At 36.8% G+C, this 72,089-nt stretch overlaps 1 long non-coding RNA gene across 1 annotated transcript; it reads left to right on the top strand.

Annotated features, from left to right (window-relative positions):
* Window positions 1–32,691: 32,691 nt before the first annotated feature.
* Window positions 32,692–58,711, top strand: LOC137850130 (uncharacterized). Its single transcript, XR_011092287.1, has 3 exons — window positions 32,692–32,800; window positions 41,986–42,069; window positions 57,796–58,711. It is a non-coding gene; the product is annotated as an uncharacterized lncRNA (long non-coding RNA).
* The last annotated feature ends 13,378 nt before the right edge of the window (window positions 58,712–72,089 follow it).

Raw genomic sequence — 72,089 nt, 5'->3', positions numbered from 1 at the left:
ATACTCAGTTTTCCTGACCTTGTCTTGTTTTCTTTAATTTAGCAATGCATATAAATCCAAAGTTGCACCAGTACCGATGTCAAGTGTTTTCATTGATTAGACTGCAGTATCCCAAGTTAACAGAGTTGTGGGGTACAAACCTTAACTTTATCCAAGTCTTTTGCTCCTTGGTTGAACGCTGAAGCCATTAAAGTACTACGAAAAACATTGGTATAAACATGCCTGAGTGGCATAAGTACTACTTGAGCATGCCTAACAAAATTAAGGAAGTGTAACTACCAGAATGCTTGGTTCCTAAATGCTAGCTAGCCTGATGGTTGGAAATAAAGTTTATGGTAACTAGTTTGATGAAAACATAGCTAATAAGGCAATTTATAATTGAAACAGCTTTCTCTGAAATCTTAGGCACCTCAGAAAACATAATGAACGTGATCAAACACTACTGAATTAGTGTTCTAAATTTAGAATTTTATGCCTAATTTGTACCTAGAAAGTTTGGTTTGCCTGATTTATTCATCGTTGAACTGAGTACCTAAAATAGGGGTGAGTAGACAACAAACCACATATTTAAATTAACTGCTAAATTAAAATGCTTTCTTAATATAAAACATTGTTTACAAAACCACTTAAAAACAGCTCTTACTGGGGGGAAAAAAAAGGAAAACACTATGTCAATAGTGTATTTTATGCATTGCCGTAATAACAGTAAAAGAATATACAGAAGAATGTTGAATGTCAGATAGATGACTGTCTAAAACCTTAGTATGCAGAAAAACTATAATGGTTAATTATACTGGTACATAACTTTAGAACTAAGTCTCGTGTCTTTGAAATTTACTGACACACATTCTGTACTCTTAATTCAATTGGGTTATTACTAAATGCATGATTTGGCCAAGCATCTGAACTGTAATTTAATGAAATTATTCAAGATGTATACCAAGTGTCACATTTGATATGAATGTTAGAAAAATAGACATGTGGGTACAAGGGTGTCTTCTAGGATTTCTTTTAATAGAAACTCTGTATTTTCTATTAGGAGAAAATTGGCAATGAAAAATACTATATGGTTTAGCCTAAACTGATACTGTGCACACAATCATAGAAAAAAATTAAGGGACACAATCTATGTAAAAATGAAGGTATACCCTCAAAAATATATGAATACTAGCACCGATTAATACTATAATATTATTAAATGTAACCCTTTTCCAGAAAAATACCTTTCCTGTCATTTCATCTTTTTCCGAGGAAGGAAGAACTTTGTAATTCTCTCATTTTACACTGTTATATATTATTCTTCTAGCAAAGATAAAAACTCCCACTCATACACATACATGCATTTATATATATTTTCAGATTATCCTGATGATGAGAATCAAAATAATATTACTTGCATCCATTCCAAATTTTGAAAAAAAAATAAAAACATTTTTTGTCAGAAATTTAATAAAACTGAATTGGAAGAAACAGAAACAAAAAAAATATGTTGACAGTATGTTCAAGAGCAGAAAAAATATAATTTCTGTGGTATCCAGTTTTCTGCACATGGATATTCACAAACCTTTTAAATATTTAACTCTAAATGTCGGAAGCTTAAACATTTCTCCGAAAAGAAGTCACTTTTAATTTAATGTGATTTCTTTAAAGCATGTTTTTAACTGAGACTGAAATTTAGATTTTCCCTCACGCTTTAATAGAGAATTTAAAAACAACATTTCTTTTGAGTTTCACTCAGCCTACAATAAGTCATTTTTCCATATAAAAATCTTGATAGTGGAAGAGGTAATGGGCTCTTAATCATCAAGTAACTATTGCAAACTTTATAGCTGTATGAGAAGATGAAAGAAGTCAGAGGTTACCTTAATACCATCACTCTCAGCTAGATTTACCTCACTGAAAACAGATGTCTAATGTTAAATGAGATAGATTGCACTCAGTCCTGTAAAACTCATTTAGATCCATAGCTTAGGCTAACCTGAGGTTGTGTCCTCTGCTTCTCAGTGAACAGGCTGATCAGGTATGCTTCTGGACAATTTTCTGTCTTCCAGTAGAGGTGGCTTAAAACTCACCAACCAAAAGCAATGAAAAATATCTCTGTTCATATATACATAACCAGAGCATTAAAAACTGGCTTAGATTCTTGCCCTTTAAAACACTTATGCATATGCTCAGTGCTGAGCAGTGAGTGCACAATATGACTCAAATGGATTCCTACTAATTTACAAAATCTTAAATATAGAATGAGAGTTTGTGCAATTAGGAAAGCGTGATGGATAAATTTTTTAGATACATTAAACAAAACCACAAATTAGCTAGTCTCTGAAAAAAATCGCTTAATAGCAATTAAAGTAACAATTTTTCTATCTCAGAAAGTCACAAAAGTGGCTAATATTTTCATTAAATTCATAGACATTAAACAATTTTCTACCATCAAAACATTATGAAATATCATTTGTTCCTTTTTATAAAAGAAAACACTTTTCAATTTATTGAACATAAATGGAGCACAGATGGAACACTTTCTGAAAACTGGGTGATGGGGCAGAGTATGTCCTTAGCAAGTTTGAACTGTGGGGTGTGGCTGGTATACCAGTGAGCCATGATGACATACAGAAGGACCTGAACAAGCAAGAGAAATGGGCTGACAAGAAGCTCATGAAGGTCAACAACAAGAAGTGCAAAGTTCTGTACTTGGGGTGGCAAAACTCCGTGCACCAGTATATGCTGGAGCCACATAGATGGAAAGCAGTTCTGCAGAAAAGGACTTGCAAAGGGCAAGGGGCAATGGGCACAAACTGAAATACAGAATGTTCCCTCTGAATATCACAAAACACTTTGTTTACTGTGCAGGTGACTGAGCAAGTGAATGGGTTGCCCAGAATCTCTCCCCTTGGAGATCTTCAAAATCTATCTGGACGTAGGCCTGAGCAACCATCTCTAGGCAACCCTGCTTGTGAAAGGGAGGTTGAACCAGATGACCTCCAGAGTTCCTTTCTCTTCCAACCTCAACAATTCTGTGATTACATGAATCAGAATAGTTAGTGGAACCGAGGACTACTGACAACTCAGCAAAAGATGATTTTCATTTTTATTTCGAGGTCAAAAAAGCTACATTTTCAGGCTACATTTTGAAAGTCATGTGGTACTATCTGCACTTCAGATAAGAATTTCATGTTCAGTCTTGAAAGGTAGAAAATTTCCAATTAATTATTTAGAAAATACTGAACATATGCAAAGTTAATAGAAGTCTGTAAGTAAAGTGAGTTATTGTAATCAGAATAATTTTAACATTTTAATACCAGTACTTTATCATAAGAAGTATACTTTTACTTTGAAGGACTATTGTTTTTGGCTAGGATAAAATTATTATTATTTTTTTTTTCACTGTAGCTTTTATGGTCCTATGTTTTGGATCTGTGATGAGAATAATGTTGATAACACACTGATATTTTAGTTGTTGCTTAGCAATCCTTATACAGAGTCTGGTTACATGGCTTATCACAGTGCTCCACCAGTGAGTACGAAGGGTATGCTCAAGAAGTTAGAAGGTGAAAAAGAGAACAGCTGACCTGAGCTGACAAAGGTATATCCCATAAAATGAGACATCAAGTTCAGCAATAAAAGCTGGGGAGAGAAGGAGGAAGAGGGAACATTCAGAGTAAGGCCATTTGTTTTCTGAAACAACCATTATGTGTGATGGAACCTTGTTTTCTTGGAAATGGCTGAACATCTGCCAGCAAAAGGGAAGTACTGAATGAACTCTTATTTTGTTTTCTTGTGAATGAAGGTCTTGTTTTACCTATTAAACTGTCGTTATCTTAACTCATGAGTTTTCTCACTTCACCTTGCAGATTTTCTTCCCCATCCTACTGTGGGGGAGTGAGCAAGGGGCTGTGTCATGCTTTGCTTCCTACCAGGGTTAAACGAAGGCATAGATATTCTAGTTATGGATTAAGACATATTAATTCACAGAAATTAAAAAGCTTTCCAGTTTCTCAGAGATACAGGAATCTAAGGGAACAAATAACATTAGAGCAGAGGCTGGTAAGTTCCGCGAAGCAGAAAGATGAACAGTAAAACAGAGAAAAAAATAAATCCTGATTGTACTGAATTTCTGTATAAGAATATCACAGCATAACCAGAAATAACATTTCTCAAGTCTTGTTTCCACTGCAAGTTAGTCTTAATTTATTATCATGATTGTGACCTATGGAATTAATAGTTATAATAATAATAATAATAATAATAATAATAATAATAATAATAATAATAATAATTAAAAGCTTTCTTGCTCAGATATGCTTCTTTAAACTGAAGATTTCTGTTTTATTGCAAATATTTATTATTTTTATTTTACTAGAAATAACTCTACAGGTTTGATTTTTTGTTGTTTTAAGTTATAAAAAAAAAAAAAGTGAATTTGAAATATTAACCTATCTTTTATAGGTTTTTAAAAGCGGATTTTCTTTTGAAAAGAAAATACAATTTTCAGTGTATTTCATTTTCAGCTTCATTTCAGTAATTAAGGTGTTTATTCTGTATGTACAGACACTGGAATAGACCTCAGAAACACATTTTTCTTTATTGTCAAGTTTCTGTTTCTAATAAAAGTTTGTTTGGTGTTAACCTTTTTTGCAAGCAAGAATCATATTCTTAGAATGTACTATTAATCCTTACTATTCAGATGTGAAACAAGTCTCAAATAATTCTACTTGCAGCAGATTTTTATTTTTTTTTAAAAAAAAGCTGATGCCTGATCAGTGTGAAGCAGTATAGCTGCTTTCATGAGGTTGTTCCTTACCCTCATAAGGTGATACTATACAAACTTAGTTCCTCTATTATTATAGGATCATAGAACGGCTTGGGTTGGAAAGGACCTTAAAGATTATCAGGTTGCTCAGGGCCTCATCCAACTTGGTCTTGAACACTTCCAGGGATGGGGCATCCACAACTTCTCTGGGCAACCTGTTCCAGTGCCTCACCATCCTCTGAGTGAAGGATGAACTCCAAACCTCTAATTTAAATCTCCCCTCTTTTAGTTTAAAATCATTCTCCCTTTTCCTGTCATCATCTGACTGAGCAAAAAGGTTGCTCTCCATTTTTTCTATAAGCCCCCTTTAAGTATTGTAAAGCTACAATGAACTCTCCCCGGAGCCATCTCTTCTTCAGACTAAACAGCCCCAGCTCTCTCAGCCTTTCTTCATAGGAGAAAGTGTTTCTCTTCATGGAGAGGTGCTTCAGCCCTCTAATCATCTTCATGACCCTCCCCTAACAGGTCCACATTTTTCTTGTGCTGGGGACCTGAAACCTAGATGCAGTACTCCAGGTGGGGACTCACTAGGGCAGAGTAGAAGAGCACAATCACCTCCCTCCACCTGCTGCTCACTCCTCTGCCGATGCAGCCCAGGATACCGTTGGCCTTCTTGGCTGCAAGCGCACACTGTTAATGATGAGCTTTTCATCCACCAGAACCTCTAAGTCCTTTTCTGCAGGGCTACTCTCAAATTCTCCCAGTCTGTCCTCAATTCTGGGATTGCCCCAACACAGGTGCAGCACCTTGCACTTAGACTTGTTGAACCTCATTAAGGTTATGTGGGCCCACTTCTCAAGCTTGTCCAAGTCCCTTTGGATGGCATCCCTTCCTTCTGTTGTATCAACCCCACCACTCAGCTTGTTTTCATCTGCAAACTTGCTGAGGGTGCATTTGATCCCTCTGTCTATGTCATTGATAAAGATATTAAACGGCACTGGTCCCAGGATATATCCCTGTGACAAACCACTTTTCACGACACCCCAACTGGACAAAGAGACATTTTACAATGGAAATCTGTAATCCAGGTTTACTGCTAATGTCTGATTTACTTGATTTATACATTTCCTTAAAAAACAAATTCAGAAGAAAACAACAAAGCAAATATACATCTAATTTTTTTTTTTTTTTTTCATTTATACCTCACTTGTTGTGTTTCCATTGTTCTTTTCATATAGATAAGGGAGATAGTAGCATCTACATGGTAATTTCAGTTTGATTTCATATTGAGTTTTGGAGCAGATCCCTGTGTTGTTCTCAGTACCCTCCTTGAATGAAACTTACCATGGAGACATACTACAGGTATTTGTCTTGTTCCTGAAAAGCTAATGGGCATTCAGTTCAAAATAAAGTTTCTTTGAAATACTGATAGCATAGACATTATATCCTCAGTACCAGATGCTTCACTGTGCAAGCCCAGTCTTATATATCTGCATTACTTGCTAACATAGACATATTCACTGAATCCAATTCAGTTTGGGCACACAGAATAACTGTACATGTGCAAGACAGATGGCAAATGAATATGAACAAATTATGTCATAGTGTATGCATGTCCTACTTATTATGGATATCTACACCATGTTCACTAGAGCTGATCTGTCCATGCATAATGGGTACTTGTATGATTATTGAGCAACTGTCCAAACAGAGCCATTTCTACATCTGGGCCAAGTGGATACCTAATTAAATAGACAGAGTTTTTAGCTTCTAGCAAGAGACTTTCTGGTCAGAGAAATGTAGTTATACAAAGCAAGACTGACAATTGTTCTTGGAAGATTATGATGCACTCTTAAACAGAGATCACAAAACAGACCGTTTCCATTTCTTTGATGTATTAATCTTTCCTATGCATAACAATATAAAGTAGATCTTATCATAGTATTAATGATATTACCTTCCTAGTAGACTCTGGATGCTCTAAATTATAAGAAATAGTTGTAATACTTGAAAACATTAAATGTAAGAGTGATATAATATTAAACTGATTTTTAGCAGCAGTGATATATCAATACACAAAAACATCACATCCACCAGAAAGACTTTTCAGACTGAGTCTTATTTCTGAAAACTTTTAGAGATTGATACAGGACTCATTCTGTGTCCTGTATCAATGTTTTTTGTTTGTTTGTTTGTTTGTTTTTGTTTTGTTTTTGTTTTTCCACATGAAAAAAGAAAACCTGATTTAGTTGCTGTTAATTTAGCTTTCCAGAACTATGAACAGCTTTCATACAAGTAGAAGAGTGCAATTGGACAATGACAGAGCCTAAAGAGTATAGTTCCCATTTACATTGTAAAGTGCCAGTCAGCACTGAGCATTTATCCTCTGCCTTGCTATGCAAGTTTGTTCTTGAATTACAGCCAAGGATGCTTCTATTCTTACTCCTACAAATGCTCCCATTTGATCAAACCTGATACTTTTTTTTTTTTTCTTTTTCTGCTGCTGGGATTACTACTCTGATATTAATGTGAGCAGGAATACAAGATAGTAACTGCTAAAGACAGCCACTGCTGATGATCCATATGCTAATATGTTCGGTTCCTTCTCATACTGATCAGATTTTTCTTGATTGTACTTGATCAATTAACTATTCTGATTACATACAGAGTTTAAAAATAATACTAGCCTTAAGTGAACTAAATTAGATTCTGAAAGGGAATATATCTCCTAAAATATTGGATAAGTTCATAGAAAATGATCTACGGGAATGGCAAATGTCTAGTAGATGCATATTTTCATATAAAGGAAAACAGTGGTGGTTTTGTTCGCATGCAGACAATACTTCCTTAGACAGAATAGGAAGCCTAAAATAGAATTTTGAGAAAATGCTGAAAAGCAAAAAGACATTGCTTTGTTATGTTATCGTAGTCAATTCTAATAATTGACTTACGTAAATCAAATAATTGATTTATATATTAAAAAAAATAAAATCCTTAAATGAGAAAGTAACTTCCTACCTCAAATCCACATGAGATTTATAGGTTTATTTATGTAAAGGAACTAATAAAAGAAGAGTCACAAAACAATTTTAGGCTAATATTTTTGGGGGAAAAATAATGAAGATGATCAACACAAAGTACTCTAGGCATGTACAATATTGATCTATATTGATCCATTCTGAAATCATGCTTTACAAACTTATTTTGCAAATGTTAATACTGTTTATGAAGCAACACACAATCATTCTATCTATGAATGGCTTTTTGGCATAGTTTTTGCCTGAGGGCAAAGGGAGGCATAGTTTTAGGAGTTTTAGCTCTATAGATACAATCTTTGTGTCTGAATTACACAAAACTATTGTTATTTGTTTGTTTGTTTTTCCTTATTACAGATACAGTGAAAGAGTTCATAAAAGCCATACAACAGAACTTTACAGTGATTTTATGACTGATTTTCAGACAGATCATAAAAGACTGATGAAAGTCATATAAATGGCCATAGAAATTGTGATTGACCCAGGAGAGGAAAATAAATGGAAAAGGAAAAAATTCTATTCCCCTGTTTATAAACAGAATAGGTAAGACTTTTACCTAGAGATTACTTAGTGATTGAATAATAAATACAAAAAATATTTCATATTTTTTATGAAAGGTAAAGGTGATTTTTTTGAAACTTCCTTATTTTATTTTATTCAAGAGCAGTGTTTTGAGTTCACTTTACCTAAGATCAGCAAAATATATATATATATATATATTATATTTTATTATAAGGATATTATTATATCTATTATACTATAGGGGTTGTCTGATTTACAGCTATCTGGGATTAGTATGAATCTTTCCAAAAGGAAAATAAAACAAAACAAAACAAAACAAAAACAATAAATCAAACAAACAAACAAACAAAAACACCTCTTTATGACTTTGAAGTTAAGAACCTAGGCTTTGTAACACTTTGGGTTGTCACCTACATAGAAGAGTTGAACACAGAAGATCTGTTGACTCTAACATCTTATCACTGCAAATCAGTAGACCTAGAAGAGGATGCATGAATGACCTCAGATTGTAGAAATGATTTCATTAAAGCAATCACTTGGGAATTCACACAAATATTAGCAATTTTAGTATTTTTTTTTCCTATTTATCATTTTAAAGAGTCTATTTTCTCTAAAAGAAAAACAAGTTACTATGTCTTTATCACCTTCAAATATTTTGGGATGTATAATATATTTTCTAGTTCTTAATTTTTGCAAAAGTGGAAAACTGATAAATTTATCATAACTGTTATGCATCTTCCAATAAACCTTACAGCTACAGACTAACATGAATAAACATCATTTTTCACTAACACTGACTTTCAATACAACTACAAATGTCACAAATACTTTATATATGGCTCTCCAAGCATCACTTTATCTCCTTTATTTATTTATTATCTCACATTGCAATTAAAAGAAACCAAAACAAAAACACAAACATAATTAATTTTGGTCTACTTTAGTACCGTGTTACAAAAAACTATTGTAACTGTTTCTATAAGTAACATTTTATGATGCTGTTCCTCTCATTGTGTAGTTCTTAATTTTACCTACAGGACAACTTAAATAATGTTTAAATAAAAGTCCTAATTGTTATATGAATGTTTGACCCAGTACATATGCTTGATTTAAAAATGGTAGAGGCTAGAGAAATAATGATGGAATGAATGAAATGGACGGACATTTTACAAAGGCTTATTATGGATTTTACAACAGCATTTCTACAGTTGAGACTTTTATCTTGGTATATTTTATTTTTATATCTAAAGAGGATTTGAATGTATCTGACTGATAAACACCAGATGTGAGAGGATCAGCCTTCTGAAAATGCTGAGATTGAAAATAAACAAAAGGCCAGGTACATTACAGGAAGAAAAAAATAAATAAAAATAGAGGAGTTTCAGCAAAACTTATATATTATTCTCAGAAACCTTGCTGAACTGCATCAAATGTAAATGTATTTGATCCAAAATCAGGCATCCCACACGTGGACATTTGTACTTTACTACAATCATGATCTTTTACTTGACATACACATAAAAATTTTGATTATGACGTCTACATGTTTGTCTTAAAACTATGGCTGAAAACTATGAATAAAAGAAAAAGTAGTATTTTTCACCAGCTGTCATCTTAAGTATCAAAGGTTAATTTTGATTTTAAAATAAGACTTTTATCAGCAACTCATGAAAGCTAAGTAATAGCTGCCTCTAGTAAAGTATGAATATTTGGTACAGTATTTTACTGCCTCCATAATTATATAATAAATATCATTTCCGCCTTTGCAAATACCTCTAAAATTAAGCAAGCAATCTGGTCTTCTCAGATTTTCTTATATAAATTACATATACATGTGTATTGGTAAAGAAATGCATTCAGTATATTGACTCTGTTATGTTTGTAACACATTCCTTTTAGCTGCTTAAATTTTCATTTATGATCTAGTAACAAACTGAAATATGAAGATAAACAAACGCATACATTTAACATTCTTTCATTTACTTAATCAAATTATAATATATGATTAACAAATGACTCATACTGGGGAAGTGGGATTCATCTGGCTACCTCTACTTTTATACATAAACCTAGTATAAGACAGTTACTCTCTGCACTTTTTAGTAAGTACTAAAAGTTTGATTAGCAAAACAATCTGTTGAACTTGTTATATGAAATAGATTGGATTAATTTTACCCTTGAAGTAGCTACATGTATTCTTCTTCATTACGCAAAACAGAATCTGCTTATAATTGATCTCTTCCCTAAAATTATTTTTACTTCTAAAGTGAGACCTCTTGTCTTTTATAACCAAAGATGTTATTTATTTATCATGCTGCTTATTTGCCTTTGAACAGTGCCATAGCAGTATGCTGATGACAATTTATCAGAATATAAGAAAAAAGAACTAAACTGAAGAAAGACTAGCATTTGTTTCAACTAACGTTTTTTCACTGCAGTTAATGGAAAAGGGTTCCTAGTCCCTTTTGGCAAGACATCGTCCCATTCTAAGGTAGAATCATAGAATAATAGAGTCATTAAGGTTGGAAAGGACCTTCAAGATCATCTGGTCATTACCTTACTGCCAATGTCACCCACTAAACCATGCCCCTAAGAGCCAGGTCCAACTTTCCTTTGAACACAGCAAGAGACAGAGATGTCACCACTTCCCTGGGCAACCCATTCCAATGCTTGACTACTCTTTCTGAGAAGAAATGTCTCCTAATTTCCAACCTAAACCTCTCCTGGTGCAACTTGAGACTATTCCTGCTAGTCCTGCCACTAGCTACCTGTGAGAAGAGGCTGATCCCCATCTCCCCACAACTTTCTTTCAGGTAGTTGCAGAGAGCAATGAGGTCTGCACTAAGACTCCTCTTCTCCAGACTAAATCCCAGTTCACTCAGCTGCTCCTCCTAGGGCTCGTATTCCAGACCCTTCACCAGCTTTCTTCTCTGGACATGCTCCAGGGCCTCAATGTCCTTCTTGTTCTGAGGGGCCCAAAACTGAATACAGTACTCGACATGCGTCCTCACCAGAGCAGAGTACAAGGGAATGACCACCTCCCTGGTCCTGCTGGCTACCCTATTCCTGATATAAGCCAGGATGCCATTGGCTTTCTTGGCCAACTGGGCACCCTGCCGGCTCGTGTTCAGGCAAGCATTAATCAGCACCTCCAGATCTTTTTCCTCTGCACTGCTTTTGAGTCACTCTCCCCTGAGCCTGAAGCACTGCATGGGGTTGTTGTGGCCAAAGTTCAGGAACCGGCACTTAGCCATGTTGAACCTCATCCCATTGGCTTCTGACCATCAAACCATCCTGTCCATGTCCCTCTGCAGGGCCTTCCTATCCTCTGGCAGATCAACACTTCCCCAAAATTTGGTGTTATCTGAAAACTTACTGAGGGTGCATGTAATTCCCTCATACAAATTATCAATAAAGGCATTAAAAAGGATGGGCCCCAACACCAACCCCTGGAGAACACCACCCATGATGAGTCACCAGCTGGATTTCACTCCGTTCACCACCACTCTCTGCGCCCATCTGTCCAGCCAGTTTTTAACAAATCAAATTGTGTACCTACCCAAGCCATGGGCTGCCAACTTCTCTAGGAGAATACTATGGGAGACCATGTCAAAGGCTTTGCTGAAGTCTAGATAGACTTCATCAGCAGCTTTCCCTCTTCCACCAGACAGGTCACCCAGTCATAGAAGAAGATGAGGTTGGTCAGGCAGGACCTGTCTTTCATGAACCCAGGGTGGCTCGGCCTGATCCCCGGGTTGTCTTGCAAATGCTGCATGATTGCATTCAAGATGACCTGTTTCATCACCTTTCCTGGCACCAAGGTCAGGCTGATAGACCTGTAGTACCCAGGTCCTCTTTACAACCCTTCTTATAGAAGGGCATCACATTAGCAAGTCTCCAGTCATCTGGAACCTCTCTGGATGACCAAGACCACTGATAGATGATAGAAATTGGATCAGCAATCACATCTGCCAACTACCTTAACACCTTTGGATGGATCCCATCTGGTTCCATGGACTTGGGACAGTCCAGGTGGAGCAGCAGGTCTCTGACTGTTTCCACCTGAACTGTGGGGGGTACTTCTGCTCCTCTTCACAGACTTCCAGGTCAGGTGGCTGAAATACACTGTGTAAATGATTCTTCATCTCTTATAGATAGAATCTAAGCAAGTAGCTGACACCAGATATTTGCATTTTAAGGCAGCTAAAATTAGATAAATTGACTTTGTTCCTGAAGGGGTGAATTCACAGTCAGTAGAATTAAACCAGTATCACTGTCTGTATGAACATAAAGAGATTTAGGTTTATTGAGGAAATTGCCTTACAATCCATTGCATTTTGGGGGATTAAAGTAGGTTGTTCTGTCATATATAAATATATATATATGAAACAGAGAATAAATATGTAGTTCCCCACCAACAATTGGACTTTCTTTAGATGTCATTCTCTTCCCATTTGAACAGAGTTTTCTCTTGTTTCATCAAGCAAGATAATTAATGAACTATGCTCTTAGAATAATTCAAAATTAAAGCAGATGCTACAGGAGTGTTTGATGTTTTCTACCTCTGCCATACATAAAACTAAGACTTGTTTGTTAAATTTCAACAGAATAGTCTCAACACAGAATCCCAGAGAATAGGAAATGCTCTTTTATAATAGAGGACAGACTTCATTGATAAACATGAATTGTAAACATAATTTGTAAAATTCTTATATATCACTGATACATTTAATGAAGTGGTTTGTTTAATGAGATAGGATGGTTCGAGACTGTTAGTTTCAGTTGTTATATCAAATAAAATTGATGTAGACATACTTTATCTCATTCTACTAGTTTGTATTTCTTTTTATTGCAGGCATTTTAATATTTGAATGGATAGTAAAATCCTGCAAAACTTCAGAATCTTTGTAGAGGTAAAAGACTGCTGAAATTCTTGTTTGGTAACATACAGAAATATTTTATTTTTATTATTTTTATTTTTATTAATATAGTTGCCAAAACTGTGTAGTTTTCATATGAAATTCAGGCAGATAACATTAAATAATTAAATCCAGGAGAACCGTGTGTCTTTTGAATTAAGTATTTTGTCAATGCCTAACATGTAGCACAAATAATAAAAAATGATTTAAAAATATATATATAATTTTAACAGGGGAAAACATGGAAAGCTCTGGTAGCTAGGTTCTTCATCCCATGAAAACTAAAATATTATTTAAGAAAAACTTACAGGACAGTAAATGCAGAAATCCCTTATCTGACTGGCCTAGATCAAGACTGAATTGATTAAGTTATCAAAGTTTTCAGGCAAAAACATGCCTAGGCATATTCCACTGTGCTACTGAACACAGTTTGTGGAGCCCCTTGAATTACAGAACTGTCTGTGTATCTGATATCTAACTCTATTTAGATGTAAATGCACTTACTTTCTGAATGTGATTTCTTCTGGATTTTCTAAAATCTGGACTGGCATGTGATTAAATCCCCACACATACATGTGTGTGCACACTATTCCTTATGCTGTTTGAAACTGTTACTAAATTAGGATTTATAGTGTTCATCAAAATTTAAGAATTCAAAAATAATTTTAGATATGGCATAGGCATAGTTGTTGAGGCTCCAGGAAACAGATATCTTGGATCTTATGTTCCAGGAAAACTCAGAAATATGGACTAGTCTGTGCATCCATGTGTTGTTCATGATTCACTGACATCAGTAAAAAACTCAGAGAATTCCTAACACCATATAAGCTTCACAATTCATAAAACAGCATGCTACATTGTATCTTAAATTGAAGCATTGCTGTTGTGGTTTAACCCAGGCAGGCAGCCAAGCACCACACAGCTACTCACTTGCTCTCCCCAGGTGGGAAGGGGAACATACTCAGAAAGGTAAAAGTGAGAGAACTCGTGGGTTGAGATAAAGACAGTTTGCTAGGTAAAGCAAAAGCCACGTATACAAGAAAAGTAAAACAAGGAATTCATTCACTACTTCCCATCGGCAGGCAGGTGTTCGGCCACTTCCAGAAAAGTAGGGCTCATCGGCTCATCATGCTTAAAAGTTTCTTGAGAAGACAAACTCCATCACTCTACACTTTCTCCCTTCCTCTTTCTTCACTCCAGCTTTTTAGCTAAGCATGATACCATATGGTATGGAATATTTCTTTGGCCAGTCCGGGTCAGCTGTCCTGGATATGCCCCCTCCCAGCTTCTTGTGCACATCCAGCCTCCTCACTGGCAATGCAGATTTAAAAAAAAAAAAAAAAAAAAAATCCTTGTCACTATGTAAACACTGCTCTGCAACAACTAAAAACATTGATATATTATCACCACTATTTTTGTCAAAAATCAAAAACACAGAAGCATGTGAGCCTCTGTGAAGAAAAGATTTAAATTTTAAACTTTAACAAAATAATATTTCAGTGATATCACTGAATCATGGAAGTGTTATGAATCTTTTATAAAATACAATTAAAACAAACAAACAAACAAACAAAAAACTCCACTCAGTAATTTCAAACTCTTTAAATTATGAAGGTTAGGCATGTGAGGCAATGGATTAATTCTGCCTTTGTTTGTTAGGTGAAGATTCAAACCCAGCCATATTGATAATTATTGGTGAGAGAATGGTTCAGAACTATGGAATGAACTTCCATATCAACTAAGCACTTGCCTGCTCCACTCCACGTGCCATTAGGTCTATCAAATCTAATCATGTTCTGAAGATTCTATACTGCTATTCATGTTCCAAAGATTAATAAATCAAGTATACAGAAGTTCTGTAATAAAACAATGTATTGTTTTTTGAAGTGTATAAACACTTCAAATGTTTTGGAAAAGAGCAATATTTGTATAAGTTGAAGTTACTTTAAAATACACACTTGATCTCTTATTTCTACAGCTGTCACAGTGCATCTGTCTTTCCTTAAGAAAAAATCTTCAAACCCTGATCAGGAAAAGAGACAATGAAATTCATATTTACAGAGAGCAGAGGCTCTCCAGTGAGCTGAAATCTTTCATTCATATGTATCAAGGCATAAACTGATTACCAGTTCAAATGAAGACAGCAATTCTCTTCTTGTACTGTCTTGTCCTGTTGGACTGTTTGTCTGTGAATCTTTCTGGTTTAATCTGTAAAGAACTGGGACTGTAGCTTGAAGAGGAGAAGACTCAGGGGATTTAAAATAAATAAATAAATAAAAATGTATAAATGTCTGATGGGAGGGAAAGAAGACAAGGGAGTCACACTTCTCCCAGGAATGTCCAGTGACAGGACAAAAGGCAAGGAACACAGAATAAATCACAAGATTTTCCATGTGAAGATAAGAAAATCTTACTGTTATGAACTTTCTTACTGTGGGTGTGTGGGATCAAACACAGGAACAGGTTGACCTGGTTGCTCCAATATCCTTGGAGATATTCAGAACTCACATGGGCAACCTTCTGTAGCTGACCCTGTCTGGGGTGGGGGGGGTGGGGGGGTAATTTTAAGAGGTGTCTCCTAACATAAACAATTATGTTATTCTGTTAACCTCATGTTTGAAGTGAACATAAGAGCAACATTATTGGTTGAGAGAAAGGGGAAGATGGTAAAAGGTGTAAAAAAAATCATAATATAAAATCTATTTGAATCATAACAGATATGTCCTCAGGATCTATCAATGCCTTCAGATGGGCACCCGTATTTTAGAACCTTAATCTTGAACTAAATCCTGTGCCTGAGTTTTGAGCACTCTGAATCCTTCCCCAGACATAATTTAACTTTAGATAACATTATTATAAAGGGTTAACAACAGATTATTTCCTTTCTCCAAAGCAAAGACAGTAAGTTGCTTAATTTTTAGTAATTTCATTTAAAAATAAACCAACAAAAAAAATCCATTACCCTTTTTCAAAACTAGTAGGTTTTTGTACTTCTTGTTGTTTGACCTGCCTGAGCCATAGAATGGAATGGATTCCTTATCTCTAGTAGGTATGTTTGACTGCTTATTAGGAAAATACTCCAGACTTACTTGGAGCCTTATGTCTTTCAAATGTACTTCTTTTATTTTCCTGGATATACTTGTTTTCAAGCCATATTTGATTTTTTTTACTGTTGCAGAAGCTGTTAAGGAAAAACAGAGATATGGATGAATCATTTTGTAAGGAAACCTGTCAGATATAACACCCAGAGGTATTTTAACTTTCTTTTCATTTGTTGTAATTGTTTCCTAATCTGCATGTGAGAGATACTGTCACATTCATAATTCTGTCACAGGCAATATGGAAGCCACCATATGCATAAAGATAAGAATTCCTGTTAGTTTAATTAAAAATGTTAACAATCTAATCCAAATACACTTTATAGTCTGGTTGTAATAGTACTAAAGTTTCGTATTTTAAAGTTTTGAATTATTAAAAGCCTCACTGGTAATATGGTGATTATAGAAATATTTCCTGTTATTCATCCTATTACTCTGAAGTAATAGGATGCCCTTCTAATTTGCCCTTCTAATGCTTGTCCTGGCTGTACAGGAAACAGCACCTGCCTTACTCAGGAAGAAGAGACTAGTATCAGGGTGTAGTCTGTGTGTCAGGGTTTGGGTAGCAGGGTGTGCATGGGTAGGTGGCTTCTATAAGAAGAGTCCAGAAGTTACCTTGCGTTAGATAAGAGCCAGTTACAGACAGCTCCAAAAGAGACCTGTCACGAGCCAAAGCTGACCTCATGAGTGACTGGTTGTGCCTCTGTGAGAGCATATTTAAGAAAGGAAAAAACTGCTGTGCAACAGCAGCTGGGAGAGAGGAGTGAGAAAATGTCAGAGCAAAAACCCTGCAGAGACCAAGGTCAGTGAAGAAGGATGGGGAGGTACTCTAGATGCAGGAGCAAAAGTTCCTCTGTGGCCTGTGGGGAGGCCCATGATGGAGCAGGCTGTCCTTTTGCAGCCCATGGTGTACCATGACAGTGCAGATGTAAATGCTTCTCTCCATGGAGGAGCCCACACTGGAGCAGATGGATATGGCTTGAAGGAGGCTGCAGTCCATGGAAAGCTCAGGCAGGAGACAACTTCGCACTGGTATGGCAGCCCTTGGAGTTGCTCATGCTGGAGCAGGTTGTCAGGCATGAGCCCATACAACCCACTCTCAAGTCCCACACTTGAGCAGTCTATTCTTGAAGGTCAGCATCCTGTTGTATTGACCCATGCTAAGTCAGTCTTTGAGGAACTGCAGCCCACGGGAAGAGCTCATGTTGGATCACCTTGTGACGGACTGCATCCCCATGATGGAGCAGGGGAAAAGGGGGAGGATGAAGGAGTGGAGGAACAAAGAGGTGGATGGGGGGGAACTTATTTTTAGATTGCTCTTTGTTCTCATCACTTTAATCTGTTAATTGGAAATAAAGAATAATAATCTTCCCCAAGCCTGTGATGATAATTGTTGAGTGATGTTCCTGTCCTTATCTAATGCAATGTTTTTTTCCAGCATATTTTATCCTCTGTCCTTCTGAGGAGGTGGAGTGAGAGAGTGGCATGGTAGTGTTTAACTGCTTCCTAACGCTAAACCACCACACAGGGTTACCACTGTCTCAGGTCCTTTTTGGGAGTAGCATGATGTTCATGGTGGGACTTTGTCCTTTGTCTTTCGGTACACCTGTGTTTGTCTTTGTTTTCTCCAATGTCCTCCCCCTCCAGTAAATTCTAGGGCTTCTGTGGGAGATGGAAGGAGATGTCCCTTTACCCCAGGACACAGAAGGCTGTTGTTCTCTGCCCACCCTGAGGTCTGTCAGGCCATTGCTCCCAGACCCCAGTGACACTCCCTGTGGCAGCACCTGTCAGGCAGAGGCAGCCATATGAGTGTGTTGGGTGCAGATTGTGGTGGGGAGGTGAGGTGGGGCAGGTGGGACTGGATCCAACCAGCTCCAATCTGCCAAGGGCAACCCAGCACCCTGAAAGAGACCTACCCTGCATCTGCCAGCAAAACATTTGTATTTACTGTCTGCCACATAGTTTCAAATAAAACACAATGTGCATTCACACATTTTAGGCATCGTAGGTAAGAGAGACAACAATCGCCAGTCACGAACACCATTACCTTTATCACCATTACCATTATCTCTCCCTCAGGGAAATTTCATACTCCCCTACCCCTCAATTTGTTTTATTCATATAAATCCTTTTGTTTTCTTTTTTCTTCCTGTCATCATTTTAGTGGTCCAATTTAATTATTTTTTTTTCTGTATCTCCCTCAATGTTGCTTTGGTCACCTATTTTTATTTTTGTTTTTATTTTATTTTATTTTATTTTATTTTATTTTATTTTATTTTATTTTATTTTATTTTATTTTATTTTATTTTATGTTATTTTATTTTATTTTATTTTATTTTTTGTTTTACAGTCTTAAAACAAATCAAAGACCTTTCTCAATGGAGAAACTTCATATTGTTTAGAATGGGATTATTCCTGATGGAAGCATATCTTTTAGAAACTGTATGAATGTTATTTATATAGAAAGGATTTAGATTCCAAGAATTGTATGACAAAAGTGCAACAAAGATGGTGAAGGTTCTAGAGAAGAAATCTTATGAGGAGAGGCTAAGGGAGCTGGAGAAAAGGCGGCTTATCTTGGAGAAAAGGCGGCTCAGGGGAGACAGACCTTATTGTACTTTACAATTACCTTAAAGGAGGTTGTAGCAAGGTGGGGATAGGGCTATTCTCCCAAGTACCAATTGACAAGACAAGTGAAAATGGTCTCAAATTTTACCAGGAGAGGTTTAGGTTGGATATTAGGAGAAATTTCTTTACTGAAAGGGTTGTACATCATTAGAATAGGATCCCAGGGAAGTGGTTGAGTTGCCATCCCCAGAGGTCTTCAAGAAATATGTAGGTAGATGTAGCACTTAGTAGCATGGTTTAGTTGTGGACTTGCCAGTGCTAGGTTAAAGGTTGGACTAGATGATTTTAGACATTTTTTTTCCAACCTGGGTGATTCTATGATTCTACGAGAAGCAGTAATAGCATCTTATGCAGTAAAAAATCTTAATAATAAAAGGTAAAACCAATTTTAGCATTATATTTGGTGAAATACAGTATTATCTTAATGTAATAAATAGAGGTACACTGCAACATGAAAAGCAAATAAAGAGTTAATTGTGTGGATTATTCTTCCACTAAACATTGAAGCTTTCTGGCATAGATTCCTTTATAACCTTGTACCAGTTCTGGCTGGGATAGAGTTCATTTTCTTCATAGTGACTCATGCTATGTTTTGGATTTATGACTAAAACAGTGGTGACAACAACTGATGTTTTATTTATTGCTGATCAGTACTTAAACAGAGTCACAGAGTCACAAGATCATGGAATGGTTGAGGTTGGAAGGGATCTCCAGAGATTATCAAGTCCAATCTCAAGCAGAGTCACCTAATGCATGTTACACAGGATTTCAAACAGGCAGTTTTGAATATCTCCAAAGAAGGAGACTCCACAACCTCTCTGGGCAGCCTGTTCCTGTGTTTTATCACCTGAACCATAAAGAAATTCTTCCTCATATAGTGATGAGAACTCCCGTGTTGAATTTATAACCATTACCCCTTGTCCTATCACTGGCTACCACTCAGAAGAGTTGCCCCCATGCACTTTACCTTGTTGATAAGATCCCTTTTCAATCTCCTCTTCTCTAGGCTAAACAGGCCCAGATCACTTAGTCTTTCCTCATAGGACTAATGCTTCAATTCCTTAATCTTCTTTGTGGCTCTACGCTGGAGCCTCTCTAGAAGTTCTACATCCCTCTTGTACTGGGGAGCCCTGAAATGGACACAATATTCCAGGAGTGGTCTTACTAGAGCTGAGTAGAGGAGTCAAGGCCTTTTCAGCTTCACATGTTGCTCGGCCAGTGAGGAGGCTGGGACTGCAGAAGAATATGGGAGGAGACACAGCCAAGACAGATGACCCCAACTGACCAAATGGATATTCCATACCATATGATGTAGCACTAAGCAGAAAAAGTTGGGGAAAAGAAGGAAGGGAGTACATTCAGAATTATGGTATTTATCTTCCCAAATAACTGTTATGTGTATTGCTTTCCTGGAAATCACTAAATCTGCCCACTGATTCCTTATTTTTCTTTTCTTGTGTGCACAGGTTTTGCTTTATCTATTAAACTATCTTCATCTTCGCCCACGTATTTTCTTACATTTACCCTTCTGATTCTCTTCCAGTCCCACTGCGGGGAAGTGAGCAAGCAACTGTGTGGGGCTTAACTGCTTATTGGGTTTAAACCATAACAAACAGTTTATACACTTCATAACTCCGTGATATGAAACAGGTATATATTGCAGAAGTTGCTTTGTTTAGGAAGAGAAGTTCATTCCAAATGTGATAAGTACTGTTTTATTTAAAAAGAAAAAGAAAAAAAAAAGGGGGGGGGGGGGAATTCATTAAGAGAGAAAATTCATTAAGGCTGGGTAAATATTTTTTTTAAAAATATATATCTAAAAGCTTTGAGTTTGCTTGTTATTATAAAGCTATCTCAACACAAATATATTTTATTTTTTTACATTTTCTTCTTATGGGTGTAATTCACACACAAAATACTGCTGAAGAATATTTTGTTGTCTGAAATGTTAATCAGACATTGTCAGTCCAATTAACTTGTTTTATTACTTGTGTTACCTTGAGGTAAGCAATTATTATTTTTTTATTTATTTTTTTCCTGAAGCTGTGAATAAAGCTGCTTTAAAAGTATTAAGTCTTTTAAGTTCTATTTGTTAGCATGAAAATTATTGTGATGTAAAGTCATGTAGCATAGGCTCTTGAACTAGGAAGTTTATATACATAAATCATCTATATACATATATATATTCATATACATAAGTTATTCAATAATTATTCAAATATATGAGCTGGGAAGTTTGTACATTGTCAGCTATCTTTTGGAATGGTCTTTCTCAGTGAAAGTTAATTTTTTGTGTCAGATAAACATGTGGAGAATTTAGAGGAGATTTCATCCATTTTTATTCACTCTACACATAAATTAATCATTATTCTGATGTCAGAGAGAAGAGTTCAGATATTTCCTCTTGTCTTTTTTTTTTTTTTTTCTTGTCCATATGGAAGCAACTGACATTCTCTGTTTCCCTCCAAGAAAAATAAATAAATAAATAAATAGATAAATAAATAATAAAGCCATCTTTGGTGAAATATGGAGTGTTTCTACTGATGCCAGTGGCAGTGCATAGGTTACGTTGCCAATTTCCATTAATTTTCTCTGTGTATTTCACATATTTTCTCTCTTAAAAACACTTTTCAAATTCTGTTGTAATAGTATACATTTGTATAATCAAATGTAATATAATAGCATATTTAATCAAGTGGCTGGTCACCAAGATAATCTGCTTTTATGGTTATACCTATATTTGTAAATAAAATATACGTGATAAAGCTTACTAGCATTTAAAGATTTTATGTTCCTCTGGGATTAACACAGAGCTGAATAGAGACATTAAAAATTCCAATTCTGAATTGATACATAAAAATCCCAAAGTCCACACTAGCTATCTAAACTTGTTTTGAAAACTCTTCATTTGCAGTCAATCTATAAGAAATACTTGCATTCTGAGAGGGGATAGGTAACAATATTTGCATTTACCAACTTCTGTGCATTTATTATTATAATTATTTTGAATATTGTTCATATGAGAGTGGAAAAAATGATTTTATGATAATAACATTTTCCATTCAGATCTGCAAACATCATATATTTCAAAAATTCAGTCATTGTGCATTAGAATTCAGTTATATATCTTTCTGATTGCATAACTAGTATCAGATGCTAGCAAGGTATCTCAAATGTGTAGAAGATTTATAGCTTTAATAACTTTGTAACATTAATGTGCATATTTTAATGAAAAAAATAGATGTAGAGAATATAAATTAAAAAAATATATATTTTCCAACACTTGATAGATTCGTTGTGCTTAGAAATTGCATTTGTACAGATTAAAACCTCTTTATTTCTTAATTTCATAATATTATGAATGCTGAGGAAATGCTTGATTCTGATGTGATTTTTTTTTTTTTCTATTCACAGTGGGAAGTTGTCTCTCCATGTGTCTCTTTCTTTATTAATGCTGTAAAATTTGTTGAGATTTCAAAGTTTGGTGTGCTAAGCAAAATTCTGTCAATTTATTTCACTCTTTGTAATCAAGGAAATCAGTTTATTTAGAGACTGAGTATTTGAAGATATGCTTTCAACAAGGGTCAGACAGGAAAGGAGAAGAGGTTTCACTTTTTACTGACATATAAGGAAGCTCTCTTTGTTCTCAGAAAAATACATGATACTTCTTTAAAAAAAATACATAAATAAAATCAAACAGTTTGCAAACCTTTTGTCCAAAAGTTGTTATATATAATAATATACAAAAAATAATATACAAAAGCTCCTATTAGTTCCTCCTTTATCTTGACTTTTTCAAAGCAGCTGTGAACTCACAAGGTAGTGGGAAACTCAAGATAAGAAATGAAAAAATTCTACATGATAATGATTGCATATAGCAATATGCATTACTGTAACACTGAATAATTCTTCAGAGTATATGAATTTATAGATATACATATTTGTGTGTTTAGCAACTATGCCTCCCTAGTACTCTGACCTTTGAATACCTCCCAGATTTATTTCCATCATTTTTGTTTCAGGCATGCACAACTGATTGACCTTTTGTTCTGCAGTCTGTTAGATTCTTCTAGAAATAAAACACAGAATATCTCAAAACCCAACTCAATCAACCAGTAAACAACAGTAGGGGGAAACAAAACAGAACAAAACAAAACAACAACAACAAGGAAAAATAAGTAAAAAATGATAATAATAATCAGAAAACAAGTAAGAGCTGGGATGGAAACTCTGTGGAAATATATATATATGTATCAGTAATTACACTGATCCTTTTCCTTTGGAGTTCATTATACAGACTCACAAATTTCCCTAGAATTCATGAAGGTCTCAGTCTCACATGAAGTTCCTCTTTTATATGTTTTTTGTTGTTGTCGTTGTTTTAACAGATACAGCTTTTTCCTTAAAAAAAAAAAAAAAAAAAAAAAAAAAAAAAAAAAAAAAAAAAAAAAAAAAAAGACTGACAGAGGATGGGCCCATCTCACTTAATTTTACATCTAATTAAACCTATAATTTAGTCCTTGAAATGAAAGCACATATCTATTGTTTAATGAAAGCTTCTATTGTCAAGAAAACCTGTTTTTTTCTTATTTTTAAATCATTGACTTCCTCCAGAAACTTCTTTTTTGCTTAATTCTTAATAATAATAATAATTATTATTTTTTAAGTTAGACATAAATATACATCTGCATACCAACAAGAGAGAGTTATCTTCACACTCAGATCTGTATTCAGAATTAACACTCCCTCTGCAAATACTGAAAAAGGGAATAAACATGGATATATAGTTCTGATTTGAGGGTAAGTTAAGAGACAATCTCAAAACTTGTGGAATCCTGGTAGACACCAAGTTTCACATGACCCAATGTGACCTTGCCACAAAGAAAGCCAATGATATCCTAGACTGCATTAGAAGGAAAGTTTTGCTAGGTCAAGAGATCCTTCCCCTCTGCTCAGCACTGGCGAGGCCACATCTGGAGTACTGTGCCCAGGTCTGGGCCCTGCAGTGCAAAAGACACATGGACATGCTGGAGAAAGTCAAACCATGAAGATTATGAAGGCACTGGAGCATCTCTCATATTAAGAAAGGACATAGAGCTGGGACTGTTCAGCCTAGAGAAGAGAGGTTCTCATCAATGTCTAGAAAACTGAAGGGAGGTACACAGAATCACAGAATTTCTAGGTTGGAAGAGACCTCAAGATCATTGAGTCCAACCTCTGACCTAACACTAACAGTCCCCACTAAACCATATCCCTAAGCTCTACATCTAAACGTCTTTTAAAGACTTCCAGGGAAGGAGATGTATCCAGGATATTTTCAGTGGTGTCCACTGACAAGATAAAATGTAATGGTTACAAATTGGAACACAAAAGGTTTCATCTGAGTATCAGGAAACACTTCTTTATTGTGTGGAAGATGGACCAGTTGCCCAGAGAGGTCGTAAAGTCTTCCTTGTGGATCTTTGAAAGCCACCTGGGCATGGTCCCAGGCAAACAGCTCTAGGTGTCCCTGCTTGAGCAGGTGGGGTTGAACCCGATGACCTCTAAAGGTCCAGTCCAACCTCAACCATTCTGTGATTCTGTGATTCTACGAATTAAGGTAACATTTTTCCATATGGGAAAACTCAGCATTTATGTCTAAACTAACTACTAAATATGTGTCTATTTAGTTCCTGGAATGAATGAACAGATGAGGCTGTATGATGATTTCATCCCAAAACAAGGTAAGGGAACACACCATTGCTCATCACAGTAAACTTTGTATTTGAAGGAAACACTCATATATGGACAAGGAGAGAATTTTTGCATGTTTTAGAAGATTTCTTAGATGCCAGGTTAACTGGGGAATCTTGTCTAAAGGCCTCTCCATGGAGTAAACGTTTCTTTTTTTTTTTTTTCTTCTTCTTTTTTTCCTCTCTTTTTCTCTCTCTTTTTTATTTATTTTATTTTATTTTATTTTATTTTATTTTATTTTATTTTATTTTATTTTATTTTATTTTATTTTATTTTATTTTATTTTATTTTATTTTATTTTATTTTTATTTTTTTGAAAGTCAATAGGATTAGAAGGTACTGTTTGTCATAACACCAAAAGACTCCAAGGAGGTGCCAGGTGCTATTACAATCAGTGTTAACACCCCATTTTTCTTTTTCCTTACCTGTTTTGAATTTCAGAGAAACTTTCTCAAATTAGCAAAACCTGACAAAAATGTGATAATCCTGAATCACTTTGGCTCTTAGTGCTTGTAGAAATTCAGTAAGAGCAATGACTGCAAGAATTTCATCTTCCATTGTTTTCTGAGAGTAAAGAGGAGTGGCTTCTTTTGAACATTTTGAACGGGTAGTATGACATACTACCATATGCATTCCGCTAGAAAAAGTACGTCATTGACTGTAGCAGAAGTAAAACGGGTTGTCTGCACAAGTTTCAGAGACACTGGTTATATCATGTAAATGAAACTCTCCCTCTCCACCACCTCAGTCTCTTATGCAACAGCTTTTGCTAGTTGTTCAACAGTTTTTGTAGTTGTTAATTTTAATGCTCTCTCTGCTGGAATCCTCTCCCCACTGCTGTGACATTGCTTTAATTTAGCATCCTCTTTAAATCAGCAGAGCACGGGGGTATATGATGGAAATATGGTAACACAAATTGTGTTCATCCTGTTCAAGAGATCAGTTCTTTCATCTGAGTTAACCAGGCTTAATTCAACACATCCCTTAAAAAATCCCCTACTGTCTGAACATTAAGAAGGTGCTAGGGGAGATTTTTCAACATGACATGGCTAGTATTTCAACACAGACTTTTTCACCCTGTATCACTGAAACATATCATCACGTTAGACCATTAAAATATGATTGATGAAGAAAGGTCAGTATTTAAAATATCTATAGCTCAATATTGATGTGACCCAAAAGGTTCAATTGACCTACGGTAATCTCAGATGTGTGCTGGGTTTCAAGCAGTCCACATTTCTTTTTCCAAATCCACAGTATAATGTTTTTCAAAGACAGACATAAATATATCCTTCTTTATTAAAAAAAAAAAAAAAAAAAAAGTGACTCAAAAGCATAGAAAATTATCCTTTCTTGGTTTTCTGAAATAAAGTACAAGTTAATTTTCAGGAAGCCAAACTTATATTTACAAACTTAAATAAAGAAGCCAATATATCTGACTATTTTTTTTTTCTTTTTAGAAGAATTGTTGAGTATTGAAATTCTGATCTCCGGATGGAGTGGTTTAAGCAGAAATAAGAACAAGTAAGTGTACATCTGGGGAAATGGAGATGAATATACTGATTTGTACCTAGGCTGTATACTAGGTGCATAATTCATCCCTAGTATTTCAAAGGACTGTCTTTTTTCTTAAAATACTAGATTTAGTGATTAAGTGATTGTCTTTCCATATTAATTCCATGAAAACAAACAAACAAACAAACAAACAAAACCTTTTTATAATAAATGAGACTGAGTTGTTAATGAAAAATAGGCAGCCAAAGGCAACAGGTCAGCTGCAGTATCTTTGATTTTATCTATGTTAAATAAACAGGTTTTAAGTTTAATAACCTGACTAACTGTTCTTTTTTTTTCTTTATTCTTATGCTTCTTAAATAGTGTTTTGTATTGTTTTTCTTCAGACTTCCTTCTAGCTTTTTATTTTGATGAGATATACAAAAATATTCATTTTTCAAAGTATATGAGCTTCTCCAGGTCCTGATTTTTTTGGGGGGTATGATGTTCACAAGTTCTTTTCTAAGGTTTCTGGCATTGTCACTGTAAAGAAATTTGTCTAAAACAATTTTTTGTCCATCTCTCCTCAGCTGATAGGGGGAATAAGCAAACTGCAACTGCTTTATTTCATTAGTTCTATGACCCCTCACAAGCTCATCCTGGTATTAATCATGTGCTTCACATGAGAAATTCAAAATCACTTCAGTGGCTAATTAGAAAACTATATAGAATTCCAAATTCCCTGATGTTGGTGCATTTTGAAACTGATTTTAGGGAGCAATGTTTGAGGTAGCACCTATGTCTAAGCATGTCTATGTCATGGCACCTATCACTAAGGAGCTTGTTAATATGTTTTCAATAAGCAGTGACTAGTGACAAGTTATGCTTCTAATTGCTTACAAAGTGTTTAATTTTATTGCAGACTTTTTTATCTCACGGCAATCTGCAAGAAAAGCTGATATCAATGATCAAAATGATTTTCTTTTAAAAACAGCAAGAGCAAACCACTATCCCCACCAGAACAGAGAACCACCATCTCTTTATCAAGACAGGAAGCTCCTTTTGAATTTAAGCTTCTATCAGTTACAGAGATTCTCTCATGAGCACATGAACATTGCAGTTTCTTTCCACCCTCCACCTTTCCCTTTCCATTTTCCTTCTCTTATTTTTTTTCCTCATCTCACATTTACTGTCAACATAGGTTTTATTTAATAAATATGAATGCCTAAGCCAACAGTCAAAGAATCCTGTCCCACTTTCACTATCCTGCTTCGTCCAGTGTCCTAAACGAATACATGCTTGTCATGGAATTGTGAACCACTGTTTTTGACATGGAAAGTTCTTAAAAATGTATATTCATTTAAAGTCATGTTTTTTTTTAATTAACTTATTCTGTTTGTTAATATATTTTAGTTTGTTCCCCTCCCCCAATTTCTTGCCTTTAATAGGAAGGAAGGGAGGGAGGGAGGGAGGGAGGGAGGGAGGGAGGAAGGAAGGAAGGAAGGAAGGAAGGAAGGGAGGGAGGGAGGGAGGGAGGGATGGAGGGAGGGAGGGAGGAAGGGAAAATCCTTCTGTGCAATTCCATTAAACCAAAATTAATAGCCAAATATTGAGGCAACAAAATGCTTAAATGCTCAGTGATTTCTCTAAGTCCCTATCTTTTGTCTTTGGTAGTCATGATGTCATGAGGATTCTTTTTATTTTTTTTAATAATTAAAAAAGGCAAATAAATCATGTTCACCAGGTAACTTGTGTCAAAACATTTCCAAAGAAATCACATAAGTAAGAAAGGCAATAATTTATTTGATAAACTATATTTGTCTAATTAATGGGGATATCACATATGTTGTATAATAATATTGTTATAATAATATAGTTTTTAATTTCTAGTAATTAAGGGGGAAACAAACAAAAAAACAAAACAATTACCAGGAAATGTAGATGCACAAATTAAGAGTATAAAATCCAGATATCAGGAAATTTGACACACAAAACTCACACACAACTAATTTCACACACAACTGCATTTACATTTACTGTATTAAATAATGCAATAACAATAACAATAACAATAACAAACAATAACAATAACAATAATGATGATGATGATGATGATGCGCATTCATGGCACTTATCAAATACTTAGCTCATTCTGAAAATCATGCTCATGTAAGGAGCTTGGCACTGAATTTTTCGTGTTCTCCCCTATGTTTTCCTGATTCAGGTTATTTATATTTCAATTTTCTGGTCATGGTGTCGTGGTTTAACCCGGCCGGCAGCTAAACACCACGCAGCCGTTCGCTCACCCTCCCCCCTCCCTCTCTGGGACGGGGGAGAGAAATGGAAAGTGAAGCCCGTGAGTTGAGATAAAGACAGTTTAATAAGACAGGAAAATAATAATAACAAAAATAATAATAACAATAATAATAATAATAATACAATGGTGATAATAGGAAAGTAATAATAATATGTACAAACAAGTGATGCACAATGCAATTGCTCACCACTCGCTGACCGATGCTCAGCCTAACCCCGAGCAGTCCGGCCCCCTCCCCCGGCTAGCCACCCCTATATATTGTTTAGCATGACGTCAGATGGTATGGAATACCCCTTTGGCTAGTTTGGGTCACCTGTCCAGGGTCTGTCCCCTCCCAGCTCTTACTGCACCCCCAGCCTGCCCGTTGGCAGGACAGAGTAAAAGGCTGAGATGTCCTTGGCTTAGTATAAGCACTGCTCTGCAACAATTAAAGCATCGGGGTGTTATCAACACTCTTCTCATCCTAAGCCAAAACACAGCATTTCACCAGCTACTAGGAAGAAAATTAATTCTGTTCTAACTGAAACCAGGACACATGGTCAATTACTTTAGTTCAATGTTTAATTATGTTCAGGCATTGGATAGAGAACCTAGAGTGTACATTAACTCAGACCATAGGCATGGAGATATGTTAGGTGTCTAGATTTATTAAAGGTATTAACCCTTGCTATAGTTTCTACAACCTAGAGGTAATTAATTGTTTAAACTTATTCTAGAATCAGCAGATTCCCACAGCATATGTTTTGCATCCACCTGCTGACTTTTAAATGTGGTCATGTGGTCATGTTTAAATGTGGTCATTCATCATCATACATATTTTTGCCCATTTCATAGAATCATAGAATGACTTGGGTTGGAAGGGACCTTAAAGATCATCTAATACCAACTCCCTTGCCACAGGCAGGGATGCCACCCACTAGACAATGCTGGCCAAGGCCCTATCCAGCCCAGCATTGAACAGCTTCAGGGATGGGGCATCCACAACTTCTCTGAGAAACCTGTTTCAGTGCCTCACTACCCTTACAGCGAAGAATTTCCTCCTAAAGTCTAATTGAAATCTATCCAGTCTTAATGTAAAACCATTCCCTCTTGACCTATCATTATCTACCTGACTCCAAATCTTTCTTCATTCTTTTAAAAAAAGATTTTTTGAAGACCCTTTCAGGGAGTAATGAAAGGCCACAATGAGGTCTCCCTGGAGCCTTCTCTTCTCCAGGCTGAACAGCCCCAGCTTTATCAGCCTTTCTTCATAGGAGAGCTGCTCCAGCTCTCTGATCTTTTGTAGCCCTGCTATGTACTCACTATAACAGGTGCCCATCTTTCTTGTTCTGGAGGCCCCAAACCTGGATGCAGTACTCTAAGTGGGGCCTCACAAGGGCAGAGAAGAGGGGAACAATCACCTCCCTCAACCTGCTGGTCACACCTCTTTTGATGTAGCCCAGAATGCAGTGGGCCTTCTGGGCTGCAAGAGCACACTGCTGGTCTGTGTCAAGCTTTTCAGCCACCAGAAAGCCCAAGACCTTCTCTTCAGGGCTACTCTCATTGTGTTCTTCTCACAGTCTGTACACCTGTCTGTGACTGTCCTGACCCAGGTGCAGCATTTTGCACTTGGACTTGTTGAACTCATACAATTCACATGGGCCCACTTCTGCAGCCTGTCCAGGTCCCTTTGAATGGCATCCGTTCCTTCTTCAGGTAACAACTGCACCACTCAGCTTGGTATCATCTGCAAACTTGCTGAGGGTGCATTTGATCCAACTGTCCATATCATTCATAAAGATATTAAACAGTACTGGTCCCAGGACAGACCTCTGAGGGACACCATTCATCACCAGCATTCACCAGAACATAGAACCATTGACCACCAATCTCTCTCTGGGTGTGGCCATCGAGCCAATTCCTTATTCACCAGAGGTCCATCCATCAAATCCATATCTTTCCAATTAGGATGTTGTGTGGGACTGTGTCAAAAGCCTTACAGAAGCCCAAGTAAATGACATCAGTCAGCCTTCCCTTGTCAATTGATGTAGTCATTCCATCACAGAAGTCCACCAGATTGGTCAAGCACAATTTGACCTTGGTAGAAGCCATCCTGGCTGTCCAGCATCACCTTCCTTGTCCTGCATGTGCCTTAATATTGCCTTCAGGAGGATCCATTCCATGATCTTTCCAGGCATAGAGGTGAGGCTCACCAATCTGTCATTCCCTGGGTCTTCCATTCTATCCTTTTTAAAAATGGGAGTGATGTTATTTCTCAGTGTACAGGTTGAAGAGGTTGTTCCTTGTGATAGACATGCAAATGTACTGGTCTTATAGCTTAGTATTCCCTTCCTGGTTTGGTTCTAGAGGTGAGTACAAATGAAACTCGGAAATATCATGGAAATTGCCTCATGCATACATAGAAGCAGAATTCAGGAGTAAATGTAAGTAGGTCATTATAAATCTGAGTAAAGCAAAAGTAACTGAGGTGAGATGCATATACAAACTCATTTCACAAAATCACTCATGCATACAGATAACAAATTTTGTAGTTATGGCATGCTTTCTGTTCTCAAGTCTAATGGCTGAATAAAAGCAGAAAGAAAAACAAACAAACAAAAAAAAAACAACAAACAAACAAACAAACAAAAAAGAAAACTGGAGAAACCTTTATTTTTCATTAAACCAAGCACTGCTTTTCCAGGGAATTGTGGAGAAACTATCCACACTTTAATATGGATTTCTCCTTCAGCTTCTCTTTTAAGAGCAGCAGCCCATGAGAGACTTCAAAACAAGTATAAGGAGATGTATTTTTGAAAGGTATAGTTCACCCTTGATGCTGTTATTTTGAATTCTAGTCCTTTCAGAAATCTCAGATGGGTACCTTCTGGTTCTAGCAATTCACTGTACTTGAATTTTTCATACATCTCCTAAGTTTTCTCTACTGCACTTCAGCTTCCTTTGTTGTTGTGCTCATTGTTTATGAGAAGTATCTGTAAAAGGAATTTAGAACTAAAGTGAGCAGAAAGATGGAGGCATGGAAGTTAGACGCCATATACATGGAAACAGGGAACCTTTTACTGTCTTAAACTCTCTATACAGCATATTTAAATGGCTAGACCATTCATGACAGGATGTATAGTAGACAGAGGAGGGAAATGTTCAGTTCTTATTCACAGGGAGATGTCTGTAGCTAGGCTGATATATATGATATACACAACTGATATATATATAAGCTGTATGACAGAGTTGAAATATTATGTCCTTAGTTTCATATGGACAGAAGATAACACCCTGTATATAGGGGACCAAGAATTTGTAATAAAGACTGTATAAAATTTTGTCTATCAAAATGGTGGGGGTAACCGGATAAGCTGTTTAACTTTTGTAACTTTATCTCCAACTGCCACATCCTGTTGAGCAGACAATTGTGATAACTACCTGCTGCAAGATAACAATTGCAGTAACTGAAATGCCCAAATAAGGAAAGGATGATCAATTCGCAATGCATAGGAAGACTATGACCTTCATCCCCGTGACCACCAGAGAGCCCGTGATGACCCCCTAGCAACTGGTTGCACAACCGCAGAAGAAACCAGGATGTGCCACTCAACCTGGGACCACTAGAAAATAAAAGGGGACCCTGGCAGGAGTAAGGCACGCTGTTGGTGGAGTAAGAGACTCCCTGGCCGCCCAGCGCTGTTTTGCCTGCTTGACCACTTGCTTGAATAAATTCTGTTTTGATAAGTACAAACGACTTTTGGCTTTTATAACAAATTGATTGTTAGTGTATTCAATTTTTTAACAGTTGAATGATCCAAATTATACACTGAATTCAGAGAAGTCTCACTAAAAGTCAAAACTATTATAAAAAAGCAGTCTAGTACACTTTTTTCCTGTTTATTATGTTCTCCTTCCAGAGTCCCTTTTTGGTACCAAGGCTGACATTGTCATCTTCTTCTGGAAGAACAGAGCTATAAGAATTATGATGAACTTCCAACATCCCAAGGCAGAAGATGGTCACTGTGGTAGTTTCTCTGCCCTTGGCTGGGGCCCCGCGTAGGGCTCTGTGGATGCATTTCTCCCCTGCCCCCAGCCCTGTTGGCTGCCTTTTGGGAGGTCTGTGGGGGAGTGCAGCATACACCCTGCTGTGTGACACAAAGGGATATTGTTTTCCCTTTGACCTGGGATCTACCAGGACAGCTGGGATCCCCAGCTGTCTGGCAGTGCTGTCCAAGTCAGTGATGGCTCCTGCCAGGTGGTTACAGTCATATGATGGAAAAATGGGGGATTTTAATTGATAATGGGAGCTACAGTGAAAGGTAATTCAGGTTTTCTTCACTTTTTATTCACCTACAAATCTGGGATAATAAATAACTAATTAAACAGCTGCTTTGGAGAGGCAATGATCTTTGATGTTCTTTTTCACCCTGAATCTTGAACTCATAGAACAATGATAGCTTCAATACAATTAATGTTTTAAAGTGTGTTTCAAGAAACACTCATCCTCAAAATGCTCAAAAATGTGTAGATGTCTAATATACAGAAGGCTCCAGAAGGTTTATGAGGAACAGCACTTGATTTCTGAATATGTGTGGAATTTGTGTGTGCATTGGGAGATACATGCTTGGACCTAAGTTTTTTTTCTTTACAAATCCTGGTTAATGTTAAGGTCTAACGTTTTGTTTTCTGAAACTGGCTATTTTGAGAGATGTAGACCAAAGGTAGCAGAGGAATATTTAAGTTTCAGAAATAAATCCAGAAATCCACCTAAATAATCAGATTTTACCTTCAACTAATTTTTGTTACTTTTCAGCTAATGTGCATATCCCTATAACTCTTTGTAGTTATCAATGTATTTTTGTTTGTTTGTTTCAGTATTTTATTTAACTTTATAAATGAAATATTTCTACATTAATTTCCAGGGTATCTGTGCTTAGATTGTCTTAGCATCATTTAAGTTGCTTTTATTTTTTTTTTTTTTTTAATTCACATGTGAACTGAACATTGGTAGTAGTTTGATTTATTTACACTCTTCACTGAATTCATTTATCTTATTAAAGTACCTTCAAAAATCATATCTTCAGAAATTATGTTTATATATTTCTGTTGTTACCATTCTGTAAAAGAAGAAATTTAAAGCATAGTTAGGAAGATAGTTATAAATTCTACGGGGAAAAAAAAAAAAAAAAAGACATCCATCCATAGCGTGTTTTTTTTTTTTTTTAATATTTTTAAAATGTATACTTTTATTTTATTTTATTATTATTATTATTATTAATTTTCCCTTCATCAGCAATGAAACAGAAAAGTTAAAATGTTCACCATTTTGTTTTGATCTGGTAGAGTCAAAACACTAGAACCTGAATTCACACAACCTAACTATATGCATTTACATAAGCTTCCAAAGCTAGGAGGTAAGATATTCATCTTCCTCTATTGTTACAGAAAACAATATATGAGGAAACATCAGCACCTTCATTCTCTTCATTGTGAAATTACATTTCAGAGGTGCGTTTTCCTGTCAGTGGCCATATAAGACATCTAGTGTGATTATACTCCTAAATTAGGTACCTCAATTAAGTGCATAAAGCTTTAACAATAGCTTGAAGGCAGACTCTTGGATGAGTTCATGTCACCTAAAAACAGTCATTTAGTTTAAGTGCCTAAATTCTGTTCAATCTTTTTGCACCTAAGATGACACAAAATGTACCACTTCAATTTGATGAATCTTCAGTTTGATGAATCTGAGAAGAAATTCCACAATGCTACATGAGTACTGAGATATGTGAAATGAATCAGGTTCATGCTTTTTGATGCTTGAAAGACTGCTAAAGTGTATTTATAAGGGTGAAGTGGGTTTATGTGGCAAGGTTTTGGTAGCAGGGGGATGCAGGAGTGGCTGCTGCTAGAATAATGTAGAAGCTGCCTCATTTCAGATATGGGCCAGTTTCAGCCAACTCCAAAAGGATACAGCCCTGAAGACACCATGGTCAGTGCAGTAGGATGGCAGGAGGTGCACTAGGTGCTGGAACAGAAGTTCCCCTGCAGCCTGTGGAGAGGCCCCTGGTGAAGCAGGCTGTCCCCCTGCAACTCATGGGTCCCACATGGAGCAGATCTGCATGCTGCAGACTGTGGAGGAGCCCCCGGTGGAGCAGGTGGATGTGGAGTGGAGGAGGCTGCAGGCCATGGAAAGCCCCCACCGGAGAAGGCCCCGAGCAGGAGCTGCAGCCTGTGGAGAGGAGTCCATACAGGAGCAGGAGATCTGAGGGGGAGCTGCCGCCCATGGGAGATCCATATTAGAGCAGTTTGCTCCTGATGGATGGACGGCCCCATATTGGAGCAGCTCTTGAAGAGGGAAGCCCCCACAGGATCAGTTTGGGAAGGACGGCATCGCATGGGAGGGACCCCATGTTGGAGCAGGGATATAGAGTGACTGTGAAGGAAAGGCAGAGACTAAGCGTTAGAGACTGACCACAGCCCCCATTCCTAGTTCTCCTGCACTGCTCAGGGGGAGGAGGTGAAGGAGTGTGGATGGGGGAAGGTGTTTTTGGTTTCTTTTCTTTGTTTCTTACTTCTTTCTGTTACTTGTTAGTAACAGACAATACACTTTACCAATCTTCCTACACTGAGTCTGTTTTGTACATGATGATAATTGTTTTGTGATATCCCTGTGCTTATCTCCACCCTTGAGCCCTTTTCCTCATATTTTCTCCCCTTTTCCTTTTGAAGACGGGGAGTGAGAGAGCAGTTGTGTTGGAGCTCAGCTGCCCGCCTGAGTAAAATCACTACAGAGGGACCCACAATTTTAGAAAATTTTGACATCAGTGTGTGTCTACTTACATATTTTTGGTCGCAATTAGAGAGGGATTCAGATCCTGGTTCAATTAGAGAGATAGATTAAGACATACAGAATAGTTCTGTAGATTCCACTAAAAGTACTGATTAGTTCTCCATTGACTACAAGCAATTTTAGATAGCTACCATGCATAAAATCACTGACATACAAATTTTCTGGTTTTAGCTGAATTCTAACTCAAAATGACCCTGACACAAATCACACTAAGGGTTTAGGAAAGCTCTGAATGCATTTAGTATATAAACATATAATTTAGTCAAAACAAACTTCAGTGATACCAGATGCTTTTTGAGAACATTGATAGAGAAAGTATATTTTTTGGTCTGTATTTTGCGCAATAGTCTAACTATAGGAATTTCCTTCTTACTTACTGTAACATGTTTCTATTGACATTTTATAAAGCTCAAGATAATTCTGATATTTAGTAAGCTCTTTCTGGGAGAAAATAGACTTTTGTGTTGAACTAAATACTGCAAAATTCATCCCAGCAGATGGATAGCTAAATCTGTGCATTTTTGTTTGTTTGTTTGTTTGTTTATTTGTTTTTTAGTCTGTTTTCTCTCTCTTATATCAGCAGAAACTGCTATGTATTTTTGGATCTAGCTTTGACTACAATCCATTTTCTTTGTTTGATAACAAGGATTATATTTTTGTCTTCAAGTAAAATTCCACATATTGTGAAAGAGAATGTCAAGGTTAAAAACAAAGGAACAAGCACAATAGAATGTGTAGAATATTTTTCTTCCTCTTTAAGGACCTTCTTTTCTTACTCTGAATTGATTTCTGTCCTTTCCCCACTGTTAAAAGATATAGGCAAGTGTCTGTGCTATAAGCCTTTAGCAGGTGCCTCATAAGGAAAAGAAAAAAAAAAAAGTTTTTATATCTCATTAGACCTTTCATTAGGATGTGGCAAGTATAGTGGTGAACAAAAGACAACCTCTGTGTTGCAGTACAATGAAGGTGGGTCAATGTGGCACAGGGTATTTCAGTGTGAATTTCTTTATTTTTCTAATTAATATCTATCCTACCAAAGATCAATGCCATAATACTTGTTAGTACTCTAAAAAGAATGGAGGAGATGAACATGGATGAAATAATAACCAGCATGTAACAATTTTAACTAGAATAGACTTATGCACAGAATGTGAATGGATAACGTTGGAAAAGGCATAGGTTACTCAGCCTACTCATTTGTCATTATACTGTTAGACATTCACTTTTTTTTTTTTTTTTTAAGAATAGGCTATGAATCTGAAGAAATAATTTAAAGCTACTTTCTTGGACAAGAATCCTGCAGATTTCAAATGCAATTTAACTGTTCTATTTGTATTGATCTGTATAGTGATTTTTTGAGTTATTATGTAAAAATATAGTGAAAGAAAATAGTATTTCTTGAACTAACTGTAAAAAAAGTTCCCAAGAATGAATAAGGAACCATTTATTCATGATACTTAAAGTTTCTCTGTTAGCTATAGTAGGACTATCAAGTAAATCATAAGGCAAATGAAGGAAAGAGGTACTAGAAATTATTATCATCATGAAAATGCCAACATTACTGAGATAGCTTCTTCCAAAGATTCATGACCTTTTATTATTATTATTATTATTATTATTATTATTATTATTATTATTATTATTATTATTATTATTATTATTATTAAATGTAACAGCAGTAAATTAAAATTAACAATATTCTAAGAAATATAGATCTGTAAGATACCTTGGGTCTTTTTCTACCTCAACTTGTGATGAAAATGTCAATGTCAATGAAAATCATTGACATTACCCGTCTGATACATTAATGTAAGTATAAATATTCAAATTAAACATCTATTTTATTTCATGGAAATGGTATTCTTGAAAAGCACCTCTCCAGTGAAGAAAGGGTCAGGGAGTTGGGTAGTTCAGCCTGGAGAAGAGATGGCACCACAGAGACCTTGTTGTGACCTTTCAATATATAAAGGGGGCTTATAGGAAAGAAGGACCTTTAGTGGTTCTTTCAGCTTAAACCTAAAATGAATTCTATAATGCCCCAGTGATGATGTTATACCTAATAGATATTAATAATAGTTACAGAAATATTATATATATTACAGTAGATCATTATGTTTATAAACTGTGACCCTAGTCCAAGAATTCATACATAACTAGACTGGGCTGACATAAAAAGTTTTTATATTATCAAGAATCTACATTTTGAATGTTGATGAAGAAACACATGGACCCGTAGCCAGACTCCCAAGAATTACATGATCAAAGCAAAGGCCTTAACATTGCAGGCATAGAATGATACCAGAAGCTCTACAGATTATATCACAAACGGCCAACTACCAGTCACTAAGGAAATCAAAAGAAATCCAACAAAATGAAGACTTGAGAGCTGGGCATAATTTGTACAAAAGTGTGTAGCAAATCCATTGTATTCATAATTGATATTATAAGCTCAAATGTCCTTAATCTGTATACAAGACTGCAGAGAACCAACCAGCTGCACAGGCACCTGACTTCAGAACTGGGGATCTCAAGTGTGATCATTCTCATATCTCATACTGGTAAAGAGGCAAGCACTCAGTTGTTATTGTTAAAGAGAAACATATTTCTCTGGCCTAGGTATGGTCTTGTAACTTGTTCCTAAAACTTGGCTGTAACTTGGATGCGGCAGAAAGAGAAGCGAATAATATGGTTCTATTTCCTCCTCAGTTTGAGGTCATTCATATTTCTTTCTAACGCAATCACAGGGCCCCACAAAGCAGATTACAGGAAAGAAGTTGACCAAATTGTTACTATTACTTCTTTTGAGGTTTAAGTACTGAACAAGCAGGACTAAAAAGCTCATGCAAACAGAAGGAATATTCAAAAAGGTTCAGGATTCTGTCAGCTCTGGGGAATATGTTCTTCCGAATATTGTGCTTGAGTTCTGCTACCAGAAGAAAATAAGTGCCAAAAAATCTCTACACAAAGATCTCTGAAAGCAAAACTGGGCACCCATTCTTTGAGAAGGGGGATACTTTTCTCAGTAAGTTAGTTAATCTCCTTATAGATCCTGAACTTCATTCTTCAAGGCAAAACATCAAAAGGAACGTTTAAGTGGGGACTTTTAACTCTTCAGCATTTAGAAAGCAATATTGGAACACTGTACTCTATGCCTCTGGTTCTCAAGTCCAGTAAAGAAGAATTAAAATTAATGGATACGATCTTTTGATTAAATGTCTGAAACTTTTGTACAAGAAACAATTTATATTAATGAAAAAAAGGGGGCCAGTCACTGAATACCAAGGAGTAATTTAGTTGTTTTAGAGGAAATGGATCTAGAAGTTTCACAGCTTCATGATGATGCCTGTGTAGACACAAGATTTTCCATAGACAGCCCTCTGCAATGATCTGCTGGTTTCTTCTATCTCTTGTGATGCCTCTTGTACCTGCTGGTATATTAACAATCTGATTCCTTCAAAGGAAAAAAAAAATTACACATACAGTAAAACTTCTGGAGGCTACTGTAGTAACATTTAGCAGTGGAAAAGACTAATTAATGGAGGTACATAAGTTGGTTTTGAATATTGCAAAAGAGGTAATTTTAAAGGATTTGGGAATGACCTGTTGTTTTAATGGAAAATCTACTAAATGTAGAGGGGAAAATGTTTTGAGGGGAAAATGTTCTGAAAGCAAATCACAATATCTTCTTATGCTAGCTGACAATCATAGCAATGACAATCTCAAAACAAATGTTTTGAGAAATCCTTGTTGATTTTTGTATTGGTCTGCCTACAATGAAAGCAGTAGGATTGGATTAAAGATCTAAGAGTTTAGTTTTGCAAGGCTGGCATTGCACTAAATACCATTTTTTTTTTGCCTTTTCTTTTAGTGCATTTGTCACTGTCTTTGCCATTCCTGTCGTAACCCCCCACCACCCCCCCCCCCAAAAAAAAAAAGTTCTTGTGAACATATAAAATGTTTATGCTATTTTGACAGTAAAATAAAGTTTCTATTCCTCAGATCACAGAAGAAACTTATTTAATATGTGTGAAACTCTCACCTAAATTCTGATCATGAATATATCTCATCTGAGGCTTGTTCTAATTGTGGTCATCTGTCAAATCCATACATATACTGTATATAGACATATATATCATGTATATGTAGACATAAACATACTAATAAGATTTATTTTCCTTTTCTTCAAAATGTATTAGCAATCAGAATTCATCAAAATGCATGGCTGAATTCCTTATGGGATAAGTTTATGTTTTGTTTCAGTCTGAGTATTAGTAATTGAACATTTTAATGAATGTAGAGGCTGCCATCTTTTCTTGAAGTTTGATACTGTCTTCCGAGAACTGAACTGAAAACCTCCAGTTTAGCACTTCCTTTTCTTGCAACTGAATCTGAAGAAAAGATAATGTAGGATAGGATTCAAATCACTAAGCAAAACAAACAACCAAAGAAAGCATTAAGCCAAAGCCAGAAAACAGGAGGGTTTAATAACAGTAGTATCTAATCTTCCATGTAAAGAAACATTTTATGTAAAGTTTGAAAATGAGAAACTTAATGAGACATCATGTATTGAAACCTCTCTGTGTAAGAAACCTAGGTCACAGGTTGAGTACAGAAGCAAATTCCCATTTTCTTCTAGAAGTTAATACGTCAGACAGAAACGACCTTTCATCTGGACACTTTCATCATATTTATCAAGATATGTGAAACTGGATTCCAGGTCTGAAAGTGGCTACAGCTAATTTAGAATAAACTTATTTGACTAAACTTGTTTAAGAATTGTTTTATCCAGATCATGATTATAATTCATATTGAGTAAGAACTAATTGTTGGTAACATAGAATCATAGAATCATAGAATATCCTGAGTTGGAAGGGACCCTTAAGGATCATCAAGTCCAACTCTTGACACCGCACAGGTCTACCCAAAAGTTCAGACCATGTGACTAAGTGCACAGTCCAATCTCTTCTTAAATTCAGACAGGCTCGGTGCAGTGACCACTTCCCTGGGGAGCCTGTTCCAGTGTGCAACCACCCTCTCTGTGAAGAACCCCCTCCTGATGTCAAGCCTAAACTTCCCCTGCCTCAGCTTAACCCCATTCCCGCGGGTCCTGTCACTGGTGTTAATGGAGAAAAGGTCTCCTGCCTCTCGACACCCCCTTACGAGGAAGTTGTAGACTGCGATGAGGTCTCCCCTCAGCCTCCTCTTCTCCAGGCTGAACAGGCCCAGTGACCTCAGCCGTTCCTCGTACGTCTTCCCCTCCAGGCCTTTCACCATCTTCGTAGCCCTCCTCTGGACACTCTCCAACAGTTTCATGTCCTTTTTATACTGTGGTGCCCAGAACTGCACACAGTACTCGAGGTGAGGCCGCACCAGCGCAGAGTAAAGCGGGACAATCACCTCCCTTGACCTACTAGCGATGCCGTGCTTGATGCACCCCAGGACACGGTTGGCCCTCCTGGCTGCCAGGGCACACTGCCGGCTCATATTCAACTTGCTGTCTACCACGACCCCCAGATCCCTCTCTTCTAGGCTGCTCTCCAGCGTCTCATCTCCCAGTCTGTACGTGCAGCCAGGGTTTCCCCGTCCCAGGTGCAGGACCCGGCACTTGCTCTTATTGAAGCCTGTCTCAAACCAAATTCGGAAGGAAACAGTTGTGTGTGAATGTGACTATGTCAATCATCTTAACTCATAGATAGTGAGCAGCCTAAGAGCCCTTGGAGCTCTCATGACATGACAGCAGGCTGCACATCAGGACCTACTCTTGGGCAGGGAAATCTCAAAAGGTTACTTCTGCAGATTTAGAGGACCCTTATCACTACAGATAGTCAGTAAATGGATTAGGAATGTAACTGTATGCTAACACACTGTAATATTCTCTGTGATCATGCTTCATAATCTCAGCTAAGTATCACACAGGATTTTCAAAATGCTTATAATCCTTAGACATAAACTGTTGACCAAGTCTGGGATTAGGACTGGATACAGACACACCTAGGCTCCTTACTTCTTCAGTGCAAGGCATTTAGAAAGCAAGGGGGTACATTCTGAACCATAGGACTCAATGGGTGGGTTTCCTTGATGTAATGTCATCTAAGCCAGTGTCTTATGTTTTTGGTTGGTTGGTTGGTTGGTTGTTTTTTTTAGTATAAAATGTCTTTCATCTACTGTCTTTGAGTAGTATAAGTCTTTTATATAGTGTGTAATTAAATGTATCTTCCAGTTATAATCATGTGTACCTTGCCATCATCGAATCTTTGTTCAGTTGTGTAAGCTTTGTAGACAAGTCAAGTTGCTGTTTGTTTCTCCAGAATGAAGTGCATATCATTCCTCCTTCCTTTTCCACCCACAGCACAGAATAACACTCATCAATCTCTATTCTGTACCAGACTTCTTCCATTTCAAAATAACATTTTCTGCCAAAATTTGAAACATCATTTTCTTTTCTGTGTTTTCTAGGAGATTGCTTTTTTAATAATAAGGGCAACAATTTGGTGTTTTTAATTTTTTAATTTTTATTTTTTCTTACCAGACTGATGAATAGCTAGTGAAACTATTGATAATTTTTATGCAATTGTCAAATGAAGTGTTATACTTGTTGTGATAAAGATAACATTGTCTGGGTTGACACTAACCAACATGTGCTTACCCACACAGCTGCTTGATCACCACTACCTCCTGCCCAAGCATGACAGGGAAGAGGGTACGAAGAAAAAAAAGGAAAAGAACTCATGGGCCAAGGTAAAGACAACTTAATATGTGAAGAAAAAAAAAAAAAAAAAAGTGATGCAAATGAAGTGACTCACTACCTCCCACAAACACATTGCCCAGCCAGTCTCTGAACAAATCCACCTTGGGAGACAGCTCCCTCTCCCTTACTTCTTCCTCTGCTTCAGTTTTTATTGCTGAGTATGATGTTATATGGTATGGAATATAGCGTTGGCCAATTCAAGTCAACTGGCTTGGCACTGTCTACTAAAGGAATAGAGTGTGAAAAATAAAATGTTGATGTTATGCAAGAACTATTCAGCAATAGCCAAAACATTGGTGTTACCAACACTGTTTTAGATACAAAACCAAAAGCACAGGCTGTAAAGACTGCTATGAAGAAAGTTAATTCCATCTGAGCCTTATTCAGCACACTTATAAATACCTCTCATTAAAAACAAAAAACAAATGGGCTGTATAATGTTACTCCAGTAAAATGTTAATTTGGTTTTTATATTTTCAGTAATCTTTTTCCTCCCCTTTCAATAGCTCTGACAACTTTATTATTATTATTAATCTTGGTTTGGTTTTGTTGTTGTTATTGTTGTAGTATAGGACAAGAAGCTTATGATTTTTGTATCCAAATTTCATGTTATTTAACTGAGTTTCTCAGCAACAGTAACATTGTCACACCCTGGCTCATTCATTTTTCCTTTGAGTTTGTAAACTGCTCTGCAAAATATCTTTATAATTAAACTTGAGATCACAGAGTCACAGAATGGTTGAGGTTAAATGGGACCTCTGGAGATCATCTGTTCTAGTGCCTACTTGCTCAAGCAGGGACTGAGCAAGTTGTCCAGGACCTTGTCCAGGCAGCTTCTAAAGATCTCCAAGGAGGGAGACTCCACAGCCTTCTGGGCAACTTGTTTTAGTGTTCAGTCACCCTCACACTGAATAAATGTTTCTTGATGTTTATATGGAATCTCTTGTCTCCTAGTTCGTATCCATTGCCTCTTCTTCTGTCATTGGTCACCACTGAAAATAGCCTGGCTCCATCTTCTCTGCACCCTCTCTTCAGGTGTAGACATTGATAAGATCCCCCCCGAGCTTTCTCTTCTATAGGCTGAACAGTCCCAACTCTCTTTGCCTTTTTATACATGAGAAATGCTCCACTATGCTCCTCACCTTCATGGTCTTTTGTTGGACTCTCTCCAGTATGTCCATGTCTCTCTTGTACTGCAAGGCTCAGAACTGGACACGGTACTCCAGCTGTAGTCTCACCAGTGGTGAGTAGAGGGGAAGGGTGACTTCTATCCACCTGCTGGCAAAACTTTCCTTCTAATGCAGGAGTAGCCTTCTTCGGGACAAGAACACATTTCTGTGTCATGTTCAAGATGGTGTCCACCTGGATGTCCAGCCCCTTTCTGCAAAACTGCTTTCCAGCTGGGTGAACCATATGTTGTGTATGGGGTTGTTCCTCCTTATTGAACTTCATGAGGTTCCTGTCAGACCACTTCTCCATCCTGTCCAGCACAATGATCTAGGTCTATCAGACACATTCGCATCATCAACAATTTTTCATCAGCAGCAAACTAGCTGAGGCTGTACACTCTACCCCATCATCCAGATCATTAATGAAGATATTAAATAGGGCTGGATGCAGATTTTACCCCTTCAGTACACCACTAGATACTGGCTTCCAACTAGATTTTGTGGTAACCATCCCTACTGTCTGATATTGGCTATTCATCCAGTTTTCAGTAATGTTTCTCTGCCCATCCAGCTCACAAAATTCTCATTAAACATGCTCTCAGAAGTAATAAAATGTATAGCATGGACAAATACTGCAGAACTACAACCAGGTACAGATCACTACAGTACTTTGAGTTAAACGTATTGCTAACTGTATTTATATAATACTCAAGAAACTTAACTGAATCCAACAGTGTCTCATATTAAACATTTATATATATACATATATATATGTATATATATACATAACTTGAAAGACTGTAAACCAGAGGTCATTACCATGGAAAGCATATGCTCTTGCATATGAAATGTAAAAACAATAGCTGTGCAGACAGGAATTGATTATTTTTATCTTTTCTATATTACATAAAATAAAAGTATTAGGTACATAATATTGTTTTACATGTATGAATGAAAGAAAAATGCAATTAGAAAATAATATACTTCTACCATGTAGTGAAAATATATCTGAAAATAAAATACGTTCGCTCTGGTATGAAACATACTTCTGTGGGGAAAAATAAAAATAAAAAAATAATCTTCAAACCAGTATAGTTATCGTACTTGATTGTCAGCTACGAGAGCATATCAGGTTGCTCAGAGTTTTATCCATCCAAACCTTCAAGAATAGAGAATGCAAGGACTCTATAGACAACCTGTTCTACAGTTTGATTTTCCTCATAGCGAAAGCATTTTGCATCACCTTGTTCTCATAAACTCTTCTGTCTTTTTTTTTTCTCATAAAAGCACAATAAATGATCATTAAATATATAAATACTATTTTTTTCAGTAATAGAATTAGTTTTTCTTGGGCTGCTACTGTTACTATGCCACTTCATGATCATCTTCTAATAAGTATCATCAGCACAATTCATAAGAAAATAAGAGAACTTCACATAAAATACAATGAGGTTATAGGAACTGAAACTGAATGTAGGTGCTATCAGTGTAGATAAATAAGATTTTAGGTGTTAATTTATCTATTAATATCATGTTCAGTTTCTATGTCTAAAAATTGGATGTCAGCATGAGTTTTTCTTATGGTCCTATTATATCTGATGGAAACGTGTTCAATTAATGAGGTAAATAATTAGCCAAATGCATACATGTGGTACCGTTTTCAGTACTATTGGATATCCTGTCTGGTCTCTGTCAGTACAGAAGGAGAACTGGCATTGTGATTGAATTAGCAAAGGCCACAATGATTATATAATTACTAGGAAGTCACAACGATGCTCTGAGATGCTGAAGTATAATAAGGTTTATAATTTCAATCTCTGATTAGCAAGTGCTTTATCCAGAGGATATACTCAGATAACCTGGTTAAATTAAAAACAACAACAACAACAACAACAAATAAATAAATATGTGAAACTATTATTTATTTCATTTACATTATTGTTTTGAATTTTCATCTTTGAGTTGCCTCAGTTTTTACAAAGTTTTCTCTGGATGCTAATATTATTTATCCAATTGTTGCTGTGAGGGAGTTCCAAGTTCTGAGTCCTCCCATCAATCTTAATTGCCCATACTACTTGTCTCACCTGAAAATACCTTTTGCCAATGGGCCCAGGAGATACAAGTGCTGAAGTATTTGCTCTTGCCTGTGCTGTGGACAGTCTTGGCACCGGCTCCTCTCATGGAGCAGGCCTGTTCTTTCCTTCTCAGTTGAACAGATCCCTCCAAAAGAGGGTAGTTAAGTTAAAAGACTTTAAAAGTCGCAAAAAGCAAGAAAAAGGAATCTTTTCAAAGGTAAAAATGAACTCTTCATAAAAGAAGATCTTGAGACACAAAAGTAGCAGACAGACTGCATGGGAATTAGCTTTTACTGTCTTAATGAAATTATTTCAGTCATAAGGGCATAAGCATACCATGTCATCTCAAATAACCTCAGGCTTTTAGAGCACCAGCATAAGAATGGAAGATAGGACCCATGTTACATGATTAACTGTTACCTTCCTGGAGCAAAAGCTGAATGTAAAAGGCATATCCTAAAACAAATCAAAAACCTATGTATAGAGAACTGTCTAAAGTCCTATGAGGAGCGGCTGAGGGAGCTGGGCTTGTTCAGCCTGGAGAAAAGAAGGCTCAGGGGCGACATTGTTGCTCTTTACAGATACCTTAAAGGAGGCTGTAGCGAGGTGGAGGTTGGTCTATTCTCCCACATGCCTGGTGATAGGACGAGGGGGAATGGGCTTAAGTTGCACCAGGGGAGTTTTAGGCTGGATGTTAGGAAAAACTTCTTTACCGAAAGGTTTGTTAGACATTGGAACAGGCTGCCCAGGGAAGTGGTGGAGTCACCATCCCTGGAAGTCTTTAAAAGACATTTAGATGTAGAGCTTAGGGATATGGTTTAGTGGGGACTGTTAGTGTTAGGTCAGAGGTTGGACTCAATGATCTTGAGGTCTCTTCCAACCTAGAAAATTCTGTGATTCTGTAAAGTATTGGTGTACACCATGTAAGGGCCTACATTTGAGTTAACTGTACAAACTCCCATAGAGGACTAATCAATACAGCTAATTGACTCAGCTTACCCTAAAACAAACAGTCACTTTAAACCATTTGAGTAATTCTCCATTGACTGTACTGACTACAAGTTCAACTAACTTGCCAAATGTCGATGTTTAGTGTAATTTGAAACTCCACAAGTTATATGAGAAATCTTAATAAGGCTTAGAATTGTGACAGAGGACTTGCAGAGACTCATGCCCTTCTGAATCAGCAGCTGAAAGACAGGTGGATAGACATGAGAATCAGTACTGAGTCTGGCTGGAATGTTAACTTTCCCGGCAGCAGCCCATACAGTTTTGTACTCTGCACTTGTAGCTGGAACAGCAGTGTTATCACACCAGTGTTGTGTCTACTGCTGAGCAGTGCTGGCACAGCATCGGGCCTCTCTCTAACCCTCCTAGGGGGTGGGCAAAAAGTGAGAAGAGAAACATCACTAGGGCAGCTGACCTAAACCAACCAAAGGGATGTTCCATACCATGTGATGTCACACTCAGCAGTAAAAGGTGGAAACAGGAAGAAGAGGGGAGGGGTGGGCTCTCGTTGGGAAAATGTCGGTCCTCCTCTCGAACACCGGCTACGTGCGTTGAGGCCTTGCTTCAAGGACGTGGTCAATCATCGCTCATTTGTGGGAAGTAGAGAGTAATTTCTTTCCTCTGCACTTCCACATAGCCTTCATTTATTTTATTTGTTTGTTTTCCTCCCTTCTTTTTATTTTCCCTTTACCCCTCCCTTTTTCCCTTTCCCTTTTTATTTCCCTTTAAATTGTTTAGTTCATAATAATCTTTATTTAATTATTATTATTATTTCCCTTTAATTAAATTATCCTTATCTCAACCTGTGAGTCGTTCTTTGCTTTTCATCTAAAAAGAGGGGGAGTGAGAGAGTGGTTGTGGGGTTTAGCTGCCCAGCACGGTAAAACCACCACAGTCCTTTTTGGCGCCCAATGTGGGACTCGAAGGGTTGAGATAACAATAGAATTGTAGAATTAAAACACATACAACTAACACACTTACTTGCTAGTAACCATGTTCATTGTCCTGTTAATAATGGCTTTGATCATATGTCATGCAATCCGTGTAATATTCTCCTTTCTCCTATATATCCAATCCGACAAAGTGCTACAATCTGTGTTCATTTTTTTTTTTTTTTAATTTGCTGTGCTGCCAAGCACTGACCTTGAGTTTAATCTGGAATTCAGGCTCTGCGCTGGTATCATTTGGGTCTCATGGAAACTATCTTTTAGGGAATATTCAGAACTACACTGCCTTCCTCTCCTCATCTGGATACCAGTTTATTAATAATATCAGGAATGGTACTTTTCCCTTCTTTCATAGTGGGCTAATTACAACAGTTTAGGAGTATTTTGAAGAACCATGTGTAACCCATATATTGCTATTTCTAATTCTGAATAACAGGTTTCACTTTCTCTCTAAGATTAGTCAATTGTTTAGAAAACTTACTTGGGAATCTGTCCCGAAACAGTCTTGTGGTGAGTGGCAAGGTGTGTGGGATGATGTTGGCAGATACCTGTCACGGGTGTCGCCTCCAATAGTTTTGAACTTCACCCCTGAGCAAGTGCTAAATCCTAAAAACCTGGTAGAATGTTTGAGAGTTGTATGTCCTGACCCTGATAATGTCTGAGAACGACAGCTTGCAGCATTGTGCTGGGTCCTGACTTATTCCTATCAAACACCGTTTAACATCATCCAGCAACTTGAAGAGAGAGAGGAAGTCTCTGAATCTGATGACCAAGTAACACATGCTGTGGCTGACCCAGAGGACCAACCAACTATGGTATCAGTCGCCCCCATAGTCAAGTCAAAACAATGGAAATGGAGGTCAGCTCGTTTAGTAAGGGAAGAAGCCTCTCCTAAGAAGGAGAGAGAAGGGGAAATGGCAGGCACCTCTAAAGCAGAGCCATCACAAAAACAGCAGGAAAAAGAGACGGAAATCATAAAGGAATCAGAAATCACTCGATCCTTATCCCTGAGTGAGTTGCGAGAAATACGAAAGGATTATGGTCGACGCCCAGGTGAACACATCCTCACCTGGCTGCTTCGATGCTGGGATGCTGGGGCCAATAGCCTACAATTAGAAGGCAATGAAGCCAAGCAGCTGGGATCCCTCTCTAGAGAAAGGGTAATTGACAAAGTAATTGGGAGAGGAGCACAGGCCCTCAGCCTCTGGAGACGACTCCTGGCAGCTGTGAGAGGAAGATATCCCCATAAGGAAGATATTGTATATCACGTAGGCAAGTGGACCACTATGGATAAAGGTCTCCAGCATCTGCGGGAATTAGCTATGCGGGAGATGATTTATAGTAATTTAGACAATGCCCAGACACCTCAAGACCCCGATGAAGTCCAGTGTACAACATCCATGTGGTGTAAATTTGTGCGGAGTGCACCATCAGCACATGACAGTACACTGGCAGTATTTAACTGGGATGAGGGGATGGGACCAACGGTGTATGATGTGTCCTGCCAGCTTCAACAATATGAAGACAATCTCTCTGCTCCGCTACAGTCCTGTGTCTCAGCTGTGGAGAAACTGTCTGAAAGATTTGACCAGCTCGTGGAATGAACATATTCCCCATATTCCCCCTCATCTAGACGGAGTGATACTTCAGCCACTAAGAATCAGCATTTGCCTGCTCAAGAGAGAGAGTACCCAAGACGTACACCACGTGGCACCTTGTGGTTTTATCTGCGTGACCATGGGGAAGATATGAGGAAATGGGATGGTGTACCTACTTCAACCCTAGCTGCTCGGGTACATGAACTGAAAGGAAACACAGCAGCAAGAAGAGGGGCTCCTAAGAGAAATGCTGCTCCAGTTTCTATTGGGCAGTACCCCAGAAGCAGTAGAGGAGCTGATGTTATTCTTGACCCTGATGAAGGGACCTCTGCTTCTCATTTGCAAGAATAAAGTGGCAGACGCTCCAGCCAGGACTAGAGGTGCCCTGCCTCTGGCCAGGTAGAGGAGAGGAATAACCAGATTTATTGGACTGTGTGGATCTGATGGCCTGGCACATCAGAAATCGCAAATGGATGAATATTTATGGAACTGAATTGCTCCCTGGATTTTTACCAGCCATAATGATGACTTTGACACATTAGAGTATGATACAGTACAGAAGTGATTTTAATGACCCACTAGACATGCAATTTCCACTCTACAAAGTCAAGGGATGTCTTGGTCTTGTACAATACCATATGTCTTGTACCCTACCTTCAACCTCAAGTAGAAATCTCAGTAGACCGGTATATCTCAAAACAGGTAGACACTTTTTTTTTTTTTTAAACCCAATCCCTATCTCTAGGTAATGTGAATCCCTTTATGGATCATTTTCAGTATGTTGAACATAAAGATAGTAACAGGCTAACAGAGAAGACCCCTTTGCCTCCTGTAATATCTGTTCCACAAAACATGATACATAAGAAGCACAGTGTATTTCTCAGAGATGAACAGATGGGAAGTGGGAAGTGTGGTTGATTGAGATTCAGTTCTGAACAATATCACATTGGTTATTCCCACATTCTTAAATTGTGTTTTGATCTATGAGGTCAAAAGCTCAGGAAGGCAGAATAACAATCTGAATCTTTAAATACAATTTATTATAAACTTAATAAACAAATGCAGCAAAGCTGGTATGACACAGAGAAAAATCAAAAAAAAAAAAAAAAAAAACACAAACATATATATCTATTCTCTTTATACCTCAAAGTGTACTACTGCTATATCTAAACACAAATAATATCAAGTTTAACAAGAGCAAGTGATGGATTCTGCACCCAGGAAGGGACAACCCTGACTGTATGTACACACTGGGGAATAGAGGCTGAAAAGCAGCCCCACAGAAAGGGATCTGGGAGTTCTAGTCAATGGCAAGCTGAATATGAGCCAGCAGTATGCCTTGGCAGTCAGGAGGGCCAACCCTATCCTATGGTGCATCAAGCACAGCATTGCTAGCCAGTTGAGGGAAGTGATTGTCCCACTCTACTCTGTGCTGGTGCAGCCTCACCTCAAGTAGTGTGTGCAATTTTGGGCACCACCTTATTTATAACACACCCAGGACATAAAACTATTAGAGGGTGTCCTAAAACCACAAAGATGGTGAAAGCTCTGGAGTTCAAGACATATGAGAAGTAGCTGAAGTCACTTCATTTGTTCAAATGAAAGAAGAGGAGACTGGGGGGAGACCTCAAGGTGGTCTACAGCTTCATCTTGGGGGGGGGGAAATGGAGGTGCAGGTGTTAATCTCTCCTCTCTAGTGACCAGCAAAAGGACAGCAACAGAACAGCAGTGGAATGGCATGAAGCTGTGATGGGAAGTTCAGATTGGATATCAGAAAAAAAGTTCTTCACCAAGAGGGTGGTTGGGCAGTGGAACAGTCTTAGCAGGGAAATGGTCATAGCACCGAGCCTGAAAGAGTTAAGGCAGGTCCAGAGTAGGGCCACAAAAATTATCAGAGGTTTGGAGCACCTTTCTTATGGAGAAAGGCTGAGGGAGAAGGGTCTCCAAGGAGACACTAATGCAGCCTTTCATTACTTGTAGAAGTCTTAAAAGAAAGCTGAAGAGAGACATTGTAAAAGGGTGTATAGAGATAGAAAAGTTGTAATGGTTTTAAACATAAATGAAGGTACATTTAGATCAGATATAAGAAATAGTTTTTTCACTATGAGCATACTGAGGCACAAGTTGCCCAGAGAAATTGTGGATGCCACCTCCTTGGAAGTGTTTAAGGTTAGGTTTGATGGGGCTTTGAGCAGCCTTATCTAGTAAGAGATATCCCTATTCATGTCAGGGTGTTGGACTAGAAGTTCTTTCAAGGTCCCTTCCAATGCAAACCATTCTGTGATTCTCTGATTTTCTGAGTCCACGATTCTATCTTGTTACTCCATGATTCTGTGATTCTATGATTTAAGTTGATACGGAGTGGCAAGAGGTGTCTCCTTCTGGTTCATGAAATCTATCTCCATGTTTCAAACTGCTGAAACAGAAGTTTAGAAATATCTTCTCAATTTAGGTGGCTGAATCTTGGATTCAATTAATCCAATCCTTAATCTACAATGTGCAATTGTGCAATTCCTTTTTTTTCCTTTTTTTTTTTTTTTTTTTTTTTCTCACTTTCATTTTTCTGTTTATTATTTTCTATCCTTTTGGGTCTATTTTTTCTGTAAGGACAGTAATACAAGTTTTATGGACTTTGTCATGAAATAGACTCTCCAAACTATCTTTTTGTTGTTCTTTCTTTAAATAAATTATAGTACACTTATACGACATAAGATATTTTAGTGATATATTATATACTGTAAAAATATGATTTTTACATTTTACAGCATACACATTCTGAGTGTTGTATCTCAGCTGTCATTAAGAGTTGCAGAATGTTCTAATGGAAACACATTTTCTCTTTTTGATCTCTTTTAGCTTGCAGTGGCATTTCTTTGCCGTGGGTGCAACCTGTCAAAAGAAATTGCTCAACACACTTATTAATAGCAATAACAGTATGCCTAATGAGATTTAATTAGCACAATATAGTAGACTCAGCCAGTGACTGCTTCAGAAAACTTGTCATTGAATTTTAGCTCATAACCTTAAAGATTATGTGGAAGCTATTTTAAAAGTCTATTTAGATTTTTTTAAAATATATATATATATATTTAGAATATTTAAATATTTTCTATTTTTATTTTTCTTTACCTTAAAGATTTAGAAAATACAAGCCAAAACACAAAACAAAATAAAGCAACTGATTCCTAGGAGAAAATAACAATAATTGAAAATATTTTTTTGTTATTTAAATTTTAGTTGATGATTTTAGCTTTTACACACACTCTTGAAAATTGTTTGCACTGAAAGGGGAAATGCATAAGCATTTGTCAATGTTATCTGCTTTAGTAGAAAAACTCACCTACTTTTCCTTCACTTATACGTGAACATCATTTGTTATTACAGAATACATTCCTTATGTGTCTGTAAATGTTCTTTCTTTAACCCCTATGGGTTAAGAGTGATGGGATCTCAAACCTGTGCCAGTACAATCAAATGATAAAATGTAAATCTCTTTCACTTTTTACCAGCATAAGCAGACAGAGGAAAACAAACACCTTATTGGTTTTCTTGTGTGAAAAACAACCAACCAACCAACAACAACAGCAAGGACTGTAATAATAAAAGGAAAATCAGTATCATACATGTCATTGTTCTAAAAATTTAATATCTAGAAGAGTGGGAAAACGATAATATGTTTCCATTTTTAACTTACAAAAGTAGAGAACAAGTTAATGCCTATGTCATCAGTGTCCTGGGGATTCTGTTCAGAAACAGAAAAGGCTATTTCAGAAGCTGCAAAAGTTGCTTTAAAAACTGCTATTATGGAAGCACCTTGTATTTTGTGATATTGTTGATGATAAAGATGAGATCAAATTGTAATGTTAATATAATAGTAGTGGATTTACAACAATATGTATTGATATTTAATATCAATAAGCATTTTAATATGCTTGTCAGAATAAATAATTTCCAATTATTAAAAGTAGAAAAAAAACCTATAATTTACTAATTAAGAATTGTACTATCCTACACAGATTTGACTGTTGATCTGTTTGTTGTTGTTGTTTTTCTTTTTTTAATACAGCTAATATATTTTTGTTACAACTAGTAGAAATCATCATACATGAGTAGTGATTGTCTCATAAATATAATTCCACTGTCCTCTTATAAAGATGGAAAGTCATTCATGAGAAAATTGGGTTCTCATTAGTTGACAACAAATTTTCTCTAATGCAATGGATCTTTCTTCTCTAGGAAAACTCTTTTTTTTTCTTTTTTTTTTTTTGTTATCATTGTTTGATTTTGTTTTTTTCAGTGGTCTTGATGATCATTTCAATTTTTTCTGAAATATTTTTTTTTCATGGGGAATCACCACTGGTATGTCTTGAAACAGATATAGTAAGTAGACTTTCTGTTCAGAACTCAAAGTTTCCATGACTCTTCAGAACAAAAGTATGCTCTTCTGAATAGAAATTTTGCATGGAGTCCAAAGAGCCCAAGGAGATAGAAGGGATATTTCTGGAGGAACTTTTACCCACTCAGTGATGAGTACAGACAAGCTTGTGCCAAACATTAGAAAACATGCAACATCAATGACAAAAAAGAAAGAGCCCATCAGAAGAGATGAGAACAAAGACAGGAAAATGATCATTTCAGAAGAAATTATGATGATCATTTCAGAAGAAATTATCCTTTCTTTTCAAGACAATTAGTTTAAAAACAAACAACCTGCATTGCTATTAAAAAAAATGCTTAAAAATTTGCTAAAAAAAAAAACTATGCTAGGAAGTAATTTTGTTTCGTATAAACCAGTTAATTTCTTCCTCTTGAAACTTGCTAACAAAAATGTGGCCTTTTCAGATATGTTTGAAGCTCAAATATGTCCAATGAACCTTTCCTTTCCTTTCCTTTTCTTTTCTTTTCTTTCCTTTTCTTTTCTTTTCTTTTCTTTTCTTTTCTTTTCTTTTCTTTTCTTTTCTTTTCTTTTCTTTTCTTTTCTTTTCTTTTCTTTTCTTTTCTTTTCTTTTCTTTTCTTTCCTTTCCTTTCCTTTCCTTTCCTTTCCTTTCCTTTCCTTTCCTTTCCTTTCCTTTCCTTTCCTTTCCTTTCCTTTCCTTTCCTTTCCTTTCCTTTCCTTTCCTTTCCTTTCCTTTCCTTTCCTTTCCTTTCCTTTCCTTTCCTTTCCTTTCCTTTCCTTTCCTTTCCTTTCCTTTCCTTTCCTTTCCTTTCCTTTCCTTTCCTTTCCTTTCCTTTCCTTTCCTTTCCTTTCCTTTCCTTTCCTTTCCTTTCCTCGCCTCGCCTCGCCTCGCCTCGCCTCGCCTCGCCTCGCCTCGCCTCGCCTCGCCTCGCCTCGCCTCGCCTCGCCTCTCTCCTAATTAAATTCTTGCACTTTGAATCACAAAGTTTGACACCATGGTACCTAGCAAATTGTTACTTTTAGTCCACATCTGGCTTGGTAGAAGTGAATAATAGCTATCCTGTTCCACACTTAACAATGTATTTTTTAAGGTTTTTCTGCAAGTTCTATAGATAGCTTTTGATAAGTTATTTTCATTTAATTACTAAATATGAATTTCAAAATTAACTTTGAAAATTAAACTGATTATTCCTTGTTCAGAAATGGCAAGCTTTGTTCAGAAATGAACTTATGAAGATGTCTGTCCTCCTGAAAAAAATGCTACTCGTATTGAGGCCTTGCTTCCCAGGACATTACCAAACATCACTTGTTGATGGGAAGTAGAGAATAAATATTCCCCCCCCTCCCCCCCGTGCTTTTGCATGGTGTTTGCTCATTTATTTCCCTCCTCCTTTCCTCTTTAATTAAATCATTGTTGTTGTTGTTTATTTGTTTGTTTGTTTTTATTTCCTGTATACTTTCCTCTCCCCCTCTTTTTCTTCTGAGGGGGAGTGAGAGAACGATTGTTGTGGAGTTCAGCTGTCCAGCAGGGTAAAAACCCCACACATTATGACCCTGCAACTGCATACAGACTTCTAACTCCTCTGATCCACCCCCACACCTGCCATTTTTCTTCATGTGTTAGTGTATGGATATTTCAGAGATATACCATCTAAGGCTTAACTCCCAGAGAAGATATAAGACCTTGCCCCATTATGCTGCTCTGTAGGCAGTTCCTTATTTTTGAAGATACACTTCAGGTAGATCTCATTCTGCCCTGTTTTATTGAATATGAAATTTTTGAGAGCACCCCTGAGGAGAAGGACCTAGGGGTGTTGGTTGATGAGAAGCTTGATGTGAGTCAGCATTGTGCCCTTGCAGACCAGAAAGCCAACCATATCCTGGGTTTCATCAAAAGAAGCATGGCCAGCAGGCTAAGGGAGGTGATTCTCCTCCTCTACTCTGCTCTTGTGAGACCCTACCTAGAGTACTGCATTTAGCTTTGAGGCCTCAAGCACAAGAAGGCCATAGATGCATTAGAATGAGCTCAGAGGAACGCAGCAAGGATGGTAAGAGAGTTGGAACACTTTTCCTACGAAGACAGATTGAGGGATTTGGGGTTGTTCAGCCTGGAGAAGAGAAGGCTCTGGGGAGACCTTATCTTGGCTTTCTAGTACCTAAAGGGAGCTACAGGACAGATGAGGAGTGACACTTTGTCAGGGAGTATAGTGATAGGACAAGAAAGTAATGGCTTTAAACTAAGAAGTGTAAATTTAGATAAGATAGTTAGAAGAAATTCTTTACTGTGAGGGTGGTTAGGCGCTGGAATAGGTTGCCCAGAGAGGTTGTAGATGACGCATCCCTAGAATTCTTCAAGGCCAGGTCAGATGGGTCTTTGAGTAACCTGGTCTAGTGGAAAGTGTCGCTGCCCATGGCAGGAGGTTTGGAACTTCATAATCTTTAAGGTCCCTTCCAACCCAAACTATTCTATGATTCTACGATTGCTCTTGTCCACATCACCCTGTACCCTTTGCTTAACAACTTGGTCTAACGCTTCCTTGCTTGGTTTTGTGCCATCATCCTCAACTTGCTTTGTTCCTTGTTCAAAGTTCTCCTTGTTAGCCAGTTGGGAAAAATGTTTTCCTCTACCTAATCAGGTGGATACCATCTCTCTCTGGCAACTCTCAATCCTCAAATGCCTTCCAATGGTTTTAAAACCATATATCTGTTGTCAACGTCAGATGTGCAAACAGTTGTCAACACTAAGAATGTCTGCTCCTCGAGTCATTCACCCTCATCAGTTTCAATGAGAAAACCAGCCTTTATCCTTGCTGCTTTAGCCATATAACTTGATATTCTCCATGTCTCCCAGGTATTGTTGGTGCCCATGTGGAAGCATAGCAGTTGATAATGGACAAGTTTCAGCAGACTCTCCCCAGTATCTTGGGCTTGAGCCGCTGGCAAGAAGCAGTATTTGGAAGTTAGACATTGTAATATTGAACCTTAGAACCTCCTGCTTGCAGTTTTATGCCTTAAAATTTAGTATAAATGGGACATTGTTAAATTAATTTGAAATCATCAGTGATATCATTTTCAATCAACTGTATCTTCATACTTAGTAAATCACAGGATTTAAGTAACAGGGATTCCAGGGGTCACGTGTGTGGAAAGATGCTATAAGATGCCATATGACAGTAACAACCAGTTACAGACATCTCTGAAACTGGTGTGCACAATTTTGTGCATCATGCACAAAAACTTCAGACCAACATCAGCACTCTTTGTGAGACATAATTTAGACATAAATGAGAAGCTGCTAAGGGCTGCAGATGCTTCTAGAGATGCTGCTGGAAAGGCATTTGAAGTCAAGAGGGTTACATATACCCCTAGAGGGACAAGAGTCTTCAGTAGACCCATGCTGAGGTGAGCTGAAGGACTGTGGTCTTGGGCAATCCACATCAAGGCACAGACACCCCTGAAGTACTGCAGTAGGATGCAACACAGGAAAATTTGAAGATGCAAAAGCAAAAGATGCACTGGCAGAGGTCATTACACATATAGCCCCAGACTTCTATGCCAGTCAACACCTCACTGAAGGAATTGGGACTGAGTGTAACTCAGGTTGAAAATTAGAGGATCTGCAACTATGTATTTGGCTTAATTTGAGTCTAGGGAATATGAAAGAAAGGGGTTTTATGTAATTATTTAATTGCTTTTGTTTTATTTTTTCTTCAATACCCAAGTAAACAATCAGAAATTTATATGAATTGGCAATGAATTAAATTAAGTAATAATTCCCCAAATCAAGAGTGTTTTGTGTACAACAGCATAACACACAAATCAAGATTTTACAGAACTCTTTCAGGGAGCACTTCTGTGATCTAAGGGGGGGGCATAATGATGAAATAGTGATACATAGCATATTCAAGAACAATTTATATTCTTCTGGCACTCAGAGAAATAGGAGTCAAACTAATTCTGCATCTTTCTAATCAAGAAGGCTCAAACAAACATAACAACCTTTTGTCTTAAGCAGCTGGTCTTAAAAAGTCTTGATACAGAATTAATCTATTGCTGCATTAATTGTCTGTGTGTCTGTAATATTATTCATAATCTAATCCTGACAAGTAAAATTTAAGTTTGTTCTGTGTTATGGAACTCAGATTCTCCTACCAGCTCCACTACAAGAACTTTTTATTTTTATTTTGTTTTGTTTTGTTTGCATTTTGATCTGGGAAGCTGCAATACAGAAATATTTAGAAATTTCCATTAGGTAATTGCTAACTATTAAAAGACCTTCTGGAAACAAATGGCAAAAGTCATAAATAAATAAATTGATTTTTTTTTCTCCTTTTTTTTTTTTTTTTTTTTTTTTTTATTCCCCTAGGAAAGAATCAAAAACAGAAGCTATATTGGCTTGTTCAAAAATAAATGTCATCGTACTTATTAGAATGCAAAAGCTTCTAAATTCTATTCCACATATCCTCTCAGTCTGGTTGTTTCTCACATAATTCATCTTTCTCATTGTTTTATTGTTTTACAGGTCATGAAAAGGACAGGCAAAAGAAAGTGAACATGGAAAATTTAATCCCTCCATATGACTGTATATTTTTTGATTGCTGTTTTATTTTCATTTATATATCTTGAGATTTTTTTCATTATATTAAAAAGATTGAGGTAATCTGCACATAAGTTACATGTATTACAGAAGCTGTAGCAGCAAAATATTAAGACAAAGTTATTTCCTAAGTACCTGAAAATACAGAAAAGCTAATTGTTCAAACTGTTACACATGATTTCTCAAAAGTGTTTTAAATATGTATGATCCTTTGGGAAACAAGAGTGATGGTAATAAGATAACTGAACAATATGGCAACATATGGCAAAGGAACATACTATTCCTTTTTAGGAATAGTATGTCTAATAAGTAGATCCAAAGTCAAACACTGTATAGTCTGATTTTGCATGGAAATAACAACTGTGACATATGCTAGAAGAGTCTGATTTTTATACCACAATCTTATTTATACAGGTTGTCATACCAGTAAGCTTCACTGAACTGAAACTGAATTACTATGTTATTAGAAATGTTATCACACTTCTCAGTGCCACTTGCAGTAAGGAAATTTTGGCTCATAAGGATTGTCTGCAATTTTTCATGGAAATATAATTTTAAAAATAAGTAAAAATATCATATATATCAAATTAAACTACAGTGCAATAAAATTCAATATAATACGTCTTCCCTCTACTCCCCTTCATTTTGCAACGAGTCAGTAATAGTATCTTCATCAGGACTTATTTCAGGTGTTCCATTGTCATCATGCTCTTTTAGGTCAAACTACATATATTACTGGAATATCACTTGTGGAAACTCAGAAAACATGTGGAATGTATGAAGATATATGGGACAACAGCATGGGACAACAGCATTCTTCCATTCCTCAAGGAGATATAGTTAAGCACACCAAAATATTCCAGCTTTGCTCTGAAGATCATAGTGCATGCACGCTGGCTGTTCTTGAGTACATTCAAGAAAAAAAAAAAAAAAAAAAAAGAGGACAAATGGTCATGAAATACAATTTTTAGCTGGAGAATGAAAGAAGCTCAAGAAAAAAAAATATGTATATATATATATATGTCTATTCTATTTTCTTTCTAGCAGACAAATTATGCAATATTTATTTGCAGCCAGCTGCAGCAGAGTATGAGTTTGTGTCCTGGTTTTGGCTAAGATAGAGTTAATTTTCCCCTAGTAGCTGGTGTCATGCTGTGATTGGGATTTAAGATGAGAATAATATTGATAACATGCTGATGTTTTAATTGTTGCAAAGCAGTGCTTATGCTAAGCCAAGGACTTTTCAGCTTCTCACACTGCCCTGCCAGTGAGGAGGCTGGGGGTGCACAAGAAGCTGGGAGGCATCAGAACCAGGATAGCTGACCCAAACTGGCCAAAGGGGTATTCCATACCATATGACATCATGCTGACTAATTAATATGGGGTGGCTGGATGGGGTGGGAAGGATTACTGCTCGGAGTTGGGCTAGCTTGGGCTCTTTGTAGAGATTATTATTATTCCTGTTATTATTGTTAATAATAATTTTCTGTGCTATTAAGCTGTCTATCTCAACCTACTCGCATTTACCTTTTTTTTTTTTTTTTTTTTTTTTTTTTCTCTCCCATCCCGCTGCGAGGTAGGAAGAGTAAATGGCTGTGTGGTGTTTACCTGCCTGACTGGTTAAATCAAAACAGTTTGTTAAAAAATTACAGCTGTAACTGAAAGCACATGAGAGGGGAAACAAAACAAAACAAAACAAAACAAAACAAAAAGATTAGTAAGGGCAGTTTCTTCTCCATGTCTGGAGAAGCTGAGCAGAGCAGAAGAGCAAAATATGATCTTGCTGATGCACAAGTAGTGTGGACAAATCTGTACTAAACTTTTGAAAGGACTCTATTGAAATGGTCAACTAATGCCAAAGATCTCTTGGTTCACCTGTACACAGCTGAAGAATTTCAGTTTGAGTGGAAGAATTTATTCATCCAAACGATTATTGTAGGTGGGAGACTGGAGTACCTGATAGTAGGAAGAAGAAAACTTTACCTTTTTCCATTTGTTAGGGACCTCTGCCAATTTCTGGTACCTATCAAATATGATAAAAAATGATATCAGGATATCAGGTAGCACTATTGGAAGCAGCCCGTGGATCAGAAATAAATCTTAGAGCGCAGCTTCTTATAAAATTAAAATAAATTTAGAGAAGAATATTAACACTTTCATGAACAAAATAACAAGAACAAGCATGGTCAAGCCTAGAAATGTTGGTTTCTTTCCCATGTACCTATTTTCCTTAAAGTCAGCAAGAACCACATGATCTTATTCCTATAGATAATTCCATGTCTGTATTCTTGGTTTTCATAAAATCATAGAATAGCCCAAACTGGAAGGGACCCAAAAGGATCATTGATTCCATCTCCTGGTTCTGCACAGTTTTGCCCAAAAATTCAGACCATATGACTAAGAGCCAAACGCTTAATAGTCCAAACATTTCTTAAACTCCAACAGGCTTGGTGCTCTGACTACGTCCCTGGTAAGCCTGTTCCAGTGAGCAAATGCCCTCTTGGTGAAGAACCTTTACCTAATATCCAACCTGAACCTCCCCTGTTGAAGCTTGACACCATTCCCTCAGGTCCTATCACTATCACTAAAGAGAATAGGTTGGTGCCTGCCCCTCCACTCCCCCTTGTGAGGAAGCTGTAAACTGCAATGAGGTCTCCCCTCAGCCTCCTCTTCTCCAGGCTGAACAGACCTAGTGACCTCAGCCACTCTTCATATGTCTTCCCCTCTAGACCCTTCACCATCTTTGTAGCCCATCTCTGGACACTCTTCAATAGTTGCAGTTCCTTTTTGTACTGTGACACTCAAAACTGCACACAGTACTCGAGGTGAAGCTACACCAGCACAGAGTAGAGAAAGACAATCACTTGCCTCAACTGACTAGCAATGCTGTGCTTGATGCACCCCAGGATACAGTTGGCCCTCCTGGCTGCCAGGGCACACTGCTGGCTCATATTCATCTTGCTGTCAACAAAAACCCCCAGATCCCTCTCTGCGGGGCTGCTCTCCAGCATCTCATCACCCACTCTGTATGCATAGACAGTGTTGCCCCTTCTCAGGTGCAGGACCTGGCACTTGCTCTTGTTAACCTTCATACGGTTGGTGATTGCCCAGCTCTCCAATCTGCCCAGATCCCTCTGCAAGGACTTTCCACCCTCGACAGAGTCAACAGTTCCTCCCAGTTTAGTATCATCAAAAAACTTACTCAAAACACTTTCTAGTCCTTCATCCAAAACATTATGAAATGTTTTATGAAAACATTGAAAAGAACTGGTCCTAAAATAGAGCCCTTGGGGACCACACTGTTGACTGGGCCTCAATCTGATGTAACCCCATTTACCATAACACTTTGAGCCCTACATGTCTGCCAATTATTCACTTATCATATGTTTTATCTAGCTGTATGCAGGATATTTTGTCCAGTAGTTTCCTATGGGGAACTGTGTCAAAAGCTTTACTGAAATCCATAAATATTATATCAACTGGCTACCCTTGATCAACTAGATGGGTGATTTTATCATATGAGGAAACCAAATTTGTTAAACAGGACCTACCGTTTGTGAACCCATGTTGGTTGTGACCCATGACTGCGTTGTCCCCCAGGTGTATTTCAGTAACTTCAAAGATAATCTTCTCCATAATTTTACCAAGCATTCATGTGAGACTGACAGGCCTATAGATACCAGGATCTTCTGTCTTGCCCTTCCTGAAAATTGGCACATTTGCCAGCTTCCAGGCAACTGGGACCTCTACAGATTCCCAAGACCAATGAAAAATAATTGTGAGAGGTCCCATGATGATGTCAGACAGATCTCTGAGCACCCTGGTATGAATCCCATCCAGACCCATGGATTTGTATGGATCCAGGTAAATCAGCAAATCCTGCACACACTCGGGGTTGTCTGGGAGTTTACCATTCCCACCATTACAGTCCTCCAGCTCAGGGCCCCCCAGGGTCCCAAAGCTCATCTTCGGTGTTGAAGACAGAGGTAAATAAAGCACTAAATATCTCTGCTTTGCCTATGTCATTCTTTGTGAGGTGACCATCTTCATCAAGTAGTGGACCTGTTTTCTCTGATCCTTCTTTTTCTGTTCACATATTTTATAAAAGCCTTTTTTATTGTCTCCCACAGACCTTCTGGCTTCAACTCTAATTGGGCTTTGGCTGCACAAATTTTCTCCCTACAAAGGCGAACAGCATTCCTTTAGTCCTTCCATGTTGCCTGACCCTGCTTCCAGCAGCCATACACTTTCTTTTGGTGCCTAACCTACAGAAGAATCACAGAATCGTCTAGGTTGGAAGAGACCTCCAAGATCACAGAGTCCAACCTCTGACCTAACACTAAACTAACCAGTCCTCCACTAAACCACACCATTAAGCTCTACATCTAAACATCTTTTAAAGACCTCCAGGGATGGTGACTCAACCCCTACCTCATTCATACTCAGCCGACTATCAACCAATACTCCCAGATCCTTCTCTGCCAGGCAGCTTTCTAACCACTCATCTCTCAGCCTGTAGTGTTGCCTGTTTTTTTTTTTTTGCCCCAGATGCAAGACCCGGCACTTGGCCTTGTTGAACTTCATACGGTTGACCTCAGCTCATCGGTCCAGCCTATCCAGTTCTTCTGCAGAGCCTTCCTGCCCTCAAGCAGATCAACACACACACCTAACTTGGTGTCATCTGCAAACTTACTGAGGGTGCACTCAATCCCCTCATCCAGATCATTGATAAAGATATTAAAGAGGACAGGCCCCAGTACCGAGCCGTGTGGAACACCACTAGTGACCGGCCTTCAACTGGATTTGACTCCATTCACCATAACTCTTTGGGCCCAGCTATCCAGCTAGTTTTTAACCCAATGTAGCGCTCATCATTAGAGAAGCTACACAGTGCACCAGTCCTCCTCCACCCAGCAGACTGTCTGGTGCTCTGTCCAGTCCAAGCTGAATTATGTTAGCAAACAGGACTCTGCTGTTTCTTTAGGCAGACAGGTTTCTCAGCAAAGTTCAGTCCATCAGGAGTGCCCAGCACAGCCTGGATTTCCCTTATCCTTCCAGTATCGGCTTCAGGATTTTGGAAACTCAGAGTCCTCACTGAAGGCTGGGTTGTGGATACTGCAACTGCAGGCAATAATGCAGATTTCAACTGATGAAAGCCACAGCGCTAAAGATAGAATCATGCAGACAGGTTGCTAGTACTTTTGCAGATTTCACTACCCTTTAATATTAGAAAAGCAGCTCTGTAGACAAGTAAGCCAAGCACACCCAACCTACTACGTGCTACACCATGCTCCCCAGGTACGTGCAGAGCAGCTCTACCCTTGCGTGGGGCTGTTTCACAAACTTGTGGGGTGATTTGCGTTGGAAGGGACCTTGAAGGCCACCCAGTGCCACTTCCTGCTATGGGCAGGGATGTCACCCACCAGCCCAGGCTGCCCAAAATTCCCCTTCAGCCTGGCCTTTGACAGCATGTGCCCAGGTCTGAAGGCAAAACAGCCACACGCACCATTGTTGTGTTCCTATTTCTCAGAAGTCAGGCATCTGGAAAAGCAAGTATTTGCCACAAAATGATTTTTAATTATTATTGTTATTTAAATACAGGAACTGGGAATCAGCTATAGTATCTAAGTGTCTAGACTGCCCAGAACTAGTGGGTGGGTTGAAGCAGCTTTCTCAGCCATCAGGTCTAGGGGCTGTATCCCTGCCTCAAGGTAACGCTTCCTTACCACTCACACAGTCGTATTCTACAGTGACAGTGATGGCAGCGCAGCTTGCTCTGTCAGTACCCCGAGAGGCTTTCAAATCAAAATTGCTCCTTAGTGTTAACTCCAACCACTTGAGTTATGTTAACACCCACAGGAGAGGCATTTTGCTGCTCTTCCTCTGGGCAGAGTGGCATGTGCTGAGACCCTCAATATCATGTGCAGTCTTTCCTCTGATGCTGATGGGGTACATCTTTGGGAAATCTTTGGCTGCTGTATTTTCCTTGCTGTGGATCAGGACAAACCAAGGTCTCAGCTGTCTGCAAACCATATGTCTTACTGAGGTCTCAGCTGTCTGTGAGCTGTGTGTCTTCCTATTGCGCTCTTCCAAAGGAGCTGGGGATGGGTTCAAAGAATTTGTTCAAAGGAGGCTGCTAGTGAGACAGCCAACTGGTGGCTTGAGAAGAGGGGAGGGAGCAAACTTACTATCCTAATAACATTTATATTGTGATACTGAGGTGCTTGAGGGGCGCCCACAGACAAATTCCCTTGATTTATTGCTAACTTCATTGGAGGAGCCTGCAACTGTAATTCCTGGGTATGTGCTACCTGTGTTTTTTGTTTGTTTGTGTTCTTTCCTAATGAAAACTACTTACAAAAATCATATATTTGATTTCTTTCTTTCTGGCAAGGTATCGTGAATTGCTAAAGAAAAGAGATAAGAGCAGAAACAGAGAACTAGGTATTTTAACATTGTCTGAGTTTCTCAAAATATGATTTTTTCTTTAAATTGTTTTATTTTTTTTTTTTTTCTGCTGCAATAGCTGCTATACTTCAACTTAATCCACTTTCTCTTTGAAATAAATTTTAAAAAGAAATTACAGTTCAGAACATTATTATATGTATACGTGTCGTGGTTCCGCTCGAGTGGGTTTATACAATACGTATATTTATTTTTAACATTTTTTATTTTTTCAGGACATTGTATACATTAGTTTAATGAAAAACAAATTCTTCAGAAAATATGTGTTCTATGCATCTTATGCTCATGAAACCTATCAGAATGTTAGAATTCCAAGCTCAATTGTTTAGTTTATTAGTAAAAATAAATAAGAATATTTCATATAAGGAAAACTTTTCTTTTTTTTTTTAGGAAAGAAAAATTCATAATGTTTATCTCATATCTGAAATCTACCAGAAAAGTTAGTGCTCAGAAGTGATTGTGTTAGTATATTGAAGCCAATGACAGACACTCAAAGCCATATATTTTAAACTGACTTTTATCCAGTTTGATTGTGATGTGAGCACTGCCTTGGTTACTTCAGGTAGAAATGGCTCTTTTGTCTCAGATGAGCTACTACATAAAAAGTTCATGACAATTGTATGATTATCTGTATAGAATTGGTTAATGAGACACTAAAGTCTTTCAAGAAAATGCCAGCAGTGGTAGTCTGCTCTGCATCCTGTCTTAATGTTATAGGGAGAAACTCATCTGTAAATTCACTTTACTTATCTGTAAACTGTTAGGTGTTTCAGCACTTTTTCTCATTGATTTTAAGTATATATATATATATATACATATATATTATTTTTTTCTGAACACACTACTCCCTATCCTGCAAGAAAATAATTTACATCTATGATATGTGTTTACATTAATCATCTAGTTTTGATATATGTAAAATCCTTGATTCATTACAACTGTAAAACACAAGAAATGTTACAAATTCTAAATTAACCTTACCTAAATACAAAATATTGTATTATTGTGGTTTAATATCTCAAAATAAGTTGAAGGAAGTCAATGGACAGTAACAGACATCTCCACCATGCAAGTGCAAAAGGATAGCAGACAGATGATAACACAGGATGATATTAGATGTTCCATGTCTACAAGCACAAATCAAGTATTCAATTACTGATCACTAAAAGCATGTAACTTTGGGATGCACATAAAATTAGGTATAAGCATAACAAAGAGAATAAAGAACAAATACTTACCACATGTAAAACAAGTATTTAGCATATTTAAACTATACAAAAAATAGTAGAACATGGATACAATATCGAATTTACTGACCAGTGAAGAAAAAACAATTAAGTGGACTGTGCTAGCATGACTTAAAGCTTAGCAATTAGATTGCTTAATTAGATTTAAAACAAAACAAATGAAAAATCTTACAACAAATATTTGGATTCATATATATTGTGTCTGCATCAGTTTGGTGTGGTAGGCAATTTACATGCAACAACATCTACGTTTGGTCAGATTAAATATAGTGAGCTATGTCTCACTAACTTCATTGATTCAATCTCCCTTGTCTGCAAGAACTTTGACACAGCAAAGTCTAGATGTCAAAATTGCAAACACATGAAGTCAGATATCTAAGACTGATGCTTATTCCAATCAATGTCTCATACATCTATCATAAAAGCATTATACTTATTTGTAAAATATATTTTTATGCACTATACACCACTAACATGGCAATTCTAATTCATTGATACAGATCTGCACATACACAATTGCTCAGCTTTGCACAGGGTGGTCTCTGAACAGCACTTGGGAAGCCAAATTGTGTTCTGAAGCTTAGCATTTACAAAGTAGAAGTAGCACCTCCTATACCTAGCTCATTCTGTATTATCTTCTGCAGAAATGACCTTTCTTCCAACAAAAAAACAGTTAAAGCATCTCTGTTAAACTATTCATGGAAATTTTAAAATGTTCTCTACTATATATATGCACATATATATAGTGCATGTATACACACACACACATTTTTTGCTTAATTCATGCACAGAGAGGAATACTTGCACCACTAATACACACTACACCAGTTAAGTCTTTGACAGATGTATGTATGACAAATTATCAGACAGTTCAAGAATATGATTATAATCTTCTCATTGCTGTTAATTGGCAGGCTGAGTAGAAAGTGTAAAGAGATATGCATCTAATAAGCATGATCTAATAATTCTTGTATTACAATCAGCCACACATAGTTTGGTTTATTTTATCTATGTTATAGTTCTTAATCAAATTATTTTCAACACAAGCTCCTTTAAGATTAAGGTTCAGGCAGAACATTTTGGGTTGCAATGTCCATTGCAGCTATCCCACTAAAAATGTTATTTCTAAATCTGTCAGAGTGAGGAGTTTTTTCTACCTTTCCTAAACAGGTTAAGGAATTCTATACAGAGAGGAAATGAACTATAAGAATCAACGTCCCTTATAAAGGCAGGTGAGAGTCTTTTTTTCAATTTGCAGTATTTTTCTTTTAATTTTTTCTTTCTCAACCTACAACATACTTAACTCTACTTATATAAATACAGAAGATTTTAGACTGAAATGGTTTAAACATTATCTTGCTTAAAGTGTTCAGTAGATTTCCAAACTTCTACAGTGTTTGAAACATGAACACCTTGAAAGTGAAACTGTTTAAAACATAATAAATGTTCTCAGGAGAAAAACAAACAAACAAACAGAACTCCTCATTTTTAATCACTACAAACCTTAACATAAATTTAGACAATTGTTCTGGTAGCATGATTGATCATTTTTTATTTGGGGACTAAATTATGTAAATATGAATGTGAATTTCATATGAAAAAATATGGGTTTGAATAAAAAGGGGTTCTTTGCTTGGCCAGGACTTCAACTGTTCTTTTGCTTTTAATAGCTGACTAATATATTTTATATTTGACAGAATTTAAGGTCATAATTTTGTGTATGTATGTATACAAAATAAATATGAAATAGTTTTCATTAATTGATCTGTGGGCACCAAGTCTAAAAAATTATCTTTATCTCTTCATTGCCAAGTTTCTGTTTGTTTGTTTGGTGTTTTTTTTTTTTTTTTGTTTTGTTTTTTTCTGAAATTGTATCCTCAGGCTCCAGGATTTTCTTGCTTATCAATTACAACAGTTCATATAGTTCCATAAATACATTCAGAAAAACTTCACTCATCTGTCTGTCCAATTTCCCTATATTTATCTTGTTCCAAACACTTTACACACTTTAGTTTTACTTTAGTTTACAGTTCTTTCACTCTTGGAAGTTTCTGAAAAGGCAGGTAAGAACCTTTTCAGAAATATGTTTTTACAGAAAAATATATAAAGTAGTTTGGAATTAAAAATATTTTCAAAGGAAATTCTTTCAAAGGTAAGAATTATGCTAGAAATGATTGTTACTTTAATCTGTAAAGCAATATTGCTATCACAAACAGCTTGAGATTCTTTAGTATGGGATTAAAGAAAATGCCTTTGAAATTAGGATGAATACAGACTTTTCATATTAAATATTTGATAAATGTGTGGATGTTAATTACATGCTTGTTAAATCTGAAAGTTTTTCACTTCTTGAAGTTTTCTTGTTGTTTTTGGTTCCCTGCTTCCAAATAAATAAATAAATAAATAAATAAATAAATAAATAATATTAGATTTCTATTCCACACCCAGATTTTAAATTACCTTTAGAGTCATCCATACTTCCCTGTATTTTATTTTTGATTTGTAATTATTTGTGATTTGTAATTGATTTCTATTTATTTGCATTTTTCTTTTGAAATAATTGTGTTGTGAATTGACACAAGAGTTTCAAATTTATTATTCTACGTTAAAAGATTAGTGTTTTGAAATAGCATCTTCAGATTTCGTAAAACTAAAGCATTGCTTTTCTAAAGCTTGTCTGCCTTTATTTTTACATACCTGTAATTTTCCATTGTTCCCCAAAAAATTAAAATTAAATAAAAAGTAAAAATCTTATAGGCACATAGTTTATCTTATCAAAGTATTTTTAGTAACTCAAGAACTGGATCCACTGTAGGAACTTAAGCATTGAAGTGGAATGACTTCTGAAATGAAGATAGGCCAAGAATATACAAACTAAGACAAAAGATCACTGTACTGTTAAGAGGAGACATTTATCTTTTGAAGTTTGGTAGTCACATTAAAGTTGAAAATTTAATTTTGCAAGAGCATGTATTTTCTAAATCCCTTAATCCATCTACAGAGTATTAACACAAGATATTAATGACAAACCACTTCTGAGAACTCTGGATGTGATAAAATTTTAGGTTTTCTTTGAGTTTTCAGTCTAGGGGAAAGAAAAACAACAACAATAACAACCAAGAATCTGGCAAACCATCAAATCTATCATTCTCCTAACTATACTTGCTTCTTTGTTTAATACTTTCTTCTGACATATTAGAAGATATGCTGACCAATATTTGCGGTGAAATCCTTTCAACACTACTCCTTTTTGGACAACTGAGGCACCTCTTGTATCTCTGTTCCCTTAAACACTACTATGGGGTAAGTGATCCTTCCTCTCTGACAGATTTAATTTGTTGTCAATAGAGGATGTCTTCAGATTATTTGGAGCCTTTTTTATTTCTTAATTCTACTTTCAATCTTTGCCTTATGATACTAAGTTATAACATAGACCACATAGATATCAGAGGCTTTGGAGAAAAAAATGCCCATTAGTTTTGGGTCTACTGAGAGTTTTTGAGTCTCCAGCTTGATGCTGTAGCCAGTGCTAAACACATGCTCCCACGCTATTACACTGTAAGAGAGGTTGCTGCTATTGCTGTTATCAGTAGGAGATGAACTCAAAGATGCAAGGTAGAGTGAAAACAGAAGAGTGTAGTGGAAGCAGGTGCTGACTCCCAATTTTCCATCAGTTATTATTGGCAGAAACAGCAATCTCTAAGATGTTATAGGAACTCTGGCACTTGCTGCTTAGGCAGCTATCCTCTCTTTTCTCAAGAGGGGAAAGAAATTAGACGGCGGAAAGTTCTGTTGAAAAAAATGTAATAAATCACCTATGCCATTTATAACTCCATTTGAAATTATTCATTTTTAAGATTAGAAAAACAAAAGGAGGAAGAAAGAGCACGTTACCTAAACTACTTCAGAAATAAAAATTCACTGCATACAGAGTAATGGATCACTCCAAAATCACAGAAATCTGTTATAGAAGGGGTGACAGACCTCAACATTCAACTGGTCTAATGCTTGTACTTTGACTCCAGACCTTGAGCTTTTGTTTGTCTGTGACTACTATGACTACACTATATAACTCTATATAAAAATGAAGAGCTCAAAATAATAAGAACATTTTTTTTTGTTGTTTAAAAGAAAGAAATACCCTCAAAAACATTTCTATACCTTTAGAATAATTCTTGGTATTGCTGTGTTGTCAAGAACTTTCTAAATAACCAAAAATGTTTAAAAGTAATAAAAGTTTAGATTAAAATATTTGAAACTGAAATAAAGTTTTGTAGAACTGATAACAGGGTCAAAGATATTATCTTGTATAGGAAAAAAAGACCAAGGATAAGGACAATTCTAAAACCATCACACACACACACACACACAACACACACACACATTAATAATATTTAAAAAAGGCCTAATTGAGATTTCAAGGAAACCCTAACAAACCATGCTGCAGAGCAGTGTAAGCATTACTGCAAAAGTCAGCCTAAAAGTTAACAGTCTAAAATCCAATGAATGTAAAGATAGCAGTATTGCAACAGTACAAAAGTATTAAAAAATGATTTCCTAGAAGCTGTGTTTTATAATTTAACTATGTTCAAGTATGTGGAATTCACTGCATATATTTGAAACATACATTGACAAAATGAAAGATAGTGAAAATGCTGTAGATTCATAAACATTCATTTGCATTTTTTAATAATGTATCAGAAAAATAGATGTATAAGATTTGAGAGACTACAAAACAATGTGCCAGCTGAAATGTTCCAAAATAAGGATAGGGTTTGCCTGAAAATAATATTCAGCAAGGTTATGATTCTATTAAAGTATTGTTTTGAAGCAGTAAAAATTTGCTTCACAGAATAACCGTTACATAGAAAGCAGTCATAAAACTGAAAGAACCTTTGCATCCAGCACAGAATCTCAAATGTTGATAACAACAGTTATCAAAAGGCAAAGTGATGTCCCTTTATCTCAGACATGAATGCGAGCTGCCCTAAAACAGAAATGAAAGTAACTGTGTACAGTGTACAAAGGGTTCTTTCAATTTCCAAGATCTGCAAATGCCAATTTTACTAGAAAGTCACACTGTGAAATTATTTTAATTTTCTGAGCCAATCACACACTGACTTGACTTCATTACGTGTGTTTAGTGTGTGTCTGTTACATAGTGTACTACTCAAAAAACATTTTGAAATCTGTTTTCATCAGAAGCATATTAACCTTTGTGATATGTTTAAACTTTCATGGCACCAAGCCTCCGAGAGTTCAAGAAGCATTTCTACAATGCTCCCAGACAGATAGTTGGATGTTTGGGTGGTCCTGTATGGAGCCAGGAGTTGACTTAGTGATCCTTGTAGGTCCCTTCCAACTCAGGATATTGTATGATTCAATGATTCTGTGAAACATCTTTCCAACAAAATGCTTCTAATTTAAAGGTGAGTGTAAACAAGAAGCCTTCAGAATGAGAATAAAAATGTCAGGTAATCTTTCTTGTAAACAAGATTTATTTATTTATTTATTTATTTATTTATTTATTTATTTATTAAGAAAACGCAAATAAATGCAGGGATTTGTTGAAGTATATAAAACATAAGACTTTGTTTCCTTCCTGGTAGAAATGCTTTCCCAACTATTCAGCAGGAGGCTTTTTTTTTTTTTTTTTTTTTTAATTATTCTGGTTTGTAACTGAAACACTGACTTCCACTGAAATCTTGAAGGGACTGACTTTTAAAGAAACTAACTCAATCACATCTATAATAGGGTTTTAATTAAAACGAAGAGACCCATAGCAGATGCACTCACTTCCTGCCTTAAACTGTGATTCACTTACATTCGTCATTTGCATTTCTTATTTTTGATATGGAACTTGCAAACCGTTATGCACATTTTCTGAAACTCAAATACAATTTTAAATACAATTTTAAAATTGATGTCTATATTCCATTATACCCTATATACAAGGTACTGCAACCGTGGCTTAAGAAGGCATGTTCCAAGGAAAGCAGAAGAACGAGAATACAAAGAAAAGATTTTGAACACACCACCATTTAATAAGAAATGTGTAAAGGAATCCTTGCAAAATCAAGTCAGAAAAAGACTCTATGTGTAAAAGAAAGTCTTATTCTGTTTTTACATTTTAGTTGCAACTTCTTTAGAAATGGAGGAGGAGAATGAATTAACATGAAAAACGATTTGATATTGGCACATTTTAGCTTTTAAGAAATAGGCGTAAGTGTAACAGTGATATAAACAATAAACTGATCATGTCAGACAAATGTTGGCCCTGAATAATAAAATAGGAAGAGTCCTATCAATAAAATAATACAATGGCATCTATTTTGCATGCTAAGTTGCAGGAGTAGCAATTAACACATATTGATGTGGTATTTTTTGCTTTTTATCTAAAATACATGGCAGCTTTCCTTTCTCTTGGATAGTTCTGATGAATACATTTGCTATCTGTAAGAATAAGAGCAGAAGAAAAGAAAAACAAAACAATGTTTCTACAGGTAT

The sequence above is a fragment of the Anas acuta genome, chromosome 1 (genome assembly GCF_963932015.1).
Source record: "Anas acuta chromosome 1, bAnaAcu1.1, whole genome shotgun sequence".
Lineage (NCBI taxonomy): Eukaryota > Metazoa > Chordata > Aves > Anseriformes > Anatidae > Anas > Anas acuta.
Note: the sequence above shows the minus strand (reverse complement) of the source record. Positions and strands in the feature narration are given on the sequence as shown.